At 39.3% G+C, this 60948-nt stretch overlaps 3 protein-coding genes and 1 pseudogene across 3 annotated transcripts; 1 reads left to right on the top strand and 3 right to left on the bottom strand.

Annotated features, from left to right (window-relative positions):
- Positions 1 to 551: 551 nt before the first annotated feature.
- LOC139722928 (uncharacterized) lies at positions 552 to 10599 on the bottom strand. The gene is made up of 11 exons (XM_071634211.1): positions 10441 to 10599; positions 9373 to 9493; positions 7703 to 7803; positions 6642 to 7118; positions 5862 to 6011; positions 4820 to 4855; positions 4361 to 4526; positions 3412 to 3506; positions 2074 to 2416; positions 1500 to 1824; positions 552 to 878 (listed from the first exon to the last, which is right to left on the bottom strand). Exons 1-11 carry the CDS (start codon positions 10572 to 10574, stop codon positions 709 to 711), a joined length of 2118 nt encoding a protein of 705 aa, XP_071490312.1. The 5' UTR covers positions 10575 to 10599; the 3' UTR covers positions 552 to 708.
- Positions 10600 to 15885: 5286 nt separating this feature from the next.
- Positions 15886 to 50399, top strand: LOC139722955 (exosome RNA helicase MTR4-like). The gene is made up of 23 exons (XM_071634237.1): positions 15886 to 16041; positions 21138 to 21224; positions 21879 to 22008; positions 22371 to 22483; positions 23062 to 23236; positions 34238 to 34328; positions 35308 to 35432; positions 36195 to 36293; positions 37558 to 37660; positions 38347 to 38558; positions 39205 to 39417; positions 40232 to 40357; positions 40982 to 41132; positions 42800 to 42972; positions 43614 to 43814; positions 44770 to 44880; positions 45537 to 45629; positions 46203 to 46298; positions 47224 to 47387; positions 48024 to 48186; positions 48832 to 48994; positions 49527 to 49631; positions 50347 to 50399. Exons 1-23 carry the CDS (start codon positions 15938 to 15940, stop codon positions 50397 to 50399), a joined length of 3051 nt encoding a protein of 1016 aa, XP_071490338.1. The 5' UTR covers positions 15886 to 15937.
- On the bottom strand, positions 28565 to 33517 carry LOC139722927 (uncharacterized). The gene is made up of 5 exons (XM_071634210.1): positions 33316 to 33517; positions 31181 to 31481; positions 30509 to 30777; positions 29822 to 30144; positions 28565 to 29560 (listed from the first exon to the last, which is right to left on the bottom strand). Exons 1-5 carry the CDS (start codon positions 33515 to 33517, stop codon positions 28565 to 28567), a joined length of 2091 nt encoding a protein of 696 aa, XP_071490311.1.
- A 4323-nt stretch (positions 50400 to 54722) lies between the features above and the next one.
- LOC139722954 (uncharacterized) lies at positions 54723 to 57019 on the bottom strand (annotated as a pseudogene).
- Positions 57020 to 60948: the final 3929 nt, after the last annotated feature.

Here is a 60948-nt window from a genome sequence, read left to right as displayed (position 1 = left end):
GAAAAATCATTGACATAAAAGAAGACAAAGCAAGTGATACTGGCTACATTGACAAATTAATGAATAAAACAAGGAATATAATTACAGCCTACATACTGGATTCTGACAGGTTGAAAGTTAAGTTATCAGTTTTATGCTTGATTTAAGCAGTAGAATTTTCCATGCCACAGGGGCAAGATGAAAATATTTGCGGGATGACTCAAGCCTAACATTCTGGATGAATAAAACTACAACAATCAGCCTGCAAACATTCTGGATTTGGGGCCAATTCTGGGCTCCATCAATTACCCCTGATGTGTCATCCCTGGCATTAGTTTTTCAGAAGGCCAGAGCATATGAGAAACTGAATTGAGAGAAAAGAAAACACAAACACTCACAAAACAGATGATGTCATTCTCATTTTTGTGGAACTCAACACGGCAGCTCTGACATCTTTATATTAGTTATAAAGAAGACGAGCTGATCAGGTAAAATCACTGAAGATTCAGCCACAGAACCTTCAGTGCTGAAAACCCATCACTGTATCCATTCCGGAGGGATACTCTCTCTTCCTCATTATCACTGCTGTCTGTCAGTATGGTATCTTTGAATGGTCAAACAATCGCTGAGGTTCAGCCTTGAGCTCAATAACGTAGGTTTGATTGTCCCGGCACCAATAGCTTACACGGTGTCGCAATCCTCGCACCCGCCACAAAGGGGGTCGTCAATTCACTTCTTCTTCTGCCGGAGGATCTCCAGGACAGGCTGTATGGGGACTTCATCCCCCTCGTGGCAGCAAGTCTCCACAACACGTTTGATGTGAGACGGCGAGATGCCCAGCTGGTAGATCAGGTTGTAGTTGGTGACGAGGCGAAACATCTCTTCCTTGTCGAGACAACCTACGGGCAAAAATAAAGATAATAAAAGCAAAGAAGATGACTTGTTCAACAACTCTTCGAGATTCAAGGGCCAAGATAGTGTGTTTGGAAGTACTGATCCCAAAAGTGATAGGGTCATCATCAAGGAGAGAGATTAAAGAAACTTTGTAATCACAACAGTCAAGATTTTTCCCTACCGTTAATCTACTAAAATAAAGAATGATGAATGTACTTCATGATGGTACAATATAAGCATCTACAGTGATCTAAAACAGCACAATTGGTCATTGGAACAATTGCATCATCATTGTGATAATAAAAAGGTACCGGGTGGCACTTTGATGAGTATGTAAATTTTGCAATTAGCATGTGAAGTGTTAATCCTCGATAAATTCATCTACAACATACACCTACATGTACACTCAACTTAGTGTGCATATGCTGCAAATGTGTCATATAAGACTTTGTTTGTAAGTAAATCATTTCCAGCTTGTTCAGTGACTAGATATTGATCAATCAAAGTTAGCTCGGCAGCACTTAACAATGGTCATGCTTAGATGCTTTGCACTATTTTCTCTCTTTATGTGCTTGGCTGGCATCTGATACTAATTCAGCATGAGTCTCGCAAGTACTGACACAAACCTGTCTTGGCTGCGTCGTTGCTGTACAGTCCCTTGGCGAGGTGCAGAAAGCCCTTGAACCAGTCCTCTCTCCGCTGTTTCTCGTTCTGCTGCTGCGACGTCGCCGCGACGTCCTGCTCTGCCCGGTGACGCTGCTGGGGCCGCTGGCGGTACTCCTTGGCCACCCGCCGGAGCTGCTCAATCTCGTAGTCCTCCCCCTCGAATGGGGGCGACAAGGGGGGCGGGGATGGGGTGACATGCTGGTCGGTTGGCGTGTCGTTTCTCGTGATTTCCAATTCCACCTGACTTACATCGGGGTCGTGCTTGCGTTGAGTCGTTTCGATCCTCTGCGCAAAAGGAAAAAGTCATGAAAAGGATTGAGGTAATCACAGATTACACGATTCAGACATAGAAATTCATAGTGTAGCTCTTTACAATCCTGTTCTCTTTATTGTGAAACCCTCACTCGACATATTCATTTATACCACATCTCTCAACCTTCTTGCTGTTTTTAACGTCATCAAATCTGCACCAAAGAGCATGGAAATTATTAAATTAAAGAGTTCCGACTAACCATAGGGGGTCTAGTTACTTACAGCCAAGGGCTGCCTTAGCCAGGGCGGGGATGCTACATTATCTGGCTCTGGTGATGGCAAAGCTTCCCTGATTGGTCTTTTGGGCCAAGTATTGGGCCTTCTGGACTCGACGGGTCTCAGGTGGGGGTCAGCCACTAGCCTGGCCCCATCTCTGGACCCTTCCCTGGAACTACGCCCTGCCACAGCGGGGTTGCTCCAGTGGTCCATGCTGGGGCTGTTCCTAGCACCAAGCTGTTCGGAGGACCTTCTCTGGTCCCGCTGCGAGGACTGGTTGGAGTCCTGTCGAGGCGTGGAGATGTCTCCAGAGTTGACCCTCTCCAGCAAGTCTAGGAGGGTTATCCAGCTGGGGAGAAGAACATAACACACAGTTCTTGAATTCTGTATTGAACAAAATGCCTACATCTGTCTGGGACTTTATGACAAATCAATCAATATGACCAGTAATGATTTCTTATTGCATCTAACAGTACACGCTGGAAACAGCTTTTGAATGCTTCTGATTACAAACCGTGTAGGTCACTCAAGTCACAAAATTGGTCTGAAAGAGTTAAATATTATTGCCAACTGAAAAAAGGAAAAGAAATATCTTACTACATCTAAAAGTATAACATGTACAATAAACTCCGCCAATGTGACCTGTAATACTGGCAGTTTGTTCCATTTACTCAGTTCACTGTAACATACTTTGCTTCTGATTCGGTCACACAAGTTATGTAATTGGTCTGAAAGAAACAGACAATGCTCCCTAACTGAAATGATCCTAGATTTAACCTAGTATCTTAACACTTAAAGTTAACTGACTGTTTTTGTTGCTGCTTTTTTTTAAACATATTTTAATCAAAGACATCAAACAAGTTTCAAAGCCAGTTGAAGTCTTCTAGTCCATAAGCTATTTCCCCTAAATGGGCCACAAAAAACTCTAAAGACAACAAACCCTCTTAAAGGGATGGTACAGTATTGGTGGAGATGAGAATTGGGCGTTTAACTTTTTGCAAGATACCAAGAAAACACTTATAAAATAGTACAGAGCATACCATTTTAAGAAGAATTCAAAGTTTATTTGATGAAAATTGGGTTTGGAATGACTGAAACATCCAAAAACAAAGTAAAACAAAGCGATCGTAATAAAAGGTGGCTCCCACACTTTATTAGATATCTCAGCCATTTCAAAACCAATTTTCATCAAATAAACGTTGAATTCCTCATGGAATTACATGCTCTTTCATATTTCATAAGGGGTTTCTCATTATCTCACCAAAAAATGTTAGAAACCTGAAATTAGGTCTCAACCAAAACTATACAATCCCTTAAAGTGGTGAAGGTCAAAGGTCACCATACCTGAGTTGTCCATTTCCTGTATCCATCCTCTGAATCATCTTGTTGAGAAGGGAGCCTTGGATCGGGATCCGGTAGAATAAGAACAGTTCATCCAGCTGTCGGATCACATGGGATAACATAATAGCGAATAAAAATGTCAAGTATTGCTTCATCAGGTCAGTGGCTGATCTGAATCTCAAGACAAGAATAGTTTAACTGGATATCTGAAATATTCTTATGCATAGAGACAAAATGGAGGTTGCCACTGACAGCTCACATTAAATATTCTGATAGAGCAATATTTGATTCAGAGTTTATTATCGTGAGTAATATGAAAGTGAAAGACTTTCTTCAATGTCCTACTCACCAATAGAGCATCATTTTCTGTGTGACTATTTAAAAAAAAAATCATATTCTACTATTTCTGTGGTCTTAAGATAATTGATGGTTAAAACACAGTTGTAGCTAGCCAAATACAGCTTTAAAGTATACTGTAACATACTACTATTGATAGTTATTACAAGAAAAGAGAGAGACAAAGCAATCTGTAAATTTACAATGTATGCTATTGAAAAAAAAAAATGTCTAATCTTACATTAATATCTTTAAACACTGACACAACTGATATTTTGCATTGGGCCAATATCAGTGAACCTCATATATGCATTTGTAAGTGAAAGTACTTTAGCAAATACTATAATATATTCCAAATATAATAGCATGCTCTAATCTTCATCCGAGTCAAGCAGAATGCAAAATAAACAAACATTTCCATAAGGTGTAATATTCCATCTTTCCAGTAAATTTCTCAAATTCTCTGCTTTATACTCTTTGAAAAAAGTAAAAATTATAGATACACTTCTTTGATTTAAGATGTGTGTTCTTCGTCTTCATCTTCATCTTCATCTTCATCTTCATGACCTCATCTTCAAGAAGGAAGTTATTTCAAGTTATCGTCATGGCAACTTACATCCTTCTGGGAGAAAGTTCCCTGTTGGTGCTTGTCCTTTTTCAAGCACATGGCCCTCATCCCTTCGATGTCGATCGTCTTTTTCTTCTTGCCGTCGGTGAACTGCTCCTCGAGTGTTCGAATCAGTTTGGCATCATCCAGCTCTGAAAAGGTCCTCAAAGGTTTCCTTAGAAAAAAAGAAAAGAAAAGGAAAGGAAGATGGTCAATGGCTGGTTTTTATATGGTCAACTACATTTCAGGGAAGCAGTTTTTCTCGGCTTGTATTGGGTCTGCTTGAGACATGAAAGTCCTCTGATTCAACTCACCAAAGGATTGTTTGATGTCAATGTACTAGAATCAAAACATTCTCTCACACACAGGAAGGTATACAGGAAAACACATAATGCAGCATGGATTAAAAGAATAAAACAAAACAAAAACAAATCTTAATATCACTAACATTTTTTTTTATTTACTCACTTTGTTTCAAATGATGGCTTCCACTTTTCTTGTTGTCTGAAAGTGAGAAGAAAAGGAACAAGAAGATACAATGGTTAGAGAAAGTCTGTTCATCGGACAAAACACACACAATACTCATATTTCATAAAGACAACAAATATCTATCACACAAAGTGCTGTTGCAAACTGCAAAGAATAAACCCCATAACAAAAACAAAGTGAAAAGGATGTTCCAAAGTTCATCTTGTTATTAAGTAGTCTTAAATTCCCACAAAAATGAAACCTAAGAAATTTGCGGAGCAACTGGGCAACATAAAAGAGAACAGGGTACTGGATGGCTCCTAAATCTTTACGACACAAACACACAGACCAATTCTGAATTCAACAACTCGCCAAATAGTCTTTAAGGCAATATAGTGCTAGCAAAATGTATGGCATTATTATCTGGATGTTGCTTTGCCTTTTCTATGCACCTAGTTCAAGTTCAATACTACAAATACCAGGTACAAGTTAACTCTGTATGTGCCATAGTGGAACCCCTGTGTGCCATATTACTCTGAGACACCAACTCAGTCATTCCTTGGGAAAACATTACGTTTTTCAAATCTATGTAAATTTCATAGATTTCTGTTAATCTTAACTTGAAGTGAGCAAAGTTGTAGATAAAATGCCAAGGTTTGCTTTGATGTAAAATGTATAAGAAATATATGACTATTTTATCCTTCAAATGACCAGTAGCTACATTGTTGTACAGGCATGACTTTTACACACAAAACAGTGACAGAGACTTAGAATCTACATGCTGATCCAGAAGGGAACACCGCTTGCTATTCAATCATCACATAAAATGCTAGCTATTTTGTGAGATGAACAGAATCACGAGAAATGCTTTCGCTGCACTGTGGTATTTGGCGATTTATCGATCGGTTTGGGCGGGTTTGTGCATTTGAGCAGAATATGTGAAGTTGGCATGCGGTCGACTGAGTCGGACGTGCGAACATGGCATATAAAGAGTTAAGAGAATGTATTGCATATGATTGGTTTTTAGAGTACTACAGCATACTTGGCCATTTTTCTCTCCTTCTCCTTCTGCTTCTCTCTCTCCTGGTGTCGCTTCTTGGCCTCTTCGTGCTCCTCGTATTTCTTGATCTGATTGTCCAGTCTGGCCAACTCCTGGTCGGTTGCCCCCTGGTCCTCTGCCTCATGCACAAATCTACATGGTGACCACACAAATTTGACCAAGCATCAGCAAGAGAGAATGTGCACGTGGAGGAAAAATAGAAGGACACAACTGACTCACAAATCTAAGGCATATCCCACAGAAACAACATTTGTTCCCTATTTGTCAGATTGATCATACACAGGCTTGAAGCCTCAAATAAATGCTGTAGTTGAATAGATCAAATAAATTCAAGCCAAACCTTTTTGTTTGTTTTCTTCAGAATTCAGCGACAAAAAAAAAAAAAAAAATCACAAGACATAAAAATGTCATGACATGAAAATGTTATACATAAAAGCCACATCTTTGCTTTGACTATTTAAACCTTCTAAGTCCATAGTACAGTTGGCTGTGTATTCATCGATATCATGCGTAATTTGAAATAGTCGTTCAACTTCCAAAAGATTTACAATTTGAAAGTTCTCATTTTTGTTTAAAACTCAACCCTTTTTAATAATGTACAGTATGGAAATCAGTTAACAAAACAAAACCATGCAAATAATTTTCAAGAACATCCTCAAGTTCAGGAAGAACAGCAGTTTTGATAAGTTGGATCAATTTTCTCGTAACAGATGTTTTTACTATCATGAGATTAAGCAATGAGTATAGCAACTACATCCTCACTTTTCCACATTTGCTTGGAGGAGTGTCTGCGCTTTGGCTGAACCGAGCTTGGCCCTTGCCAGAAACTGGATCAGCTTTTCGTAGTTCACTATGTCTGGATTGGACTCCTTGGCAAAGTTTGAGAAGAGTAGCCTGAGCGTTGTCAGGGGGATCGGGAGCTTGTGCTGGTGCCCGACCATGTTCATCTGCGCCTGGGACACGTAACCATGGAGACCGTGGTCGAACTCGGCAAGGTCTGTGTACATCTCCTTGAAGTGGAGGGCGTCGTAGTTGGCCAAATGCTGCGACACCTGCTCCGTCAGCGACGGCTTGTTGGCGATCGGCGACAAGACCGGCGTGGAGGCAAGCTTGACGGGAAATGGCTTGCGGAGGAGGTCCTTGATGGTGAACGGGTCCTCCTGACCGTTGCTGGAGCTCCGATCTTCGCCATGGTCACCTGCATCCTGGTTGCTCTCTCCCTGAATCGGAGGTAGGGGTCTGAAGACAAAGACAATTCAGTGCAGCCATTATTTCATACCAGTATTTCTCCACATTTTCATGTAGCAAATACTGCCATCTACATCTCAATCATGCAGAAAGTTTCAAATACATAATACAAAACGACGGTGCAATTTTTCTTTGCCTGAGCTGATTGAGTGGAATATGTATTGGGAACATATTGACCATATTTCACTCTGAAGCTTTAAAGATATTCTCTTGTATGTAATGCCAAGTAACTTTGAAATCCAAAATGCTACAAACATATGGACACAATTATATAGATTAATTTTCTATCAGGGCTGCAAATGATAAAATGTGTACATAGTACCAATATATTCACACAATGTTTAGCTCATTTCCTGAAAACCTTCTGTAACAAGCACAAGAGTAAAACTTCACCAAGGCCTCACAACCACCCACAACAACAAACAATCTGTCAAAACAATGATAACAACACTACTACTACTACCACCTCTTCTGATGATGAAAGCAGTAATGACAACAGCAAATAATGAAGATAACATCAATGATAAGAAGAAGAAAAAGAAAAAGAAGAAAAAAAAATGATAGTCATGACTGACTTTGACCTGTCCTCCTGGATCCTGCCAGTTGAGTGAATGTGTGAGTTGCTTATGTCTCTGGGTGCAGTTTGGGAATAGATCTTCCTGTAGCCATTGGGTAGCTGAAATAGTAGACACATACGATCATGATGGAAAAGATGTTTACAGCAGCAAAACCAGCCTTAAAGGCATAATTTACCATTTGTAGATGAAACAAAAACCCAGCATTAGTGCTTCATAATAGTTCTAAAATGTGAGCTAGGGATAGAAACAAGCAATGTAAAAAATTTGAACCAGTATAATCAATGTTAAGTATTATTAAATATACAAATGTGAAAATAGTTATGATAAAAATGTTTTCAGACTAAACCATCCACAGTTATGGTTTAATGAGAAAAATAGTGATAATATCTCCATATATTTTAGGCTTTATTGCAAAACTCTATATTTGGTAGCATGTTTTGTGATACAACTGACCTACACATATGCATCAAACGTGATATCTTGAACATTTTTAAAATCACTACTCCCAAAGGTAAACTGGACCTTTAACCTCACATACTGTGGTATTTTACAAAGTATTGAAGACAATGAAATATGAACTGTCTTGGTACAGTGTGGGCAAATCACAACACAAAAATATCATAAACATGCCTTCAATCACATAATCATATGAACGCATCATGTCTCACAACTTGCCTGAAAACTACTGTAAAAGCGGATATTTTCGCGCGACTAATTTTTCGCACTCGGCCGGGTAAGAAGAGTTTCGCATGTTTTTAATTCCGCAGAATCAAGACATCAACTACTGGAACATATCATGGCAAGCAAAAATATTTGCAGGTTTTTATTTTCATGCTAGTTTTTCTGCGCGAAATGCGCAAAAAATTCAACACGTGAAAATTTCCACTTTTACAGTAGATCAGCTTTGAAAATGCTACATGTAAACCTAATAATGGATTTTTATCTAAATTTATTCATTTGTTCATTGATTTAGTCATCTATTTGTTTATTCATTCATTTATTTATTCATGTTTTCTTTAAATAAATACAGGATAGGCACATTCACAAAAATAGAAAGGCAAGTACACTTGTAGCATTATGATTCATGCAAATAACACAAAACAGTGGCATAAACAAGAGAAATAAACTACTGTACACGCTGAATATTTCATGGGGATTTTATTTTCACGAATTTGGAGTCAGGTGCTATTCGCGAAATTAAAGACATGCCAAAGTAATGACTCTGATCCCGATATGAATGTGACACACACATATATTTCTCTGTTCCATACAGTACTCCACGATCGCGAATTTAACCACTTGCGAAATCGTCTGAAGTCCCGATATGCGAAAATTTAGCCTCGCTAAATATATGGCATATACAGTATATACATTTCTGTTGCATACTTTACAATAGTGCATTCTTCAAAGGTAAACAACTGGGAAATGGAGAGAGTAACTATAGAAAAAAAAAAGTCTAATAAGGGTGACAATGATTGACACAAAGAATGGAAAATATCATTTCTGTCACTACTCTACACCAGTTGATATTTTTCTTATGTTATGTCTTTGTGCAAACTGATTAACAATGATCTTTCCTTATTATCATTTTATCAAAACAACAGATAGCACTGCACTGCCTTATAGCATATTTTTATTACATAAACTTGTGTCAAAAATATACTCACTGGTTCTGGACTGTTGTTGTAGCTGTTGTTATTACTCTCCTTAACAGGAGGCTGATACTGCATGGGTGGGGTTCCATGGGGCCCATTCCTGAGAACTTCACCAGATTTTTGTCTGCTGGCACTGCAACAGCAACAAAAAAACAAACCAAACAAACAGAAATTTACTAGTGATGCACAGATATAGTATTTTTTTTTTTGTGCGGGACTTGTGCAGGACGGCTATGGCAAATTATTCATTTTTACAGTTTGTAAAGTTTGTGAGGTTGGTCACAGCTCAAGACTTTGGCAACTTCATGCAATATTGACAGGCACAAACAAGGCTTATATCTCAAAGCATGTGAATCATCTTAACAACAAACTTGTCTATATTCTTTCCATCCTGTGCTAATCAATTTTGATGGCTTCTGTAGAAAGTATTTCCACAAGAAAAAGAAGTAAGCTACTGATTCCATGGAAATGCAAATGAAGATATGCAGCTGTACATTTGACTGGAGGTGATTTACAGTAGGGTTGAATCTAAGGGCCCTGTCACACTACAGCGAATGCCCAATGAATGCCAAGCGAAAGCCTAACGAATTCGAAAATGCGAAGACAGTTTGCATGTCTGACATTCTTTGAATTCATTAGCTATTTGCAGGGATTCGCAGAGATACGCTGGAGATTTTAGACATGTTTTTAAAAAAAAATCGTCTCCAGCGTATCTTTGCGAATCCCGACGAATAGCTAATGAATACAAAGAACGCCAAGCATGTTACGAACTATTCTAGTATTACCAACGGACGTGAACATATCTTCACATTTTCCAATTTATTGGACATTCGTTGGGCATTCGTTGGGCATTCGCTGTAGTGTGACGGGGCCTTAAGAACAGTTCATTTATTCATTTTTTTTTCTTTCTGATGTTTGTTGTCTGTTTCATTCATTTAAAATTCAAACAAATTCATGTTTTAAGAAAATTGAAAGTAACATCCATCCTTACACTTCAGAATTAAGTTTGAAAGAAATGCTTGTGCAATAATATACAACCATTTAATCGATCAATTTGATGCACATCTTGTCTTTAAATACCTCGAAGGTGGTGTTCTTTCTGCGACTTCTACTGCCTTGCCTCCAATAATCTTGACCTTTGTTGTGGGCTGGACGTCTGTTCCGAAGGGAGCATTTCGCGCTGTCGACGCAAAATTTCCTCCCCGCCGACTCATGTTGGCCACTCAAGCTCGGGATCCATTCTCTGGTGGAATTTCAAAATGAACAAGCATAAGAGATAAGTGGATCGTGAATACGCAAACGCTCATTGCTTTCCTTTAACTTCAGACTAGAAGCAGAACTCTAGAATTCTTGTAGTTGTACCTACCTTGTTGGGCAATTGGGGGCCTACATAGTCATAGAAAATAGGCTGCATTTAATGGCAAATCTTCTAAAGCAATGTAAATGATTCAATGGTCTTCTTATGCAATGGTTCTCCAATTCATGCATGGGTGTTATTATCAACATGATCAAGTCCTATTTAGTAGGGGGTCTAACACGTTAGATCTATTGCTGGAATGACTCAATATAAAAACCTGTTCATGCCATGCACTATTTATCAATATAAAATAGCATACATACTTATGATACAGGCCGGCAGTGCATGACAAAAGTTATAGTGCACGCAAAATATAACGATTGCAAACAATAACCCACTATCGATTTGATATCGTTTTTTGCTCCATCATTTTAATCATCGAGTACTGAATCCCAAATGCTCCATACAATCATTATATCGGTACACTTACATTTATTGACTAAAGTACTAGTAAGTCATTAGACTTAGAGCGCTAAATTTAACTTTGTAATATTGTGAATGAGCATTTGGCTTGCCATAGACGTTTGCGTGGTCATTTTTCAAACGAAGGCTGCGATGAATTGGGGAGTGCTGCAAAGGCAAAGAAGTGGAGGAAACAACCAGAAAACAGGAGGAAACAGTGGAAGAGGTGAGTCAAAATGTTTACTTATCAATCCTGTACATATTTTTCACAGATTGGTTTGAAAACCAAGCTGCAAGAAAATAATAATAAATTTAACCATCTTTATGCGGGCGCAGGGCGGGGGCGGAACTTGGTCGCAGTTGCGTTCAACCAGAACGGTTGAAACTGTCGCAATAGCGTATGTATCAAAGGTGTCTGTCTAAGAAGCGAAAAACTGACCCAGCAAATGTCATTATTATAAAAGAGAAGTTTTTCGCGGAATTATTGTTAACAGTTACACATACTTGTCGGTCAACACACAAACACTCCATACCCATAATGGCCAAAGCAATGATGGCATAGCCAGCGCAGCCGCAGCGCGCAGCGACCATCGACTGGCATCACACTACAAGAAACCCTTCTTCTTCTTCCAGAAGAAGAAACAACCAGAAAACAGGAGGAAACAGTGGAAGAGGTGAGTCAAAATGTTAACTTATCAATCCTGTACATATTTTTCACAGATTGGTTTGAAAACCAAGCTGCAAGAAAATAATAATAAATTTAACCATTTTTATGCGGGCGCAGGGCGGGGGCGGAACTTGGTTGCAGTTGCGTTCAACCAGAACGGTTGAAACCGTCGCAATAGCGTATGTATCAAAGGTGTCTGTCTAAGAAGCGAAAAACTGACCCAGCAAATGTCATTATTATAAAAGAGAAGTTTTTCGCGGAATTATTGTTAACAGTTACACATACTTGTCGGTCAACACACAAACACTCCATACCCATAATGGCCAATCAGTTCGGGAAACCCACTCACAAGGGGGGCCCCTCCTTATAAGTAACCCGTCCCCCTTATAAGTAACCCCGTCCCCCTTATAAGTAACCCCCGGGGCACCCCTTATAAGGAGTCTCCACGCTTTTTTGCAATGCAACGCGAAAATGAAAGGACTGCGGCAATTCGCTTGATTATGTCCATAAAGCTTCACAAGTTTCCTAGTTACTCACGAAATTTGAGCAAAATCGGTTTGAGGCATCATATCTAAAATCATGGATTTAAATGCGATGTCAAACGACCCATGCGAATGCTGACATGCGAGCGATTACTGGCGTGAGTGTCGCCAGGCGCGGCGGCGCGGCAATGCTTGAGTGCAGACGTGGCGACCGAGTACGTACTCAGTCGCCACGTCTGCACTCAAGCATTGCCGCGCCGCCGCGCCTGGCGACACTCACGCCAGTAATGGCTCGCATGTCAGCATTCGCATGGGTCGTTTGACATCGCATTTAAATCCATGATTTTAGATATGATGCCTCAAACCGATTTTGCTCAAATTTCGTGAGTAACTAGGAAACTTGTGAAGCTTTATGGACATAATCAAGCGAATTGCCGCAGTCCTTTCATTTTCGCGTTGCATTGCAAAAAAGCGTGGAGACTCCTTATAAGGGGTGCCCCGGGGGTTACTTATAAGGGGGACGGGGTTACTTATAAGGGGGACGGGTTACTTATAAGGAGGGGCCCCCCTTGTGAGTGGGTTTCCCGAACTGCAATGCACTGATGGCATAGCCAGCGCAGCCGCAGCGCGCAGCGACCATCGACTGGCATCACACTACAAGAAACCCTCCCTCTCTATTGTGTTTTTTACACTTATTTCTCAACAATTAACATGCTCTACAACATAAAATAGGAGTGCCGATAGCGTTAATACAGAAACTTGCTTACATCAGTTGATACATAGAAAAGTATGATTTTACCTGAAAGCACTGTAGTCGGCTCCCGTGTTGTTTTGCTACCTGGCTACGCAACGCGACTACTGCATTAGCGAAAATTAACTGTTCTCACTCTTACACGCAGATATGTCGCATACTGTAGATTTGATGAGAAAATGAGCACCATGCAACATAACACCAGAGGCCGAGTGAGGGCTCTCTTCATGTCGTCGTCTTTCCGTCGTCTACTACTTGTACCAAAGAGAAATTCCTCCCCACCACATGGAAAAATCTCTTTGCGTATCTGAGTATTTTAACTCGATTTCTGCAACCAAGAGTGAGTTTCGTTGAAGCGCACGCACCCATCGTCACATTCAAATAGATTTTCTCACTATCTGGACCAATACTCATAAAGCTCTTTGATCACATTCTACTCAGTAATTTAACATCTGACTGAAAAAACACCAAATTTATCCATTATCATTGCATTACTGATTTTTTAACTGATTTGTTATTACATATAATAGCAACGGCCACGCCAAGCATAGGGAAAACTTCACTCTTCACGTTAATTACACGGAAATTTTCGTAGGAGAAGGTTGAGACAGACGGTGTTTATATTTGTTTGTAATTGAGATGCAAAAGGATTACAGAGTGTAGTGTGGCTTTGCGGAGCATGTTTGCAGAGACTCCAACTCTCCCGTTTTCGACGGGAGATCTCCCGCCGAAAACCCATTTTTGAAAAATCTCCCGTTCTCCCGCTTGAGATTTAAATACTCCCGACCTGGTTCTGTGTCTCCCGTTGGAAATGATTTCTTGCTTATTGCTATCGTATGTTGAAAAAATAAGCCTTAGATAGCACCAGAGAGCATCTAGAACCCTAGGAACTTCGCGCTTCGCACACATGAACTTGGAGTCTCCCGTTTGCTAAGGGTTTCGGGCGGGAGAATCTCCAGATCAGAAGGTGCTTGGGGTTGGAGTCTCTGTTTTTGTTTTGTTTATTTCTTTCACTTACAGATGGTTTGACGTGGAGTTCCTAATGTTGTTGTATTTGTTTATTTGTTTATTTATTTATCTATTTATCTATCTGTTTAATTATTCATTCATTTATTTTTCGGTTAATTTACCAAATCAAAAACTATTATACTAAAAAACCTCAATTCATTTAATTTTATATAGAGCCCAAGCTATTTCAACCCATTAGATAAACACGCCCGATGCAGTTATACCTTTATTTTTAATTTCTGCATTTCCTTTCTTCTTCTTCTTCTTCTTCTTCTTCTTCTTCTTCATCTTCTTTTTCTTCTTCTTCATCTTCATCATCTTTTGGCTTCGTCTTCTTCTTCTTCTTCTTCGAGTCTTCTTCGAGTCTTCTTCGTCTTTTCTTCTTCTTTTTCTTCTTCATTCGTTCTTCATCTTCTTTTTCTTCTTCTTCTCTCTCCACAGCTAACCACTTCTCGATGTTTTGCAGGTAATTGGTTGTATATACAGTCTCTCCTGTTGTCTTGTTGTGGTGACAGTCTTGTCTATGGTGTATAGTGGACTTCAAACCACTTAAATATCAGTACTTTTTCTTTTAATTACAAGTAATATCTTTTTAGCGTTTCCCTCCATTTTTCCTAAATACATATTGTTCTCCTCGGTGATTTATCACAATGTTTCGTCATTACAATATAATCTTAGGCCTACTATGATAATGCTTCACAATTGCTATACACTTTGTTCCTTTCACAATGTATTATTCCTTTGATATAGAAAAAATGAAATGTATGTATAATGTTTTTATGTTTTGTCTAAAAATGTAAATAAACTTGCATTGAATTGAAACCTCCCGAGTTCGTCCTCATGCAAAGTAACATATGTATTAGGGACTAGAAGAGTAAAAAACAAACTTGTAAAGGAATGCAGCAGGTGTTTTAATATTATCGGTGTTAGTGTTATTTTAATTATGTTCTCTTCCTCATTCCAATGCATCTTACCATCTGTTTTTACTACCTATTATATAACTATAATATCACACGTATAGGCCCTACTGTCCTGGACATCTTCCACTACAACGACTCTTCCTCCTCCTTCTTCTCCTTTTTCTCCTCCTCTTCCTGCTCCTCTTCTTCTTCCTCCGTCCCCTCGACCTCTTATCCCGACCCCCTCTTCCGCTCTCCTGTTTTTTTCTTCTTCTCATATATAGTCTGTCAAATCCTTTTCATTGGCTCCCGTTTCGAAAAGGTGTTCACATCTGACGATCTATCTCCACGGCCTGTTCATCAGTAACAGGTTTTGTTTTAAATACTATTTTATTCTTCATCAATGGGAAGCACAATGTACAAACAAATTTATACAAAACTCTCTGGACCAATTTCATAATCATTTTCATCTATGGAAACAAAATTTATACCGAAACTTAACATCAATTTAATACATTTTGATACACTCTGATACATTTTTTTTTCACAATCCACATACACATCTCTTTTTTTTTCTATCTTTACACTGCTAATCCCTTATTCTCTTTTTAATTTTATTCCTTCATACATTACAAATTTTATTAACTAAATCACTAACCCAAAGATACTTTCTTTTCAACATTCATTCAATCCAACTTAAAATATCAATATCCATTGATTGAAGTTTATGGTTAAAAAACACAAAACAAACACAAAACCCCCCGACCACCCTGAATCCCGTCCATTTTCCCTCTTACTACCCTACCCCATTCCCCCTCCCCTTCCAAATCCCCCTGCATGGCCCTCACAACAAAACCTCAAAGACAACTACTAGTACTGTAAAACAGTGTACAATATAATCGATCAGGTTGTGAACATAATCGATTCACCAATATTGACAACGTGCGTATGGCGAAATAGGAATCCCCTCTTTCACGCCAGGAAGGCTTGACCAAACAAGGGAGAAATAAAATGGCAGACGCGTTTGGAGGAGATCTATTCAGTGTTTTCGATGATGCAACGACATCAAAAGGAGAAAAGCCAGGAACAAGTTCAGAGAAAGGGTCAGATAAAAGGTATGTAGACGAAAAAGTTAAATAAGTTAGACTGCGAGTTTCACACAGCTCAGTCCCATTCATATCCATACATGTTGTAAAATTTAGATGTGCTTGAAAATGATTGACCATGTTGACCTTGACGTGGTGCATGCTGATGGTGGACAGTCGTGGGGCCCATGCCATGCGCATACGGTACGGTGGCGTGGCGTGAACCCACCGTGTGATAATCATGTTCTAAAAAAACAGACTGAATAATTCGTCTGTTAGAAGTGTGACTGTTGGGAGGAGTTTTTAAAATATTTTTTTTTTTTTTTTTTTCATTTTTGGCTCTCACAGCACGGGGATTCTTAGACAGAAAGATCCGTCTGTCCGGAGGACTCTTTTATATTTTGCGATTAACGCTGTCCTCCCTAGACAGACGGAAGGTACCAGTACCCATTGCTGTGTGGATGTTATTAGGCAACCACTGTCTCTATGGAAAATTGGGTGAGGTACCTCACCCTTCTCGATTGCGTCTAATTCACGGCCCTAGGTCGGCAAATTTAAGCTTGTATAGTTAAATAAACTATTCAAGAATAGACTACACTCACCAGATTAATGAATAATCCAATATTTCGGTAGAATTTTCAACGTAAAACATACATCAACCAGCCTGTCGCGTCGTCACGTTCAAACTGCAGAAACATACAGTATGAATCTATTAGCCAATCACATGCGAGGTAGTTTCTACGTGTTTTTTTACTAAAACACGTACCTCGCATGTGATTGGTTAATAGATTCAAAATGGCAACTTACTGCTAGTGAACGGCGATGTTGCGATACGGATAAAATTTCTGCATTATAACCGAGTTACTGTGAGTATTTCGATTGCACAATGTGAGAAATTAACCCTAAATATTGCTGCATAATGTGTCATGTCGTGTCAAACTTGTTTGAATGTAAAAAAGCTGTCTGAAATTTGGTTTATCGTAACGTTTGATCTGTGCGCGTTGCTCCACACAGGAGCTGGGATCATTGACTTCGGTCTGTATACGGAGGGGATCCGTGAAGCCAGACGTAGTCTCCGCGGAACATTCCCCGACGGACAGATACAGACCGATCTTTCGGTCAAGGGGATTCTGTGAAGCCAGATAGATGCAGTCTAACCCTAGATCCAGGGGCGGATCCAGGGAGGACCGCAACCGGCGCAAGCCCCCCCCCCCCCCCCCCTTTATTTTTTGTTGAAGCAAAAGAAATAAAAAGAAAAAAATGGGGGGAGGGGTGCGTGCACCCCCCCCTTTAATTTTGTAAACGCGCCCCCTCTTTACGGAATTCCTGGATCCGCCCCTGTAGATCTATGTCTCCGCAGCGCGAAACATATACCCAACAAGATGCAGACTGATTTTTCGGTCAAGATCTCAAAGTAAAGCCGGTTACCCATTTTTCGACCGCCAAAATTGCGGAAGCAAAATAGCGTGCATGATTCGAATGTCTGTGCTCATTGTTAGACCTTGTATGTCCATGCTCCCAACTCGCGACGTACCGCCGTGCGCTGCCTATGATTAACACAGTATGAATGGATTAGCGCATGTGCCACACGCGGACGGAACTGCAGACCTCTATACATCGCACTATGGGAGTGCGGTACTCAATATACTCTACGCTGTGGGAGAGATTCAATGCATACATGTTGCGGTCAAACCGTGGTGAATATCGCAAATTCTGGCAGAGTTGCATGAAAAATATAAATAGCGCGTAAACGCACAAATTATCTCAGAAATGGCTGCCATCATGGCTGTAGTTGTACACGCTGTACAGATTCAATGCAGATGAACAGACTAGTAGTAATTTCATAACGTGGAATGAAGCAAATCTATAATTATGTGTTGCTGTGCAACTTTACTTACCTGTTACTTACTCATTGAACTGCTTATGCGAGCCGACCTGGGAGGGTCGCGACAATGATTCGGGGGTCCGGCGACATGGCCCACTGTGGTGCTCTTCGGAACACGTGTGGAGGTTGTTAGCATAGTTTGAATTTCGCACTTGATTTGCCCTATTTTTATTCATGAATTTCAGGGAATTTATATTCGTAAGAGTGGTCTAGTCATGGAAACAGTCGAATCAAGGGTAACATGCTTTAAACTAAGTGGAATATTGAACATTGAGATCTATAGTAATGAGTATGTACTAGAGCTCAGTCAAGCGATGATCAAATTTTTGATGGCTTACTATAGATGGTTCTAAAGTTGATGTGAATTATTACCATGCTGTCCATGACTTAGACTAGTCAGTTTTCTAGACAGATATACAATTTTATTCAAGTAGACCCCTACCGGTAATAAAAGTGACAAAAGGAAAAGAAAATATGAATTATGAAATATGAAATATGCTTACGCTTTCAAGCCTGTTTCCATGTTTTATGGTACCTTACTGACCTGTGCTCTCTTGTGCAGTGACAGCCTCAAATGTTGCTATTTTGACTCTCGGTATTTGATGATAGAATTGCCTATTCCTACATACAGTTGAACCTCTCGTATCCGGACAAGTCGGGACTGGGGCTCATCCGGATAAGGGATTTGGCCGGATACGGGAGACTCAATGCTTTATGTACATATACATACACATGTACTGCTGTAGCCCATTGTAGTACCACATGTAGTAATGTGTATACTGCAACCTTTTCATTGTTACATTTGGGGATGTTTGGGGATGTTCAAATGTCTGAAGGTAAGCAATTTGGAAGGAAATTTGATGTAATGTATGTTAATCATGTTGGAAGTAATATGTAATTCATGTGTGTTTGTGTAGGAGCTCTCAAGGAATTGGGAATCCCCCTTTCCTCCCGTAATTATTTTTTTTTAAAATCACGGCGAGATTGCGTCCGTATGATAGAGAGATCCGGATAAAGGGAGGCCAGATAAGAGAGGTTCAATTGTACTCTTAAACTCCCCAAACACTGCACAAAGTCCAGACCTTGTACTGTTGATAGTCAAGGGGAAGTTCTGGTAATAATCCTAATGTAGCATTCAAAATAAATGTGAAGACCACTAGTTGTAGCGTGTCAAAATGAATGTGAAATGTTCTTGATTCGGTAACAAACTGTAGTTTGTGAGATGGGGAGATAATTTAAATAAGAGAGAACTGAGAAGACACAAATAGTTTACAGTGCGAGGCTCGGCCGCGGCTCAGCCGCGGCCAAGCCCACCTTCATTTCAGTGTAAACGCGCAGAAGGCCAAATGCGAGGCCAAAGTTGGCCGCACATTTGGCCACGCTCTGGAGGTGGTCGCAGCCACGGTTCGGCCGCGACCAAGCCAGGCCTTTTCTCAGTGTAAACGCAAACTGGGCCAAATGCGCGGCCAATTTTAATCTGGCTTCCAAACCCTCTGTGTGTACTATTTCGCTATTCAGGATATTAACCCCCTCAACGTCGAAAACTAGTATAGTTTAAGGTGGTTTTGTCCTGCAAAGGATTTTTCCTTAGGCAAAGGCTTTTGCCAGAACGGCGACTTTGTCGCCACGGAATCCAGTTGGCAAAGGGTCTGAAAACCAGACTATACCAAATTGCGTTTGTTTACCAGCAGAGCGCCACTACGACAAAATCTTGAAAGGTTTGAATTAAAAGCGTGGCCGAGCCCGGTAGTGTAAACGGACCAATTTGCGGGGCTCGGCCGCGGCTCGGCCCAGCCCCGCACTGTAAACGGGGTCTAGGATGAACCGAAGGCGATGAAGCCTGATAATGCTCTGTTTTATTCTGAGGACAACTCGCCCTCAGTAAACTTCTTCATGAACATAATTTACATATATTCAAACTATAGCTGTGTTCAGACGGAGGCAGTTTTGGTCGGAGTAACTTCGGAGGAAGGGTCGGAGGAAGCTTGGTTGGAGTAACTTCGGAGGATAGGTCGGAGTAGTGCCCGTCTGAACAAGGTCGTGGTAACCTCCTCCGATCGGAGGAACTTACCACGACCTCTTCCTCCAAACGAGATACTCCTGAGTTTTCTCAGGAGTATCTCGCTACCACGACTAGCCGGTCGGAGTAAATTGCCCGTGCGGACAAGCTCTCGGAGTATCTATGAACTTACATGCCTTATGACCTAGGTAAAACTTTCTGGGTCAAGTCGCAATGTTGACATTTTGCGACTCCACGTGCGCGTGTAGAGCAATATTCTAACCTAGTCGATCGCGACGAAGAAGCCAGTGCTCATGCAGAAATTTCCATCAAAAAGAATGGAGAAGACAAATGCCACTGGTAAAAACGTGCAATCGCATGGTCGACGAGCGCGGCGCTACCACTTCCGAAAGTTACACCGACCCTCGCACATAAATTGGTCGGAATTTCTTCCCACGACCATCGTGTGGACACGAGGGTCGTGGTAAGATATGCATTAATTTGAATTTTTATTGCCGTGCCATAAATTTTTACTCCGACTAGAAATATGTCTGAACATGGCTTATCTATAGCAACCAATGGGACTAAATGGAACGGAGGACGTCAATAAAGTGGAAGAGTCTAATTCAATGAATCAACCAATAGATAAAGGGGAGCATGAGATGATGGAAGCAGGAGGGGGTGATTACATGAGAATGGGAGCTGTCTGGGCTCAACTCAAGAATCAGGTGTGGGATGAAATGAATGAACACACTTGAATAGAGAAAGAATGAAGGTGACAAAACTGAAGGAGAGGAAAGGTATCTGAAGTGATGGTGATGGAGGTGACTACTGAATTAATGTCAGACTGCAAGGCAGTGCTGAAAAGCAAACTAATGCAAATTAATACAAGGTCTAGACAGACAACAAAAGGAGAGTAGACAAACCAGATATACAGCAAAGTAAGCAACGACAAAATAATGGTCCTACACTGACATGGGGTATAAACCAGGAATGGATGGAAAATAGATTAGAAAGTAATCAAAATACAACACACACACACACACGCACATGGAAGATATGTGGTATCAACTTATTGATACTCTAGTCGAGGCAAATTCAGTGAGAGCTATTGTCATTCATATGACAGCTGGAAATTCCTAGTATGTGACATGCCTAGCCACGGGACAAATGTGAGTGCAAAGCAGGAAATCTGCCGACAGACACCACATGGCTACATTGTTTTCATCTTTCGATCCTCAGGATCCCAAAGCGGTCAGCAGAGTCAGTGACTTCCGACTTGGGGGAACCGAAGAAGTCCAAGACATCGCTGCTCACTGAGGAACTCAAGTAAGTTACAGACTATGAGTAGATACTTCTTTGTTTGGCGATGGGGCTGTGGAAAGTTGTGGAATTTTCCGGAATTTTCCGACAGTCTATGAAAAGCTTTCAAGATGTCATTTGCAGTTGGCATTTAACATCACAATATTAAGATTTGAGAACTGCCAAAGGGTGCAGGTTCGGGGAAAGAGAGAGTTTGCAAAATTTTCCTTGGCACCTAATTAGCCTGATTGTTTGTAGAAAGGGCAAAGCTGACTATCTGTTACATCGTTGTTCACCTGTCAAATAGCAGTTATTGTTGTGCTCACTTTGTTGATGCATAATAAACAAAATCAATTTGTGGATCAAAGATGCCAATAATGATAAAGTTTGAATTTCATTTGTAATATTTGCTTCTTTCCTGAATGTTTATCATGCAAATTTATAAATCAATTTTGTTTTCTTTTTGTTTTGTTAATTGTTTTTTACCTTCATGCATACCATATGCTCGTATGTATAATGCTAACTGACTGACTGTACTCGGCATGAAGCTGCTGTATGTGATGCCAACATCGCAGTATATATTGATTGTTGCAGATATTCTTTAGATCGTGGCAGCAGGTAGCAGTGCACCAGATACTGTATTTCATTCAGGAGTTTTCCTGTTCTCCTCTTAATGATTAGTTTGTCAGAAATCCTACCCCAAGTCAAGACTCACAATGTGGAATGCCTCGAAGGATGCACCCATGAAGTCGCCATTCCAATCGATGAGGAATACAAACCCCTAGAACCGACCGGCAAGAAGGCAGCAAAGGTGAGTAGAGTTTTTGCATGTCAGCCAGTTTTCCTCTGAAGAGGGTAGTCAAGTGCGATATTGACTTGTAGTGTTACAATGTAGTTATTCCCACTTTTTGTGTGGTTCAATTTGTTTCTCAAGTTAATGTTATTCTTCTCTTGTATGGCTTATAGTCAGTTTGACTTGCATAGGATGTAAATATATTGTGCATGTTTATGAGTAAAGAATGTCATGCTTGTTAAAACCTACAGCTTCTCATCGAACTCTGATCGAATATAATGTCCATTCTTCTGTCGTATGAGTGCATATTGACATGATTTTTGTGCTAGTGGGAGGGCAATTTTGAATCTGGCTGTGACTTTTGTATTTCTCGCTTCCAGGAGTACCCTTTCATTCTGGATCCATTCCAGAAGGAGGCCATCAAGTGTCTGGAAAATCAGCAGTCGGTCCTGGTGTCTGCCCATACCTCGGCAGGGAAAACTGTCTGTGCAGAGTGAGTGTCACTTGTTCTCATGTAGTGGTAAAATCAAATGAAACTCAATATATTTAGTAGCACTATAGATAAATCCGACTTCACAGCAATTTAACTTATGGTGCCTGCAACTGGGGGCTTCCAAAGAAGATCAAAAACACTTTCAATGGGTTATGCAATGAGCCAGGTGTGTTGCTATGTCAGTGCATAAATTATCTTTTGTTAGGCATACTTGAAGCTTCCCAGTTAGAAATTACCATATTAAACAGTACCCAAACCGAATTGGTCTATAGAAAACAGAAGGTATGCTGTGAAAATGAATATATTCTTGTGAAATAGGAGTGAATTCTTTCTGTCTGCGTACAAAAGTTGTTGTTTTTTTCAGCATGTTTGTTAACACCAGAAGCCTTTGCAAATTCCTAAAAACATTTACTGCTGTAGGAATGTATAATGGTGCCTGCATGTTTTCTGTGCTTTTGGCAAAGGTAAGGAGAACAAAGGTTGTCCATTGAGGCCAGAGAGATTAAAGTAGGTCTTATAATAGGATAATAATCTCTCCCTCTCCCACCTTTCTGTCTCTGTGTTATTCTTCCTCCAAGGTATGCCATTGCTATGTCCCTGAGGGACAAGCAGAGGGTCATCTACACCACACCCATCAAGGCCCTTAGCAACCAGAAGTACCGGGAGATGTTTGAGGAGTTCCAGGATGTGGGTTTGATGACTGGTGACGTCACCATCAACCCATCGGCCAGTTGCCTTATCATGACAACAGAGGTCAGTATCAGAGTTTGAATTGAGGTTTAGAGAAAGCACTTGTGAGAGTGTGACATAGGTTAGCCGTTTGTTTTATCATGAACTGTAAAAGAGACATAAGATTGAAGCCCAGTTTTGTCTTGTTTTGTTTTGATAATCAAAAATCAGATTATTGTTAAGGTCATGTTCAGATTTAGACTCTCACTGTTTACACAATGATATGAGAAATGTTTTTAATGACTATTTTTATTATTATTCTTGGTACATGAATATTTTTTTGAGAGGGCAATTGACCAAATAGTTATTTGGCACTTATAAGTTGGGTCAAAGTTCAGGGGCATTTTCATAAGACTGTCTGTGTCACATCTTGTACACTAATTGTCAGAAGTGTTAGACATATGTGACCTGCTACAGCAAAACCCAACACTTCAAGGCAAAAATCAAATTTGCATTTTTGACATTACTGGATAAAGTGAAAAATTTCCTTTAAAATGATACCTCATTTATATGAATTGATGAAAAAATAGCAAAGTTATGGTTGTTTTTCATAATTCATAAAGCGAAAGTCGGTTTTGAGATAATGGCATTTAAAGTTTGACTTGAAATTCAACTTTCACTCATAAGTCAAGCATACATTCACTCCATAGCAACGGGCATTTCTAGATTAGCTACTAACTTGAAATTACACACACCCAATGGACACTCATTTGGCAACTGATTTTGAGAAATTCAGAGAATTTCATATATTTTTATTCAAGATATTGATATCCAAAAAACAATAAAAATAAAGGGAGAAATAAAAAAATGCTTTCAATTTTCGACACCATACAAATAACTTATAACATGCAATCATCCAAACTGTGTGTGCAAAACGACGCATATTTTAAAAGTCAAAAGTCAAATGAATCGTACAAGATCCAAATATAAAATAATAACAAAATATGAATTCATAGGTTCAATAAAAACAATAGAAACAATAAAAAACAATAAAAAACATACAAATTGTGGTAATAATTGAACACAATTTACCTGATAGTTGTATTTAACATTAAAGCTTCACAAATGTTACTGTATCATCAGGACCTTGTGTGAACTTTCTATGATCAGCACACGTATCAATATGAACATTCAATGTAAAAACAAAAGTAACATACATGTAGTCTCAGTGCAAGGAAATCTGACTATGCTATACTATTATACTATAAGAAGCCGTCATTGGGAAATACAATGTGTACTAGACTTGTAATATGCAACAATCCTGTGCTTTTTTTCCAGCTACCAAAAAACAACAACAACAACAACCCACCTAATAAATGTATAACGTCTAATGTGATTAAAAAGGTATATGAACACACATGTAACACGTTTAAAGAAGATAATCCTAACAAAAATTTCTCACGAATGTATGATGCAAGTAGACATAAAAATTGTTAATAATAAAACAAGTATCCATAACTCGTAGCCGTAATCAACAAACAAGCTTCAAATATTTTGCTGCAGGGCAATTCCACGGTCACTAGGACACAGGTGCCAAAAATTCAAAATGATATTTGTTTCAAACACCATACATTTTCAGACAGTACTTGAGTTGAAGTTTTAAGAATCATTATGTTTTTCAATAAAAGCAGCCATTTTGATTTTCAAAATGGCTGCCAAAAAATGGCTGCCAAAATATGCCTATAACTCACTGGTGAAAAGAGTGTATTGTTGCATAACTTACTCTCTGTATATCCACTTTATTAGTACTCTAAACAACAATCTTTCATATGTATGCAGTTACCAGAGAAGTCTTTTACCACAAGATAGAAAAAAAAGCTGGTAGCTTTAAAGAATTTGATAAAAACTGTTAATTACTTTGGTAATGATGGATGTAACGTCAGTTACCAAAAACAAGGAATTTTTAAGTTTATTCATCAAAGGAAGTGAGCTGTATGATGTAACTTGGGATTTCTAATGTATGCCCATATGCCTTTATTTTGATACCAGAAATAAGGATACTTGGCATACTGGAGAGTCAAAATGAACACTACAAAATGTGTAACGTCAGTTACCGAAACGTCATACACGAGTATGTAACGTCAGTTACCATGACAGTAATTACAACTGAGGCAAATTTTTTGACTTTTGGCCATTTCAATACATCTGGGAAGTCAACTTACAACAAAGAACAGCAATCCCTTTCATAGGAAATGATGTCATTACCATGGTATGTCCATGGATATTTTTTTTAATTTTATTTTATTTCTAAATTCATTTATTCATTCATTTACCACGATTATCTTTTTTTTTTGGGGGGGGGGCAGCTTGAGCTTTCGATTTTTGATTCAGCACAAGTTTAAGGTTAAATCATCGGGAAGTTTAGTTTGCCACATGCAGTATATGCACTCAAATTAGTACATTCCCAGTCCTACGGGATGATAAAGCTACCAAAGTTTGTAGCCCTAATCAGTGACATGATTGCATGTTAACCACATTTTCTATAAAAACAAAAAACAAACTTCTGCACAGCTGTATACCAACAGTTTAACAATCTTCACCAATGTTTGCTTTTGCTGGCATTTTTTTTTTTCAGGAAGCTTAGTCAAGTTTCTACCTCAAGGCAAATGCACATACAGATATTTCTTCTCTTGCACTTAAATGTGTGGTGTACATGTAGTTAACATGGCTCATCTTCTATTATGGTACGTAAGGCATGTACTCATTATTATTTGAAACTTAACACTGATGTTGCTCAAAGTGAGAGAGGATTCTATAGGGTTTTTTAAAAAATTGTTCATACAGTGTGTATTTGTTGATTACTTTATTCTATTCATGCAGGGACATTTTGTAATACAACACATGATAATTATGAACAGGAAGAGTTTTTTATATTGATTTTAGTATTCTTTCGTTACAAAGTCTGATTTCTTGGTATCTCGAATGTATTTGCAAGCCGTGATATATCAGTGAAAAGGAAAAGAAAAACAGTTAAATTACTTGAAGCTAGGAATAAAATAATGCTCTTTTGACCAAAAAAGCATTTATTTTTCTTCTTCACAGAGAAATATTAAAAGTGCGACACTTTTCATTTAAATCAATTGATGATGGAGATCATCAGGAGTAAAATAAAGAAAAGAAGGAGAAATATATCACAATAGATTTCATACATATCTATGCATATTTATGAGTTGATACATGTTTTTTTTCCCCATGACCTGGAAGATATTTTGATATTTTTTTCAAGCACAAAAATATCCATGTTTTGTGTAGTACTGCAAGGTATTATGGGTGGAGCACTCTATGTAGATAAAAACTTTCCTGTTCATCAAAAAACAAACAAACAAACAAACAAACAAAAAAGCCCTTAGTCATGTCAATATATTTATACTTGGAACTGCTTAATCTATTACTGGCTCTGTGTAATCATAAATGTTGAATAAAAATTAAATCTTCAGACAAATGTCAAGAAATATCCTCTTGTGCATTTACATTATTTTTGCCCAACTGTGCTATGGCATGGGGGGGGGGGGGTGCCCCCTAAGGGCCCACCCAATATTATTTGTGTCTTTAGATTTTGTATTAATTTGTTGCTGTAGTTGCCTGGGATTGTCACTGGTACATTGCAGCAGTATAATAACCTGTTAAATAAATTAGTTCTATGTAAACCCCACGGCAAAGTATGTGTAACGTCAGTTACGTAACGTCAGTTACTGACATGTTTACCTTTAAGTTTTCATAGAACACAAAGAAAATGGACTACTCTTTCATTTCATTGTGTATTTATGACTGATGAACCAAGGTATGACTCCATATCAACCAAATCATTCTGAATGGTCAGAATTATGAAATATCACATAGCTATTCCCAATCAAGATTTTGCATGTGTAAACCCTATGGCAAATGTAAGCGTAACGTCAGTTACGTAACGTCAGTTACCGTCATGCCTTCACTGAAATTGGCATGGTGGTAAAAGGAGACAACTAAAGTGCACATTATTTTGCACACCTGTTCCTAAGAACCTAGGTGTATTGCCATATTAAACACATAAAGGCTCAAAGTCAGGGACATGAGATATTTCCATTTACGCCTACACCATAATTTCCCATGTCCTTTTTCCGTAACGTCAGTTACCGACACATTTTCACTTGCTATGTGATAAGAAATGCAGTTTGAGAGAAAAACTTTCCACCTATTTCTTCATTCTCATGAACTTATTCATCAATGCTAATTGCAAGCCCAAGGTGCTTTCATTCACAAAACTACAGGGTAAACAATTTCATGAAAATCCTTACGTGTAACGTCAGTTACCGTGGAATTGCCCTGCATTATCATGATCAATACCTTAAATCCTATAGGCAAATGTATCAATACAAAACATTTATGTAAAATTGGTAGTCTCAGTACAAGGAAATATGAATGTACTTTCCATAACCACAAAGCTAATGGTATGAAATCCGATGTGCACTTGACATGTAAAAAATGCAACATTATTTTCCCCAGCCTTTTCTACACATGACTGTCAACACATTGTACATGTGATGTGTTTAAAGGGGATGGTCACAATAGCAGTTAAGAAGAATGAAGCATGCAATAACACATACAGACACACAAATTTGTGGATATCGAAATAAAAAAATAGAAAGATAATTGACAAGTACCATTTCTTTCTTTGTTTGTCATGCTACATTACTGAACATCCGATTTTCAACATGTTTCTCTATGACAATAAAATAATCAAGAGAGTCTTGGTCCCAGAAAGCTCACAATGTATGGCACTATTTGCATGAGAAAGTTCACAATCGAGCATTTGAACACACGAAGTACTGTACATAAACGGTAAAGGCAGAACTAAAAAGTGATGGGAGATGGATAGATTCACTACTCCAGAGCATTGGATGGTTTCATGTGATATATTCTACATGAATAAAAAAGGGTATGTCAACAATAATACAATAGCTACATTTAATAATAGAAAACAAAATAAGTTTGTAACGACAAATGTCACTCAGCAGATAATCTTCCACCGAAATGAAGACCTTGCAAGTGCTTCTTGCTCAATGCTATTATTCTTCATTTTGTGAGGATTAAATATCCAGTCTAGTAAAATATAAGAAGAAAAACTGGGAATGAAGCCTCTCAATTCCAAAAGCGAGAAAGAGAAAGAACCAAAAAAAAAAAATAGATGCTGCAAAAAGAAAAGGCAAGTCTTGGTGGCAATGTATCACGTACAAATAGCAGCCTGTGCTTCAGCTTGTGCAAGCTTGTTAACAAAACGAGTGTACTGCAACATGATTACTGAAACAGTTATGTATGAACAAAGTTCCATATCTGACAACACAAGACTTCACTGACATAACCCTCTGATACCAACTACTCTGGGGCTGGACAGACCACATCCCTCGTCTCTGGACTACAAAACTCTCTGATGTAGTCATACAAGTACTGCTTGCGGCTAGCATCAAGACCACCAGGCTGGATGACAGGGGGGAGTGTGGTAGCAGGAGATGTACGAGCAAGGTCAAACATCTGTTCAGCACTTTCGGCACTTTCCTTGAAGAACATCCTACCACAATTCTCTTCAGAAACTCTGAAGTGGTAGTAGGATTTCACGCGAGGAAACCGCCTGAAGTGCCTACCCAGATGGTTGGCCCAGTCGTACACCGGCACGAACACATCTCCTCGCTCATTGCCAACAAGCTGGGCGATGTTGATGCCAGTCGCAGTTGACTCTTCCACAACATCAACGATATCCTGCAGGCAGGAGACTGGTGTCTTCCTGTACTTCTGTTTGAGGAGTCCAAAACACCAGTCAGGGGCAAACTTGGTATGCCCAACAGGGAGAAATGACAGCGACACAGACTTGTGCAGCTTAGCATACACACGCCAGCACAGATATTGCAGCATGGTATTGTTTTTGTTCTGTCCAGGGCAATTGTCAGCATTCAACTGGACGTGCTGCTCTCCGCATCCATAGTTCTCTAGAAAATGGTGTACATAGCTTACAACCACATTGACGCCCTTGCCACAACTCACGCCCTCGTCTGCCAAGTAATTGACCTGTGCTGGCAAGCCTTCTGCTGTGACCCCGAAGATATGGCACTTCCTCGGAGTCCTAAAGTAGATCGGACCAGGCTGTTGGGGATGAGCTGGAAAGTGCACTTGTTGAGCGAAGTCAAAGGAGTAATGGAAAGTCACCGGCCTGGAGTTGGGTTCGTTTCTTTCGAGCTTGTTGATGTCATGTTCTTTAGAGACCACCTTGGATGCTTTACAGGCAGCATTGTACGCATCCCGCTCCGTCTTAGCCTGCAGAAGATGTAGCTCCTGCTGACGAAGAGCTTCTGTCTTTTGCTCCTCTGGAACATTGACCTGTAAAGAAGAAGAAGAAATTCGCTAAGAACATTACAATGCGATTACAAATGAAGAGTAGAAAGGATAATTACATTTCCTGTGTATGTTACAATTATGTACATGTGCAGTGTTATAAGCATTTCACTAATTGAGAAGGATTTTTCAATAATTTGTTTCCATTTGAAGATTATGTATACTCTGTTCATGTTAATCTTGTCATTAATATCAAACACATTCATGAAAATCAATATTTCTAAACAAAGAAATATATAAATATACCTGCTTTGTGATAAGACTGTTGTTCTGCTGACAAGTCCAGCAGAGGTCTGTCGCAGGCTTTGCCACCACAACGTAGGGGAGGAGGTCGTTCCAAAGCTTCCGGAATGTTGAGTAGGCAATGGCATGGTCAGGTAGCGAGGCCTTGTACAGCCGCCAGAGCTTGGCTTTGGTCACATGGGACGGCAGGAGCTTTACATCAGACGACTTGATGCCGGGAATTCTTCCAGGCAGGAGAATGCAGTTTTCTGCTGCATAATTCAGGATGAACTGAACCACACCCTGGACCTGTGCCAGCTTGAGCAGCTTCTTGCCCCTTCTTCCACCTGAAAGACAATAAAAATAAGTACAAGAACTTAAATTCACATCGGGTCTGTCATGCCACATTATTAGAGCATGATACCTTTCTTTTAATGGTAATGATAATAACATATTCCAATAAAATAATGATATCTATTTTTCATGCATCTTTTGTTTCATTATGCGTGCTAAAAAAAATAATCAAACCTTAGCATTCTGTAACATTTTCTTCCTTGACACTCATAGCATTCTGTAACATTTTCTTCCTTGACACTCATAAAAACTAAATAACTTTTTCTGCAAGTTCTTATTTCATTTTCTTAATTTATTTTTTTCTTTCAAATTTACATAGTATGTTAGAAAGCACAGATTAGAATTGAAGATCTATACCTGACTTTTTCCGCCGTGGCACCAGACCGTGGGTGTTGTACCAAGCCTTGACATTGGTAAATTTCTCCGGCCCAATCTCCATCAGGTAGAAGAAGGAGTAACGGCAAATCCTTCTGTGCCCGTAGCTAAAGCTTCTCATTCTTGTGTGCTTCCTTTCTTTGCGCTTCGACTTCTTGCCTTGGGTGGCTTCACCATCATTTAAAGATGATGAAATGACGCCCAGTAGAAGGAGATCTTTCTCGAATTCCGTAAGTTCTTTGATGGAATACCTGGAGCATGGTTAGAAAGACAAATTGCAAAACAACAAAATAAATTTCAACATCCTTTTGTATCACTCTCTTAAAGCTATGGTTATCCATCTTCATTATAAAAACCAAAGTATGATAAATAAAGCAATGTTCTGAAAGGTAGATTAAAGATAATGATAATGTTCTAGCGAGGCAATAGGCCCTACAGTTTTGGCAGATAGCTCTGGAAGTCAGTATACAATATATCTTTGTCCATCTTCCTTTCTAAATTGAGTAGATGTCAGAAAGATAGAAACATGATGCATTTAAATGGCAAGAATGTCTGGGAAGGTGCATGTACATGTAGTACTGCAAGTCTGCAAGCACACAAAAGTACAAAAGTTCAAAAATATCATCACTTCATCTCAAGAATAAAAAAAAATACCTTATGGCATCTTGCTCGGCCTGAGAAAACTGCTCAATGCAGCGTCTTCCATTGAACAGAGTGCAGCTGCATTTGTTCTTCCTCTCCTTCAGTGGCTCAAGGTCGATGTCCGCATCTTTGGCTCGTTCTGTTGCAGCACGTGCCTCCTCTTCGACATCATCAACCTTGTCAGCGCCCCCTTCCTCGTCACTGCTTAAGTCCATTGGCTCATCAGCTGACCCATCACTGCTTGATCCCGATGAAAATTCAGGCCTGGATGACGGACCAGCGCCTTCATCATCAGACTCCTCATCATCAGAATCTGTTCCAAATAATTGAAATAGGAAAGAGAGAGATCAAAAATTAATATATCATCAAATCTAATAGCCATATCTGAACTGATCAAATAATAAATAAGTTGTGAATTCACTATTTGTCATTTAATGCATCCAAAGTTTCTTAATAAATCTAAATGCAAGTTACACATTTTTTAAAACATTGCTTAGCTCTACATAGCAATACAAACAGAGTAAAATAATGTAACAACAAAATAAGTGGTATCACTGAACTACACGGAAGAAAACACTAAGAAGCAAATGGCAGGTCTTTGAACATCATACTATGTGCAATTCTTTTTGCAAAAATAAGTAACATCTCTTAATATTTCAACCACACAAATAAAGGTCCCCAATGGCTCAAAGAGTGAATGCCAGTGGCGCATGATGTACACATCAATGCAGCATAGACAAACTAGAGTAGTACGGTAGTGCAACAATAGATTACCCAATACACCATCATTCCTACATTTTGACTTATTTTGATGTAAAAAAAAAACATGTAAAATAGGCCCCACCACTGCGTGTCTGTACTAATAAGTGTATGGCGACTCGCCTGTTTAAACTTTTGAATTCAGCCCTACCGTGTAGCTTTCATCAGGAGATAAGCACAGTGGTGGGGTTTTCTTCCACAGTATATTCGATAGATTAATACTCCTAAATGCAGCCCCATCTCCCACCACGTGAGACTGATACAGCGGTGGGGCAGATTTCCATGGCATCGCATCTTTCGTCCTCCCTTTCTCCTTTTTTTTTCCCTTTGGTCTTCAACTTTTTATTCTCGGAAGGACTCCCCATTGTCCCTCGACTAATCTAATGGCCAATTTAACCATAAATACAACCCTACCTAACCCTAAAGTTTCTAAACCTAACCTTGCTTGCTAACGCACATGTGTACGCACACTGCCGTGGGGCCTTCTTCAGGAATTTGCCCTTTTTTTTTCATTTGTCTGATGGGCTTTATTCACGTCCCAGATGAACGTAAAGATTCCTGCATACCCTACCTGTGACTACAATTTAGTACACAAATTGTACAAGTACAATAATAACATGTTAACTTAGATATGAATATAACTTATGGAAATAGACACATTAGAACCACACAGTTTTGTGATTCCCTAACGTTAGAGTAGCAACTACCACGTGAAATTTTAATTACAAAGAAGAGAGATATATCAAACAATTTACTAATACTAGGCCACCGTTGAATACAGTTCCGTACACGCGGATCATTGGTAACTCTTCCTAACTTCCATACCTTTGAAGGACAATTTGTTTCGTATCCGTACAATTGTAAAATTTTTACCGTAACTTCAGTTGTAGAAGCATGCCATGCCCATGGTAAGTAAGTAAATTTTGGTTACGCCTACTTTTGTAGATCAACTTAACGTGAGCAAAAGTTAGATGTCTAACTGGCAATTTTTGAGTGGACCGTATTTAACTGGATCGATGTGTACCGGTACCTGTTAGTGTTACAGGTCTGCCAGATGGCTCTAACGCTACAATGTAAATTACTTCTTAATCACTAGCTTTACAAGATTGTTATACGTTTGAAGTGTTTACAAACCCCTTAACGTTATGCTTTGTCCAGCTCAGTCTAACTGTTGTTGCATAGAACACACGTTACCGTAGATTCTTAGCAGGGCCTCGACTCACGAGATCTGTGAAATTTCGCTCGTGTAAACCTCACACGTAATTTACGCGTTTATGGCTACAGAATCTTATTTCTGTTCACGTAGTTTAAAGACAAAGTACATGTAAATCTACATAGAAACTGTCATTACAGTGGGCAAACAAACAAACAAACGAACGGAGGCCTACCTGAGTCGGTGGCAGAATCATCGGAAGCTGCGGTGGAAGCAGCTCCTTTCGTCCGAGCGCCGGAAGTTTCGGGAGTTGTGCTCGAAGCAAAGTAGTCCGACAAGACGTCAGCCAAACCCGACATATCCATGCCACACGCTGTCGCTTCATTTACCATAGCTGCGACTGTCTTGTCGCTCAAATCCTGTTTCTTTCGCGACATTTTGAAGTCATTTGATGTAGTACACAGTCAGAAAAACTCTCAAAATAGTGAAAAGAAAGTCTGAAAGATGACGAACAGGCAACAGTAAAACACATGCAGGGATCGAAGAGACGAAGCGAGCTCGAGAGATCAGCAGGTAAACAACGATGCATTACGTCATACCTATTGATTGGCGAATGAGATGCCGTGATTTCGAACACGTGGGTAGCAACAGCCTTTTGTTTACGGTGTGATTGACACTTTGACATAAATAACGTCATCTTCAGGCGAAGTTTTCATTGGTTGCTTGATATAGGACGTCCCCCATATCTCCTTATTTGGGTCAGACACGCTTTCCTCGTTTATTTGATACCAAACTCGCCGGGGATGCACTCAGAAAAATGAACTTCTCGCGGGGAACAAAATGTGATATTTTCGGCGATTTTCTGTAATTTAGCTTCATTGTCTCAACTATTGAAGTGGACCCAATATTGTATTCATCATTTTGAAAATTATTTTAAAATATTTCCTGATCACGAATCAAATCTAACTTTTGGGAGAACAATCTTGAATGGATGTTTAATTCGATCATGTAAAAATCTCAAGTTAGCCCCTTAGGTCGAAATTTGGTCTTCGGAGGCCTGTACAGAGAAATGGAATTTGCCGAGAAGCGTCGGGTTTTGCTGTAGCGGGTCACATATGTATTCATTTTATTGCATTGTGCATCATACTTTTCTTCAGATTCTGCGCAGCATGTTGTATCGGGGGTCAGAGATCATGCGAGAGGTCGGCTGGGTCATCTTTGATGAGATTCACTACATGAGAGACAAGAGTGAGTATGAGATGTAATGCTGTAGCAGCATACAAAGCTAACGTGGAACACTCTTCTCTCTCACAAGTGGAGCTCAGGTGATGCAGTGAAGTGACTCGAAAGCAATCACTTTCTCAACACATTCAAATCCAGCATATTTTCTCTAATGATGTACTCATTTTACTTTAACTGGCTCCATGTATTTTAATTACTTGCATATCCATTTTGTATGCATTAATTGCTTGCTATTTTGAGCAAGCCTCTGGCAAAACATCTGGCCGTCAGAATTAATAATTGTTGGAGGGGTACTGTAAAACATATTTTAGTGGCATGAAATTTTTGTGGAATGCCTCTTATATTCAATGCATATAGTGTAGACAAGGGCCTTTGCATGCATTTTAATTTTTTGAATCTTGGCTCTCGCAAAAATCATGAAATTAAAATGCACTCGTGAGCACATTCCTTGTTTTACATTACACATAAAATTTTTTTCCAAATTCTTTCCCAAATGATGGCAACTCAAGTAGGTAATATGCATGATGTTAGTTTGTGCAGGAATACATCAACAGTCTGTCAAAAGTTTATGTTTGAGCAAAGCTTTGACCTTTCATGATTTATTCTCCTTCAGCATTTGTGCATGTTATCCATGTGTGTGTATTCTATATGTGTGTTTGTGCATAGATTATTGTGATCATGAACCATCAAAGAATTTGTAGTGATCACTGTATTAACAATGATCATTGGCCAGTTAGTAAAAATCAGTTATTTGTCAGTGTTTTACATGAGTATGAATTTCAAGCTTGTACAGTATGATGGCTGATGTCAGTGAAGCCGTGTGGCACTACCATGAACAACATTGACTAGCCAAGTGCCTTCACACCAAACTAAACAGAATTATTAGCCATATTTACTCTAGAGTAAATGAGATAATGCATGTTAGCCACCTCATCAGAAAATTGTTTGAGACTGATCGATGGTGTGGTTTGAATCCTGGATGTAGATCGTGGAGTGGTGTGGGAAGAGACCATCATCCTCCTACCAGACAACGTCCACTACGTCTTCCTCTCGGCCACCATACCCAACGCCAAGCAGTTCGCTGAGTGGATCTGCCACCTCCACAAGCAGGTTTGGAAGACAAATCTTTTATTTCTTTCAGTCAGTGTCTAACCCATAGAATGCCAATTTCCGACCTGTTTCTTGAAGTTACTTGCAATTTCTGTTACCAGTAGTAATGCAATGGCTGCAGCATTCACAGCAGAGACTTGTTGATCTCTAGAAGTTGGTGTTCATGTGACTGCTGCCAAAGAACTTGCAATCATTGCAGGTTGCTTCTGTTGTGAAGGGCTCAACCCTGATCAGAATGTAACCAGTCATGTGCCCCATTGTGAAGGGCAGCATATTTGCTATGTCGTATTTGTCATTGTGCCAAGTTATGTTTTCTTTGTACACTTACTTGGTATGTTAATTTCTTCATGCGTACTGTGATAGATTTATAATGTGCATAAATGTGATAAAAATGCCATGATTCTAGATATTCTCTACTTTTTAATGTGTATATTTGTAATATTATATACTCCGTATATGCAGTGTATACTTTTCAAGCATATGATATGTGTTGGAACCTGTAAAGCAATTTTGTAAGAAAATGAATTTGTGATCAAGAACTGCAACAATAGGATATGGAATGCATGTCAATCCATTTCAAGAAAAGCCTAGGTGACCTTTTAGATACAATATATTGTACATTACATTTCTATCACCAAATTTGTGAATATCGGTTGACTTTTCAAATTTGCGAGAATACAAAAACACTGCAATAGATATTGTGTATGCAGTATCACATGACTTTGTATTTATTTCTCTCTTCTTTTTTTTCTGTATTTCCAGCCATGCCATGTGGTATACACAGAATATAGACCGGTTCCTCTCCAGCACTACATCTTCCCTGCAGGAGGCGATGGACTCCACCTTGTGGTAGATGAGAAGGTGAGACTGGGTTTCCACCCTGTTCAGAATGTAATCATATTCCTCATCTGTAGGTTGCTAGATATCCCTGCTGCAGTTTTGATTAGCAGAGGCATTCTGTTTTGAGACTGCTATGCACTATACAGTACATCTGATTATTATGATTTATACACCAGTGTGTAATCACATGTGACTAATTCTTATACAAATTTTATATGTGAAAGAGGCAAAGATTTGAGATGCCTTCTAATTGGAATACAGGGTTTGTATGTTTGTTTGTGTGTTTGTTTGTTGGCATTTAATCTTCCTCGCAAGTCAAACTACATTCAAATGAAATGTTTTCTGCTTGTACCGATTCTGACACTCATTTACTGTATCAGGCAAAGTGCAGCATGAATGGATAGATGTGTCAGTTTCCTGCTAGTCCTAATATGGCCCTTAATTTTAAATATGTGACCGTGCACCTCAAAACGAACATAAAGTCGCACACACTGATTTGGCGTGAGGACTGAAAATAAGTGAAATGGGTCAACCTAGCCGAACTTGACTTTTTCATTTTTTCTGAAAGAGTGGGTCTTCTTTTACATTATACTAAAATTTAGTATCATAAAACGGGCAGGAAAATGTGTTTTTTAGCAGTTTATCTCCAACATTTTTGGTAGAATAGTGTGATTAGGTGTGTCTTTAGAATCCCTTTTTCATTTCTGAAAAACCTTGTCGACACTCTTCACTTTCAACTCTAATAACTTTTGAAAGGATAATGCTACTGCTTTGAAAGTTGGCATTAATTATGGTCAGAATGTTTTAATGAGGCATGCTAAATTTCAGTTTAATCTGATAATCCCTTCATTGTTGTTACTCTGGTGGTTTACTTCCTGTTTTTTGTCCCATTCATCGCACAGCCAGCACGGTTTGGTAAAGATTAAGCGCTTGAATAGACACTGTACTTCAGAGCCTCTTTTCTCAGTTCACACTTTTCCTGAGTTTGTGCTTTCTTTCCAATATTTAGATAGGTTAGGAGAGTCCATTTGATTTGAGTTATACATCATTTTAAAGCTTAAAGTCTGTTCTTTCAGAATATGGTCTTAACTAAAAATTCATGTCTGGCGACTTTGTTTGTTTTGAGGTGCAGGGTCACATATAGCAGCCCGTAATCAGGCTGGGTATAGAGTTGTCTCATTCATACATTCAGAGACGCAACTATGCGACCTTTGACAATTATTGTGAAGTTTGTCTGTTTTTGTTGAATGGTCTTGATTTGCATTTCACTCTGTCAATCTTTCAGGGAGACTTCCGACAAGACAACTTTAACGCCGCCATGCAGGTCTTGAGAGACGCAGGCGATGCAGCAAAAGGTGACCAGAGAGGGCGCCGTGGTGGAACAAAAGGTACGGCAATCGGATTGTGGAGTACAGCTGTGGATGGAGAAATGCACACATGCATGTCGTATTCATGTTTGATCAGCAGTAATATCACTGATAGCACCCAACTGATAAGTTTCATGAACCCCCCCCCCCCTGCAAAATATGTAACGTTATACAGTAGTCAAGCCATGGTAGCCGTATCATTTATTTTTATCTCTGTGAGAAAGTTTATTGGCAATAGAACAGATTCTTTCAGTCTTCTTGAGTGCACACTCCACAAGAAGTTAGTGATATTGTATCATTTCCAGAGACTCCAACCCCAAGCACCTTCTGATCTGGAGATTCTCCCGCCCGAAACCCCTAGCAAACGGGAGACTCCAAGTTGATGTGTGCGAAGTTCCTAGGGTTCTAGATGCTCTCTGGTGCTATCTAAGGCTTATTTTTTCAACATACGATAGCAATAAGTAAGAAATCCTTTCCACCGGGAGACACAGTGCCAGGGCAGGAGAAATCAAATCTCAAGCGGGAGAACAAGAGATTTTGCAAAAATGGGTTTTCGGCGGGAGATCTCCCGTCGAAAACGGGAGAGTTGGAGTCTCTGCATTTCTTTGACAGAGACATTATTTCTTTCAATTTGTTCCAGATCTGGATTTTTTTTTTCTGGACATATTCATCAATGTATTATTTTTTTTTTTTTTTGATCCTCTCAGGCCAGTCCAACATCTTCAAGATAGTGAAGATGGTGATGGAGAAGAGCTTCCAGCCTGTCATCGTCTTCAGCTTCAGCAAGAAGGAGTGCGAGGCGTACGGCCTGCAGGTCTCCAAGCTGGACTTCAACAGCCCGGAGGAAAAGACCCTGGTGGAGGAAGTCTTCAACAATGCCATGGACTGCCTCTCAGAGGAGGACAAGAAACTACCGCAGGTCAGAAAATCAGTCGACGTACGGTAAAAGCCTAAATTTTCCTGGCGATTTAACATTTGCGAATTGTGCATGCAGGATCAATAGTAGCGCACAAAAACATTGGCAAAAAGGGAAATAAAAATTTGCAAAAGCTCGCTCTGTCCAAGGCCAGCACACTAGCGTAAAAGCGTCAAGTGGCAACCAATACTCATCTTTTCTTTTTTTTCTGAGAGGTTTAATCTTATTTCAAGCAACGTATTGATAAAACAGGTTTTCTTTGAGAATTTGCATTACAGCTGTATCTTCTTAATGTTCGTGATACGTTTTGGTCTTTTTGTTTCTTTTTTTTTTCAGTTATGATAATGAAAAGACCATAAAGCGTGTAGATGTCTATTTGCGAAAATGTCCCATCAACTGTCATTTGTGAAAATATCAGCATTAACAGTACTTGATCTAGAAAATTCATTTTCAGCAGATAAATGAGTGGCCTGATTTGTTTTCCTTGTAGTCCAGACCTGTCCCAACATCATTAAAAGATTGTGATCAATATGTGAAGGCCGAAAAATTCTATCAGAGCAGACACAATTTGCCAGAATTCTGGGTAGAACCAACTCTGACTGTGTGTGTAAATGGGATATCAGTTTTCGACATCCTTCCCACTCTACAGGTGGAGAATGTCCTACCACTGCTGAAGAGGGGCGTCGGCATCCACCACTCCGGTCTCCTGCCAATCCTGAAGGAGACCATTGAGATCCTCTTCTCCGAGGGCCTCATCAAGGCCCTCTTTGCCACGGAGACCTTCGCCATGGGCCTCAACATGCCGGCCAGGACCGTCGTCTTCACCAACGCCCGCAAGTTTGACGGGAAGGACTTCAGATGGGTGAGTTTGTGAGGGTTGCCAGTATTCATTCTCCAGTTCATGGGAACCAGTATGTTGCAATGTAATGATACTATATGTGTTACTTTGATGCTATTTTTTTTTTTGCCTATGCACTTGGCTGCATCTTACAAGGCTCTTGACATAGGTATTTCGTTAATGCAAACACAAATATTGCCTTAAAGATATCAGACAAAACACCTTTGTATGAATAATGCCGTGAACTCCACTCCACGTAAAGGCCTCAGTGATACAATAAGGATTATCACAACTTGGTTATTTCTCTTTATTAGTGGATAGTTTCTGAAAATGTGTGCCAATCAGGAAGAACAAAGTCAGGCCCAAAAGTGTGCCTATTGGCAAATAAGGCACAAAAAGGGCAACTGCCGGTTGAGAAAGATAAGGCAGTTAACATCATAGGGTTAGTGGTACCTTAACGCCCTTATCTTTTTCAACCAACAAAATTAAACTTTGCTTCACTTTTAGCCTTTGTAGTGATATATTGATTTATTTGGGGAAGGGGAGGGGGGGGGTCACAGAATGATTTACAGTCAAGTTTCTTGATGTTCTTAGAATATTTAACTCATTGCTTCTCAGTGAGTGCGTGAAAGATTGTTTTGAAGAGGCTAGGTTTAAAAAGAGAAAATTTAGAGTGATGTTGAAGCAAATTCCACCTTCATATTTGATGTAAGAGGTATGTTGAAGATGACTTCAGAACAGTGTATTTTGTAATGAGCGTAATATCCAGTTTGTACCATAATCCTTTAATATATTTCGCCAACATGTGTACAATATAACTAATGTTTCATCCTCACAGGTGACATCCGGGGAATACATTCAGATGAGTGGTAGAGCTGGTAGGCGTGGCCTGGATGACCGAGGCATCGTCATCCTCATGATAGATGAGAAGATGAGCCCAGGGGTGGGCAAGACCATCTTACAGGTCAGTGAGCATTTCGTATGTCCACCTTTCAATCTTAATGTCCTATATATTTTGGTCAACACATGCAGTAGTAGCTGTGCCACACGATCCAGTTTAAGCGCATGGCGGCGTGATGTCATTGTTTTCTGAAAAACACCAAGTATATCATGGTTACTTTTTATATGCCAAAGCTCCATGGAAAATGAATGAATGGATGGATGGATGAATGAACAAACAAATGAATGGAGGAAGGGCGAACAAATGACTTTTTTTTTTGTGTAGTTCCGTTTCAAACTTACAAGATTCCGACAATGCAATCTTACTTCATTAAAGAACAGTAACACGTTCGAATAAATGTCATGTTAAATCACAAAGGAGGAGACCAATAATTGTATACAATGGGCATGAAAATGATCATCCCATTCATTCTATTCATAGAGTGGATGTTAGAATACATTGCTTCATGAAATCCCAGAAAGATAATTACAACAAGGTGTACTGTTTCATCTTTATGACCGTATCATACTCTGCCATTTTCAGATTCTTTTCTTCTATTTTTTTGTTGGTTTTTGTTTAAAATATCACAACTACCATTAAAATAGCTCCTTATGAGTAAATTTGACCTATGACCTTTAACCTCTGCAGGGTCAGGCGGATCCCCTGAACAGTGCCTTCCACCTGACGTACAACATGGTGATGAACCTGCTGAGGGTGGAGGGGATCAACCCAGAGTACATGCTGGAGAGGTCCTTCTTCCAGTTCCAGAACTACACCGCCATCCCCGAACTCTTTGAAAGTGGGTCCAGAATCCGACCTCTGCCTTGTAATTTGTAGTCCGTAAGGCCAAAAAAAAAATTGTTGTATTGGCGTAACCCGCCCGACCCTAAAAATTCCGCCGACCGTATGTTTTTTTATTATTTTTTTTGCTATCGATATCAAGTATCTTCTTGACTGCGATCGTGATCGCAAAAAACCCGGAAGTGGAAAGGGCTCTGGGGATATCGGATGTACGAGGGAGAGATCTCGCTAGCGCCGGCGCCTCGCATAGCCTCGCTTGATCAGTACGTCATCTGTTTCCAACACGGACGCGTACTCTATCAAGATTTATATAGTGTATACTTAGCATTTAGACTGCAATGTATTGTGCACAGTTTTGCCATAGGTTTCTTGTGTGGAGAACTTACATGAATCTGTACATGTGGGACTGTAATAGAGATCGCCGTGTGCTTTGAAAAGATCGTACATATGGGTCAATTTGCATCTATCTTATCTAAGTCAAAATAGTAAAATATGAAGTGAAAAGGGATTTCAACATCTTTAAATTCTGTGAAGGGGTATAATTCGAGTAATATCGGCCTCATAAATGATTTGTAGAATAGATGAACACAGCACATACGGTGCAGCAGCTGTAACTGTTTACTGAGCACGAGTTATACACGTAAAATGCAGGTAGAAAAAAAAAAAAAATCCGCCCGACCGACCCTATTTGAAAATCTCATGTTACGCCAATACAACCTTCTTTTTTTTTGGCCTAATCTACTATAAAGAGTTCAAAGTATGAATGCTGTGTAAGTAGCAGAATAGTGTCAGAAGAGTGGATTTCTCGTGTGAGATAACATCTAATCATTTCAGCACTGTTTTGATCTGTGCATTCTCAGTCTAGGGTGGATGCCAATTCAAATTATCTGTTTGCAAGTTTACGGTTTGTGTACCTCTACACCAACAGCATTCAAAAATTATATGAGTCTTTGGCTGTAGACATTTTAATAATGCCAAGTTACTAAAAATGATTACAGATGCAGTTGTTGAAGCTGTTTATATTTTGCTGGTAAGTCCCTATTTAAACTGTGCAGCTGTTTGTTTGTTTGTTTGTTTGTTTGTTTGCTTGTTTGTTAGTTGTTTTTTTTCATTGGTAGGTGCATTATTTGAATGCATGCTGCATACATTCATGATTGGATTGGCTTTATGCTCTGTGAAAAGGTCACCACCATTGTAACTCTGTATTCCTGTCTATGAAGAATGTGACGGAATAAAATATAGTCTATTGATTTACCAGAAGACTCCTGAAGTGGCTCTTTTTGAAATAATTGCTCTCTGCCCCTGTCTATGTTCACTCTTTTTAGGACATAACAGTTTGATAATGGTAGTTGCAGTACTGTAAAAGTGGAAATTTTCTCGGTGTTGAAATTTTTGCGCATTACGTGCAACCAGAAACTAGCATGAAAATAAAAGCACACGAATATTTTTGCTTGCCATATGTTCCTGTACTTGGTGTCTTGATTCCGTGGAATTAGAAACATGCGAAACTCTTCTTACCCGGCCAAGCGCGAAAAATTAGTCGCGCGAAATATCCACTTTTACAGTATATGAATCATGTGGTAAATATATAGACTCTTTAATGATGATATACCATCTTGTTCATGAGTCTAGCTTTCTTCCATTGTATTCTGCAACATCTTCCAGAGCTGCGTAAGTTGGAAGAGGAGTACAACGCCATGGCGATTCCCCAGGAGGACAGCATTGAGTCATACTACAAGATTCGGCAGCAGCTGAGGAAGCTTGCCGGAGAGATCCGAGAATTCATCACCCGACCCAAGTACTGTCTGCCGTTCATGCAGCCGGGCAGGATGGTCAAGGTGAGAGATAAAAACAACAAAAACTGCATACTGTAACTGCAAAAATATTCTCAGTACCTTGGTATGTTAAAGGGATGGTACAGTAGTGGTTGAGATGAGGATTCAGCCTTTAATGTTTTGCGAGATATTTAGAAACCACTCTGTGAAATGTTTAGAGAGCATACAATTCTAAGGGGAATCTAAAGTTTATTAGATGAAAATTGATTTTGAAATGACTGAGATATCCCAAAACATGGTAAAATAAAGAGAGCCTAATAAAAGTCGTGGCTTGTTGCATTTTATTAGCATCATTTTTTTTTTTTTTTTGAATTACATGTTCTTTCATATTTCATAAGAGGTTTCTCATTATCTCACAAACACACACACAAAACAATTGGAAACCTGCACCCCCATCTAAACCAAAACAGTTCCATCCCTTTAATGTTCACATATTTTGGGCTTCTGTTGGCTAGTGCGAATTCTATAAGCAGTGTGAAAATGTCTTCATGCTTATACAAGTTTACTTTTAGCACACACTCTCGCACATGCAGACACCCACATGTACATACACACATGCTCATACCGTGATACCACTGTCATTATCAATACTCCCGGCTGAAATATATGCATCTTATCTCTTTTGGTATCTCCCTTTGTTGCAGGTGAAGAATGGAGAGGATGACTTTGGTTGGGGCGTGGTCATAAATTTCCAGAGGAAGGCCAACCAGAAGGCCAGCAACGCCAGCAAAGATGCCCCTCTCTACGTCGCAGAGGTCCTCCTGAGCTGCTCCCAGGAGAGCATCAAGAATGCAGCGTCTGAGGCGGCCCGGCCGGCCAAGGCAGGAGAGAAAGGGGAGATGACGGTGAGTGGGGCGAGTGCATCATGGGTGCTTGGTAGTGGATAAGCAGGTTGTAAGCTAGTAGTAAATTGATAGCAAGCTGGTTGTGACCCGGTAAATTAGTAGTAAGCCGATAGTAAAGTGGTAGTACACCGATTGTGATCTGGTAGCAAGCTGGTAGTAAGTTGGTAGTAAGCTGATTATGATTTGGTAGTAAGCTGGTAATAAATTGGTTGTAATCTGGTAATAAAATGGTGGTAAGCTGATAGTAACTTGGTAGTAAGCTGGTAGTAATTTGGTAGTAGGCTGGTAGTAAGGTGGTTGTAGGATGTTGGTAAGCTGGTAGAAAGTTATTAGTAAATTGGTAGTAAGCTGGTGTTAAGTTTGTGGTAAGGTGTTGATAAAGTGGTAGAAAGCTGGTAGTTCAGTGGTAGTGAATGGTAGAGAATCATTAGCTTGGTGACAGCTTGTAATGAGCTTGTAATCAGTTGGCTCAGAAGTAATGAATATTTCTTTTACCCAGGAGGTAAACTAATGTTGATTTTCTCCAACCAAGTGCATAAACACCTCCATGAAAGTACATAAGTCAGTCTCGACCTCACCCAAAGGAATATAAAAGGAATCAATATTCCTCGGATGTTGAGATAGCAAACATCACTTTTGTGACTTATGATAAAGTTACCAGGTAGTCAAGGTTAAAAGTGATCAGTTATTAAATGTGTTGAAAGACAGTGTTTATTATCTGCAAACCCATACCTAGTGTCACTCGGTGATTTTAAATCTCTGTAACTGTCATGCTATGTTAGATAACTACCATTTCTGTGGCTAATTACAATCTTGCATATGAATGGGCTGTTAAAAAGGGAAAAAAAGATAACTTACAGAGGTGAGTTATTGTTTGGATGACAGAGTTCTCTTAAAAGATAAGCATACTACAAAAGATTGCACTGCATTTCTTGAAACTATATTTCATGACCAGGTGGTTCCCGTCCTGCTGAATCTTTTGACGGACATCAGCAGCGTCCGGCTGTACCTGCCCAAGGATCTCCGGCCAGTGGACAACAGGCAAAGCGTGGGCAAGTCAATACAGGTATGTTTATCCCCATGCAGCTGTCTTCATTACTCTCCACTAACAAGTGAAGTGAAATTTTGAAGTTATGGTAACTTCTTTAAGCATCTTTGATGCAATAGCAAAGAATCTCAGTACAAGTCAGTAGATGATTTCTTGTGAAAGTGTGTTTTTTGTTTTTCTCTGCTACTTTTGTCTTTACTAGAGAATGACAATAGCTGATAGGCACCGATAGTGTATAGTGAAATATACTCCCTGTATTTACTATGGGATCACATTAATGAATGAACTGCAGGACAAAATAACTGGAACCACCAGCATTGGGCTTGTAGGATGTCAAATCTTGAACCTTGTGTTCCACTATTGGTCAAATGTACAGAATCAATGTCCACTGATTGTTTATTTACAGACTTACATATATATATATATGTATATATATATAATTTATTTATTTATTTATTAATTTATTCATTTATTTGTATGTTTATTCATTCATTCATCCATTCATCCATCCTTTCATTCATTTATTCACTCATTCATTCACTCATTCATTCATTCATCCATCCATCCATCCATTCATTCATCCGTCCATCCATCCATCTACCTATCCATCCATCCAACCATCCATCCATCTATTGGAAGTAATTGTTATTTTATGTGTTTCCATTGATTTCCAGGAAGTCCAGAGGAGATTCCCAGATGGTCTGCCACTCCTGGATCCAGTGGAAGACATGGGTATCAAGGATGACAGTCTCAAGAAGGTGGTAGAGGTCAGTCACCACGGCAACAAAACTTCATAGTGATGATACTCTATGGAAGTCAACCCCAGCTCTCATGAGATGGCTGATGTTGCAATCCAATTACATGTATTTCTTCTGCTTGCTCAGTGTCCATCTATATACCTTGAAGGCGATCACACATTACAAAAGAGTTGAAGTCTCTCAGTCCTGTAGGTGATATGTTTATGCACAATATTAATAGCATTGTAAGATTGTGGTCTGGAAAGAGTTAATCAATGTCATTGGAAGAAGCTTGCACAACTTTTAATGGTACTTCGCTCTTTGTGAAATATGATGGTTTCAGATCCTATCCAAAAGGCTTGAATTGATCCCCATTAGTGCATACTCAAGTGATTTATTGTGCAATATGATGCACTTGATTCCACACGTTCTTTACAGAGCCAGAAATCAGAATTTGGATTCATTTATTGAGAGGTTTCAGAGAAATATGATATCAAATGCATTTTACAGGCTCTCCAAATGCAGTTTCGATGAGATGTTGACAACACAAATCTGGTGTTTTATGTGAATATGCTTAACCCCTTCTACATGTATTCCCCACAGAAAGTTGAGGCCTTTGAAGAGCGCATGTACCTGCATCCTTTGCACAATGACCCGGAGCTGCAGAAACTCTACGGCCTCTATGAGAAGAAGGCACAGGTGGGTCTAGTTTGTTATCACTATAGGCAGAACACTATGAGCTTGGTTTCTGACATTCTGAAATTTATCCTGACTGGCATACTTACACTGACCTGAAGGCTAGAAGTTGTTTCTTCACAATTTTTTCAAAGTTACAGTGGGTAGCTAGAGACTCTGAGCAAAGTCCCTTTTTACTGGGATTATCATAATCTTGAAAGTTATTTTCCCAGGTGTTTGTCCCCCCCCCCCCCTTCCTTAGATTTCATCTTGAGTCTCAAGATTCCCTTAGTGTTCTTGTATCAATACTATTGAACATACATATTTTTTTTGTGTGTGGGCATGAAAATCACTTTTCAATTAGCCTGTGATGTCAAAATGTTAAACAGAGTAGTGCTTTGACTATAACTTCATAGTCTGTGAAAATGTCTACATTGAAATGTATGATATTAGGCACAAATCCATGAACAACATGAAGTTGCTGACATTAACAGCTTATTTTTATTTTGCTATCCCACAAAAAGTGGTAAATTTTGCATGGCATTGTCAAGGTAATGTCTGTGGTAATATTTGTGTTAGATTAAAATCGTTGTGTCATGAATTAAGACTCTGATAGAGAAATAAAAGTTTTGGACTTTTAATGCGAACAATAAGTCTTTTTTTTTTTCTTTTTGACATGTCTTTTATTGCAACTGATTGACAGATTGCCCTTCATCAATATAAGTATAATTGTAGGCACCAATTATTCAGTGTTTTAGTAGTAGCCATGATAAATCTGAGTATGTATGCCCATGATTTTTATCATGGCTACTACTAAAATACTGAATAGTTGGTCTTCACTTACGTCAATGAAGGGCAATTTGTCAATCAGATGCAATAAAAACAACTCAACGCAAGATTCATTAATTTGAATAACAAGTCTTGTTGCTACTCCATGTGAATCTGGCAGCTTGCACAGCAAATCGTCGAGGCAAAGCGAGAGCTGAAGAAGGCACGGAATGTGATCCAGATGGACGAACTCAAGTGCCGCAAGAGAGTGATCCGGAGGATGGGATTTGCGACGTCAGCTGATGTCATTGAGACCAAGGGTAGAGTGGCGTGTGAGATCAGCAGGTAATATGATGTTTCCTACATCCTCAGATCTTATTCAAAGCACTTTACCTGTTTGCCTGTTCACAGCACGTTTTAATTGTGTTAGGGTCAGGTCTGTTTGACTTGAACATGACAGTATCATTATATTTTATGATAGTCTTTATTAATTTATTGGAAAGATACTGTATATGCCATATATTTAGCAAGTCTAATTTTTGCAAATTGGGACTTCCTGAAAATTTCGCGAGTGGTTTGACCGTTTTCTAACTGGGCTATTTGAGACCAAGTTTTTACGGGGGGGGGGGGGGGGGGGGGGGGGGGGGGGGGGGGGGGGGGAGGGTGTCAATTTGACACCCCCCATTCAGATCTCGGCGGCCCTGATCGCCGCAAAATTTTGCCTGATCATAGAGCCGGATGTTGACATGCATATGCAAATCATTACATATCTTCAGCACGGTGTACCTGGACGTCGCAAATTTGGTTTCAAAATATGTGGGAGACTTCAATGAAAAACAGTCATGAAATGACGCGGCACCATCTTTGTGCGTTGCAGAATCATGGTGCGAAATGTCGAGGGGGGGGGGTCAATTTGACACCCCCCCAATCAGTATGATGCCGCAAAAGCAGTTGATATTGTGTTTGGTGCCGTTCTTTCAGTGCGGATGAGCTGGTCCTGACGGAGATGATCTTCAATGGTCTGTTTAACCCTCTGACCGCCGAGGAATGTGTGACCCTTCTCAGCTGCTTTGTGTTTGAAGAAAAGAGCAAGGAGACGCCAAAACTCACCAGCCAGGTCTCAACGGCTCTCAGGCAACTCCAGGTGAGAGGGGCCACAGCCATTCCGAATCTAAACCCTGTTCCATACTGAATTCAGAAATCCCCATACAATTGATACACAGGCCATCAGATTTCCCGTATAGAATGGGTCGAGACATATAAGAATAGTGTCAGTCTTTGTGTATCTTACACAACTCATGGTCATTATCAAACTTAAAATAACCCTTCTTTCAAATCATATGCTTACTTTTTGTGTATGTGTCTTTGTTCAGTATAGACTTGATTTAGTTTCAAGCTATCATTATTTGCAATTTATTAATCTTTGGTGAAGAGACATTGGCTGGTATCTCGTAAGATTTGGTATATGGGAAGTGACTGTGCATGAAAACATTGTAATCTCGTGCAAACAAGTGAAGATTGTTAGTTGGTATCATTGAATTATAGTTGATAATGCCTATTGGAGAGGTTGCAGAGACCATCTTTTATGTAAATAATGCAGAGAATAAAATTTGGGTTAACTTGTAGGGAGGAATGCTGAATTTCTATTCCAATGACTGTAACCACTCTAACTACGCGCATGTCATATGATAAGAAGAAGAAGATTCCAATGATGTACTCCTATTCCAATGCTGAATTCCTGTCCCCCCAAAAAACTGACCACTGTCCACCATGTTGGTCCTTTCCTCAGGACACGGCCAGAAGGATAGCCAAGGTGAGTGCGGAGGCCAAGCTGGACATCGACGAGGAGGACTACGTGATGTCCTTCAAGTCTACCCTCATGGAGGTCGTCTATGCCTGGGCCTCAGGCTCCTCCTTCTCACAGATCTGCAAGATGACCGACACATTTGAAGGTACAGGGCGACAACGGCTGAACCACGCGATTGGCAACAGATGACCACATTTGATTTGAGTTGATTGGAATAGATATGTACTTTGCTAATTACTGAAAACATTACCAAATTCAGGTGCTTTGTTTCTGGTTGGTTTTCCAATGCCAAACGTAGACATTTGTCATTAAAGCTCGTAAAATGAGTGTTGGAAAGTGTATGATGTCCATAGTGTGCTGAATGTCTTCAGGACAATGACTTGTCTTGTTTATGCACAGAATGTAATTGTAAGCCCATCGTTTCATGAACTTGATGATTTAAAATTTGAAAAAAAAACTCCTGTAGATTGCTATAATGGCTGCCTAATAGAATCGCTTGATCTTGTGGCAAGTACATGTATTCCAGAATAGGATGATGGCTGCGTTCCAAAAGTCTGCAAATGAAAGAATTCAATTGAGGAATCAAAGTCACATTCATGCCCACCTAAATTGATTAACCCTGTTATTGTAAGTGTCGGGAATTGACGGTGTGAATAATCCCTTTCTCTCTGGTACAGGAAGTATAATCCGTTGCATGCGACGTCTTGAAGAGCTGATTAAGGAGATGTGTCATGCTGCCAAGGCTATCGGCAACACAGAGTTGGAGAACAAATTTGCAGAAGGTTTGTGAGCTCTTCTCTGATATTTCTAATGTTCTTACGCAGGAAAATATAACCGAGAACATGTGTGCACAGTACAGACAACAGTTTGAATTATATATGTTTCCAATTGACTTCACAGGGGTGGTAATTTTGATATCAAGAACTTTTTTTTTCCTGCCAGGAAAGTGCTCAACTTTATTATAGTGATTTCAGAAGCTTGTACTGATTCAGTTTATGTACATTGTATATATTAACTTGAATTTGTAAATGAATAATAGTAGGCTTTTAATCAGGATTAGTAAATACAAGATGAGATTGTGATATTTCATTCATCCATATCAGCTTATCAGTTTTCTTCTATAGAAAGGATGTAATGTAGCAGGGGGCACACATGTAGTGAGTCTTGAGTCTACATTTTTATGAGATAACTGCTATCAAACATTAATATATGAATGTACAGTGAAAACTTGGATAGTTATGATGTTCTTTTGCTATTAAAGGAAGTATATTTGACATTAAAAGTACTCTGCCGGTCTTATATGCAGACAGCACTATGCTAATGGTGGTCGCATATTTTTACACAAAGACTCTGTTCGGTATTTATAAGTAGTTTATAAGTATTTATAGTTTTGTGAAACAAGTATGGATATGATGAGAGCTTGTGTTTTAGATCAGTGCCAGTGATCGAATTGTGTGCTATTTATTCCCCTCCCTCTCCCCTCTGTATACTGTACAGGTATTGTGAAGATTAAGCGGGACATAGTCTTCGCTGCCAGTCTCTATCTGTGAGATCGATGGGAGAATCTGTATGGATTCCTATCTGATTTAAACAAGTACTCAATGTGGAGACTGGACAAGCTCACCTTCACTTGACTGAACTGTTTTAACTGTGGTACATGGACCAGAGCTGATCTGTGTTAGCCAAATGGAGTGTACCTGCGGACCATGAAGCTTGACGTACTCATATGGACCACAGAGGGAGACATTCGCTTTCAGAGTTGTGGAGAAAGGTGACAGCATGGCAGTGATTTTGACTGTGGAAGTTGTCAGGTGGTCAAAACAACAATCCTTGACATCTACAGACACAAGTTCTCATCCCATCACGTTTTTCATCTGGAAGGATAGTGTGTGACAACACCCAAAAGGAGTGATTTAATGAGATGTGGAAGCTTCAAGGACAGAGCGAAAACCCCCTACTCACCAACTTTGTTTATGTTTTTTTTTAATGATAAAGAGGCAGTTATTCTCGATGTCATTTGAGGAAAGATGAAGTGTAAAGCTGAAGTAACATGCAGAGCAAGTGTAACATTATTTATACCCTGCTCCCAAGCAAGCTGTCAGTGTAACACACCATAGATGTACATACTTTGTAACTATATGAAATATGAACGGGGAGTTTTTTTCGCGCGTTATTTTCAAGTACCGGTACACAACTGTTGACACTCCAAAACATCTCATTCATGATTGAATATACTGGCAATGGAATCCCAGTGGGTTTCTGCCAACCAGTTGTACCAAGGTAATTTTGAAGTGACAAGGTCATGTGAGGCGTGTGGCATGGCAGCCAGCGCTACCCTGACTGGTAACAATCATAAGCAGTAAACTGTCATAGCTGGGAGTGCTGTTGTACAAGGAGTCAACCGTATATGTGGTAAAGGTAACGGGAGAGATGCTATTGGTATGGTATCCCATTTGCATGGCACCTTCATAGTAATTTTAGCACTTTCTATATCAGGCTATGCGTAAGGCAGCAATATCAAGTGGGATTGGTCAATACCACTACAAAATGGTCATTACCACTTCTTATCAATTCATATCATACAATTCAGGCAAAACAGCAAGCCTACACTTTACTGATAGGTTCTGTAGCGTTAATCAGGAGGTCCTGTGATCTGCAGATGTAGCAAGTCTTAGCATGTGACTACATGGAGAACTATTTTTCTAAATGCATTTTCATGCTAGTGGTGTTCTTGGAATTGTAGAAGGGGGAAAAGAATTGATTTCCATATTGGAAGTTCCTAGTGTTTGTTTTTCCCATGTTAAATGTGTAATGTCACCTACCAAATGATCAAGCTTTTGAGTGTTTTTGCATCTCAAGTGTTTCCTGTATGGGATCATGTTTAGATAGTGTTTTATACTGCTTTCATATTTCCATTTTTCTTATATTGATAATGAAGCAAAAATTTCACATCAGGTTTCCCTTTGCCTTCATAAAGTAGTGCCAAAGGCATAATTGCGCTACTGTATGCCTTACAGGGGAGGGGGCTTTTGTGTTATTGCAACAATGCAACCCTGACCAGAAATCATGATATAAAAGTGTCTCATACTCATCCCAAAATGTTGTATTGTTGGAGGTTCCCTTGACAGTCTGACTGCAAGCCATTACTGTATGAAAAGATGACTTTGTGACTGAACTGGATCCATGACATTTGCTCCTGCTGCAATTGCTCCCATGAAATATCTACACAGTAAAGCCAAGCATGAATTTAAACCTACAAACATAACCCTAATCCTAATCCTCATATCGAACTAAACCTTAAATCCTATCACAACCTTAGCCCTATGTCCTATGTCTTAAAAATAAGACCAGAGCAATTGTTGGCCTTATCGTGAAATTTGTCTCCAGAGACAAATTTCCATAGCCGGACAACTCTGCCTGTGGCAGGTCCTGTTATTATGCTGTGAGAGAGTGACTCATACAATCATAGAAGTCTAGTTGATCGCTAGGGATTGTGCGTGATCCATGACTGGCTCCAGTCACAATGTTTCAAGTTGCTCATTCCTTGCGCAATCTCTAGCATGATAATTGAGCATGTATAATATTTCAGGTCAGCTGTTAGACAGTTTCCTTGATCACTGTACACTAAGTAAGTCATGGATTGTGATGTGATTCGTCTATATTGAATTGGAAAATGTTCTAAAAGGGGCAGAGTGCACTACTGGGATACTGCTCTGTGTTTTGCCGATATATTGTAATCGATGTAGCATCGTGAAACATCGCGTAGCAACCTGGACCGGGTAAGCTCTAGCATTATATTACTTCTGGCATAGCTTTTGGGCTAATATTTCGCAGTTGTATGCACAAACAAAGATCGTACAATAAATATAAACTAACTTTAGGTATTTATTAGTTTACTCGAGGATTGAGACAAATTACACTAGACATAACAACTCTCCCTTGTCTTACCTCTGTCTGAGGTCCCGCATTGAGAAATACGCATGTATTTCCTGTGTAGCTCGTCATAGTCTAGTTGCAACTGCTGATGTTGCTGCCTAAGGATATTGAGTTCCTCTCTGGCAGCGCACTACTGTGTATATGGTGGTACAGACATCTTTATCACTCAGGTACCTCAGGTAACTAAAAGCCAGCTGGTCAGGCTGGACATGTGATGTCTGCTGAACCCTTTGAACAGGAGGCGTTTGGTGAAACGGAAGTGGCTGTTCCGGACTTTTACTGCAGAGAACAAACTAAATTGTACGAAAGAGGAAATAAATGTTTCCTCTTTGTTCTTTGCACATAGATCAAGATGAATTCCTCTCTGGTTGGCCTCTGCAACTATCCTGCCTGTGATTTTATTCCCAATGACAATGACAATGTTTTTTTGTTTGTTTGTTTGTTTGTTTTTTCCCCATGTCACCCAAATATAGGGTATCAGAGAAAATAAAATCAAACACAGTGTAATAACACATATTGAGAAAGAAAAAGATACAATTTACAACTGTTTACACTATTTACAAACCAACAGTGAAAAGAACAATATATAAGATACATATGTGGTAATCGGTGAAATCTTAAATGAAGTGTGGTTGATAAATCGATTAAAATGTGCCGACGGGTTTAAGAGGATAATCTGTAGATTATATTGTTCAAAATTTCTGCTAGACAATACATTTATCAGCATAATTATGATAATTTCAATCTGTACTGGGTTCAAGAGACTTACAATATGAGATTGATTTAGAATACGTGAAAATAAAACAGGCTAACTACTTTAAATATATACACACACAAAAAAGAATAATTCAAAAAGCTATTCGAAACACAACTGTACAGTGTATATATACATTTATAAAATAACAGAATTAAATTATCAAAGAATGGCCAATATTAAAGTTTTATGTTAAGTGGAGTTTCATTATTTCTATAAAATTATTTCTGATAAACATCATGTTGTTATAAAAGTTTTAGGATATTAATAGTAATAACAATATAGTAATACCATAGCAATAGAGGTACATGTACTCATTGTAGATTTTGACAAACACCCTTTCACACATTGTAAGAAATACTACCAAGCTATCAGAAGGAACTTGTCTATGAGAGATCCAAAATCTGATGTGACTGAAGTAGAGTATGCTTTGTAAAAATTGGGAGGTGTCATCGAGTTGTCTTAGCCTGTCTTGGTCTCACACAAACATAATAACATCGGGAAAGTGCAGCTTACCTACCTGAAAACTTCACCCGCCGAAAACAATGTATCCTCGCCGAACAGTAGTTCGCGCACTCCTCGCCAGCGTTTCATTTTTCGACGGAGAGTTTGCCATCTTATGGAGTGAACGATCTTAGGCGCAAAAAAAAAAATCAGCATTTACAGTTCTGCAGCCTTATATCTGATTTTTAGGTCTACAAATCAATTGCTGGGTATCCCTGGTAGTTTGAATGGCTTCTGTCATCCCAGTTAATGAGTAATTTGAAATCACTTATTGGATGAAGACGAGGTTAGGAGGAAGTTTGACTTGGAGTATGGACTTCCTGTCCGTTCTGACAGTTTGTTTCTTGTCTTAGCAGGAAGGACTAAGTAACCTTCAGGATGCCAAAGTCTTACTGGCTCTTTATGCGGTTGTTCGCATTTTCTTGCTGTTACCCTTGTGTGAGAGTTGACCCTTTTGGTATGACATTCTGCGGTGGCTGCTGTCATTGTCATCACCTTCGGCGGTGAGAAATGAGGGGCGACATCTCGTGCGTGAGCTGTCGCAGTTTGTACTGCCAGCTTCGTCGAAACCCACCAATGATGGTGATGCCGGGGTAGATACTGCGCCATTAAATGAGAAAATAACCAGAGACTCGAGGTACTTAGTGGTGAGGTGAGATCGAAAAACTTCTGTATGACATTAATTGCGATTGATGACAACTCTATTACGCCAGATAACTTCCCAAAAATGGCTCTCGAATGTAGTAACGTTACATCCATTAATGTGGCGCAAGTGATCCTTCGAGATTTTTCAATATATCCCTCAATAGTATGTGTGTGAACTGCTTTCTCTGCGCCGGTAGAGGTGTTGCAGTACCTCTGTACGAAGGTGTGTTTTGTGCTCAACTGTAAAATGCTGGTATCCGCAGCTGTTTTAGACTGCTGTAAGCTTTCCATCCATCGGAGTATATCGTAGACCCCTTTTCCACATGTCTCTTGATGAGAGGTAACTGAGTGGCTTCATCCCTCCTGTCAAGGGGATATAGAATGAGATGATTTGAAGAACGCTCCACCATCCCGAAAATCCAGATCTTTAACCCGCGAGAGTCTCCATGATGATATTTCGTCGTCCTCGCGAAAAGACTTTCGTCAACTTATACTTCCCCTGTCAGCTTCTCCTGCTTCTCATAGTACAGATTGTGCACAAACTTCCGGCAGTGATCCCTCAAGAAGTTGGCCTAATCTACAGCCGACTTTTTGTAGTCCATGCTGGACTCTATGGCACATCGATGTAGGGATGACCCTAGCAACCACTCTCTTAATAAATACCAATAATTCGCGGATGTTGGAATGCACTCCGTCAAAAATATAAAATTTATGGGTGCCGTAATTCCTCTCATGTTTCCATGGGTCGGACCCCCTACATCTCTGAATTTTCCTACCCTTCCAACTTGAGGCCTTTATGACTTTGCATGGCCTCCCACATTTTTCGCAAAAGAAATTTGAAGCAATAATGTAGCAATAATAATATATCACAATAATGATAATAATAATAATGGTAATGATAATTATAATAAAATAATGATGATGATAATGATGATAATAATGATAAAGCAATAATAATAGGCATTCTGGTCCAACCACTTATACAAAACCACATCTTCCTTTGAAAACAAAAAACGAAATACTTATACAAATGGCCTTAATATTAAATGAATATTCGAGAAAAAGTAACATTTTTTTTTACCTGAGAAGACAGTGGGGAATCCAGTGGGGCGGCAGCGGGCGCCCCTCCCTTTATTTTTTTGTTTAAATAAAAGAAATTTAAAAAAATGGGGGGGTTTAAATTTTGTAAAGGCGCCCCCTCTTTCCGAAATTCCTGTATCTGCCCCTGGATGACCAAAAGACCTAATGATATTTGGTATCTAATCCTGTAGCGTCTGGTTGTTACGTTCCATGCATATAATCTGTATGCTTTACTATTTTCAAACAGTCAGATAGAGCTCAAAAATGACATATGACCACTCGATCTCTGCAGAGTCCAAGCAGATCAGCCCACTCCATAAATATCTCGGGATTCAATCCATTTCCAAAGACGCGAAGGCTGCTACCAAACACCGCTGCCAATGTGTAATGTTTCTCGTCCAGAAATACCTTCTAATTGTCCATAGCCACTGGCTTGCATCACCAATGATATCTTGAATAACTGTCCACAAAATGTAAATTTCCCCATTTCTTGATGACATTGATGCTTACATGAAACAGAAAGTACTACTTTCTGTTACCACTACAATACACATTACAATATACATTACCACTTGTTTACTTGGGCTCTCCAAGCTGTAATGCCCTCACATACATTCACATTTTTAAGTAACATGATAAAATTTACGAACCATAAATAACTTACTGATGATCGGTGTAAGTTTGGATTAAATGTCTGTTTGTCCTGTCTACTGTAAGAGCTGCATAAAGGCTGAATGTGTACGGCTCCTGGCCGCTAACAAAGATGAGCCCTGTTCAAAATCTCCATGTCAAATGTCATGTGGGTGTGGTTGGTGGTTTTCCTGCCACCGAGCTATAACATGTGTGTTCCAGACGAAGTCTAAATGGCGTCTGCCACGAGAGAGCTAAAACTGATATTTAATCATGTCAACCTAAAAAAAAAAAAAATCTGCTCCAGCGTACATTGTATCTCTGAGAAACTTTACATATAAGTAATGATGCAAAGAACGACAAGCATGCAAAGAACTGCAGCAGGTGATTCAAATAGAGTAGTTCTAAGGCATAGGGCCTCTATACTGATCGTGGAATTTTCACCACCACTTTCCTTCTAAATAAATTGTAGTTAATCTGTTCAATCCCACTTTTCCCTCTTCAAGATCACTCTGCCACTTTCAGATTGTTATCCTATCCAATATAGATGAATCACATCACAGTCCACGACTTACAGGTTGTATATAGTGTATGATGATCGTGGAAACTTACACTGATCATGGTACATGTATTTGTTACCACCACTTTCCTACTTAATGTGTCGTAATTATAAACTGGGTCCCCCACTTATAAAAATACAGCACCGGCCCTGTTAGGTACATTGTACATGTTAAAAGATGTCACCAGTGACAGAAAATATGATTTGGCCCAATTGTAACAGTTGGGCCAAATCAAAATGTCTGTGTTAAAAGATGTCACCAGTAACAGCAAAACGATATGGCCCAATTGTTGCAGGAGAAAATGTTGTGTCACTGACGAAACCATGTTTTGCAGCAAATCAAGTACATTCTGATGAGGAATCAGGAATTCTGTGCAAGATGTGAAGGCATTCCAAAAAGGCTCACAGAACTTTGAAATAGAGCCTACATGTATACTCAGCTGCTGAGTAACATATTGTGTGTGTTTCATTTGTTTTAAACTGCAGTATCCAAGCCAAAAGGCTAGACTTGTTCGAGTTGGCATGTGTCTTACAGAAATATAACTTTGCCAAGTCCAACTTCATATTGTTTGAAGATTAAATTTTTCAAAACTGGAATTCGAGGTGTTTCTTTCATTGCACTCACAGATGAGAAAGCCAACCTATTGTTTGAGTTTTCTTGTGATAATGTGTAATAGCAGGGAAGTACTGTATACGCTATAATTTTCGCGTACATAAATTTTCGCGAATTGCCGCTGTCACACATTTTCGCGAGTGGTTAAATTCGCGATTGGGGGACCAGAGAAAATATGAAGTGGCAAAGAAAGTGTGAATTTTCAACTTACTAGCAAATAAGAATGATACTAGTTATACACTGCATGAAAAAGACTTGTCAAACTTTGCAAACTAGTAAGTTAGAATTCAACATTTTTGAAGTGGTTAAGTCCATCGCGCTAGATTTCTGACGAGTGGTCCCCTAGATTTCTGGTCCCCTTGCGATAATGGATTGGCTCTCTACAGTATTCGTAAGTAGACGTGGACGTGCGTAAACAAGCTTAGCCAGTATGGTCTGTTCGGTAAGCCGTGACATGGTATACTAGTACTGAAATGTTTGTATCATCAAGGCAAGGGATTCATTTTGGAAGGTAATATTTTCGCGTGTTGTTAATTTCGCGAATAGCTCCCGACTCGCGAAATTCGCGAAAATAAAACCCCCGCGAAATATATAGCGTATACAGTAAGAGAAGGAGAGTGCCACTGGCCTTGATGTTTCATGCTCCAAGTCACTCTTCCATAGTGTTTGGATATGGTGACCAAAGAAGAGGTTTTACAGTTCTAAGCCAGAGTAGCCATATTTCAGATAAAATGTTGATTTTTGTTTTATGTAGGGAGTAGTACCTTGGAAGTCCCAGTATACAATGTATTTCATGTCTCTCTCTTTCCCTGCCCCACTTTCTTTGTTACCTTTAAACCCCTTTCACGCTTGGCAAATTTTCACCGAGGTGCATATGGGAGATTATGTAGCGTGAAAAGCTTGGTGGGTGAAATCTTGGGTAAAATGCTCTTTGACCTTTCGGAAATTTTACCCTCAAACCATCCCTGGTAACCTCCTGGGTGAAATCCGTGATAAATGCAAAAGGTCATGTTTTGTTGCAGGTTGTAGATATGTTTGTTGGTTTCTCTTTTTTCCAGCGCTGGCACGCACCATCCATAAACACATGTATACATGAATCCACTGCAGAAGAGCAGATACGAGAAATACAACTTGAAGCTCATTTGTATGAAAGAAAATACTTCCCATGTGTATTCTGTTTTATTCCCTGCTGAATCTCCTGCAGTGATCCCCCTGGTGTCTAGCATGAAAGGGATACTGTATAAGCTGTTATTTTCCTGAGGGTTTAATTTTCGCAAATTTTGCAAATCACTGATGGAACGCGAATTTAGAGACACACAAAAAATGTCACCATGTGCTGGGGTAATACAGGTAGGGCACTTATAGCTTTGGTGTCAAATTGCAAAAACAACATCTTGTGAAAATGTCTGTGACCTCCTCATTCTTGAAAATATCTGTATGTGAAAATAACTTATACAGTACATGTAATGTACTAGTATCTGTCAGCTTTTCTCCACTTTCTCTCTGTATGCCACTATCTCCTTCTTTCTTGTCTCTCTCATAGGTTACCATATGAAAGAGTTTATTCGCAAAAACCAATAAGTCCATTTTTGTAGATTTTGAAGTACGGTCTCCATCATAAAGTACAAAATAATACCTTTTAAATGACATATTGGTCCCGACATATAAAGGTACATTTTTGAAGTTATGGTCAAAAGAAGCAAAATTTTTTTTTATTATTCTCTTTATTTTTCCTGACCTTTAATCGCAAATATCTCCATTTGGCAAATATGGACTTACCAGTTTTTGTGAACAAACTCTTCATATGTGTGACTATCTCACTTTCTCTGCTCATGTCACTCTCAATGCTCAATCCTCTATGCCAACCAAAACCTGAATCACGAGTTTTTGAAGGCGTAATTGTTGCATAAATTAGTCTCTTTTTTTCTCTTTCTTTCATGAGTTTGTTACAAAGCAAGGTCAAAACATAAGTACATCGTACAAAAGATCTTCTACATAAATAAGGTATTTGTCAAATGTTCTGCTATGTCATCACAAAAGAGAAATAATGTAAGTTACAAAAGGAGTACAAATTGAGCAGCAGGAATTAGAAAACTTTAAGTTACATGTACATTTACTGATTATTTTCTTTAAATATATGAATAAACATGATTCTACATGAATCTTGACAGAATGTGTCTTTGAATTGGTGCATTGGCAAGGTACTGTAGTTTGAAACCAACTTCACATTTTGACATCAAAATTAAGAGATGAATGGTGTATCCACTTGTACTGACACAATCAATGCAGAATACATCATGGGGGAAAAAAAAAAACAATCACATCCGAAGCAGGAATGAACAGAATTATGAGCTCACAGAATTACAATTGTAGCACCAATTAGGTAACAAACTCACATTACGCCTACTGATACCACACATAAACATATTGCCCACGGGTTCTGAAAGAGTTGATGCAACTGATAAAATACATCTACCCAATGTGTAAGTCGACTTTTCATTGGCTGAATACTAGGATTTGAAGAAGCTTTAGTATTAGAGTCCAAGGTGGATGGGGATTTAATATTTCTCATGCACACCTTTAAGTGGCTACTGTGCAAGTCAAAAGGTTCATCTTTGGTCCCAGTGTATTGATATTCATGTTGCGAGATAGTCTTTGTCAAAGACCCTCCAGCTGTAGGCCTAGTGATTGCAAGAGGAGCAAGCAGGGTGTCACCATGCAAAACTAGTCAAAACAATCAGTGAGACCCAAGACCCAGCAAACAGGCTTTCAGAAATCTGTCCAAATTTCTTAAGTTAATGCATTTGAAATACTAAATTTTTCTACACTGGTGTGTCATTCTTTTTGCATTGACAAAAAAAAAAAAGATTTCACCTAAATCACTAGAAAAGTAAAAAACAAACAAAGAAGTAGTGGTACTTGTAGTTATCAAATGCAAATCCTCAAGAGGCACTCGATAAGATTATACTTAAAATGACAGGAGCACCATTTCCTGGCGTCAAAGGACCATTGACCGACAGCCAAAAGTTTCCAACATAAACCAATGTTCATGCACCTAATCATAGCAGGGCTTGACAAATTATATTGGACGCGCTCTGTGTTGAAATTTTTGCTGTACATTTTAGTCTAATTTGCACGAAATCTGTTGGTATGACAACACCGCAATGATAGGCTCGCCAATCTCTGCAAGCAGTGCGCAAACCATTTTAGTACATTGTACTGTGCACAGACACCTTTGCAAAACGTGCATTTCACTTCCAAAGCAATCTCACTACACCCAATAATTTTATAGTCTGTAGGGTACATACCATTGTATAATGATTACATTTTTGTTTAAATTTTCATTTTTTCTGCCCACTCCTTGAAGACGACCAGTAT

This window comes from Diadema antillarum, unplaced genomic scaffold (genome assembly GCF_040938485.1).
Source record: "Diadema antillarum isolate AM-2024a unplaced genomic scaffold, OU_Dant_1.0 scf00000178, whole genome shotgun sequence".
NCBI classification, from domain to species: domain Eukaryota; kingdom Metazoa; phylum Echinodermata; class Echinoidea; order Diadematoida; family Diadematidae; genus Diadema; species Diadema antillarum.
Note: the sequence above shows the minus strand (reverse complement) of the source record. Positions and strands in the feature narration are given on the sequence as shown.

Coding starts and splice junctions, on each gene's coding strand:
- LOC139722927 (XM_071634210.1), bottom strand. CDS start 33,517: ATGTCGCGAAAGAAACAGGATTTGAGCGACAAGACAGTCGCAGCTATG. Junction 30,145..30,508: donor GCCACGGCGGAAAAAGTCAG/GTATAGATCTTC, acceptor ATTGTCTTTCAG/GTGGAAGAAGGGGCAAGAAG. Junction 29,561..29,821: donor ACAGTCTTATCACAAAGCAG/GTATATTTATAT, acceptor TCTTCTTTACAG/GTCAATGTTCCAGAGGAGCA.
- LOC139722928 (XM_071634211.1), bottom strand. CDS start 10,574: ATGAGTCGGCGGGGAGGAAATTTTGCGTCGACAGCGCGAAATGCTCCC. Junction 7,804..9,372: donor ACAACAACAGTCCAGAACCA/GTGAGTATATTT, acceptor CTACTATTTCAG/CTACCCAATGGCTACAGGAA. Junction 4,527..4,819: donor AAGCCATCATTTGAAACAAA/GTGAGTAAATAA, acceptor TTTTTTTCTAAG/GAAACCTTTGAGGACCTTTT.
- LOC139722955 (XM_071634237.1), top strand. CDS start 15,938: ATGGCAGACGCGTTTGGAGGAGATCTATTCAGTGTTTTCGATGATGCA. Junction 22,484..23,061: donor GGGAAAACTGTCTGTGCAGA/GTGAGTGTCACT, acceptor TCTTCCTCCAAG/GTATGCCATTGCTATGTCCC. Junction 23,237..34,237: donor GCCTTATCATGACAACAGAG/GTCAGTATCAGA, acceptor ACTTTTCTTCAG/ATTCTGCGCAGCATGTTGTA.